Source organism: Cyanistes caeruleus, chromosome 10 (assembly GCF_971803275.1).
Source record: "Cyanistes caeruleus chromosome 10, bCyaCae1.hap1.1, whole genome shotgun sequence".
Lineage (NCBI taxonomy): Eukaryota > Metazoa > Chordata > Aves > Passeriformes > Paridae > Cyanistes > Cyanistes caeruleus.
The window spans coordinates 4866500-4936051 of NC_141710.1; the positions used below are offsets into that span (position 1 = coordinate 4866500).

The window sequence follows — 69552 nt, forward strand, 5'->3', positions numbered from 1 at the left end:
ATTGAACGGGTGAGTTGCACCCGCTCTGGCTCTTTTCACTCTTTTTTCATGTGGAGAAGAATTCCTGCCTCTGAGGATGTGCTGAAGCTCAGCCTGCTGGGATTCACACATCCCTTCCAGCAAACCCTCCTGCAGCACTGTCCAGTGCATCCCTTGCTAAGGATTCCTGAGGGTGCTGAGAAAACCTTGAGACCTGGTTTTTAGCAGCTCTAATTTCTCCTTGTTCTCATCCAGCTTTTTTAGCATTCAGCTCCTGGTGTCTGGACTTGGAAGGTTCCCATGTCCAAGATTCACACCAAACCAGTTTAATGAGGAAGAAGCTTAAAACAGCAATAACTCCTGGATCCAGATCATGGATGGGATGTCTCAGGAAGAACATGGACCTCAGCAGAGCCCTGTCTGAGTCTCCCGATTTGGGCAGCAGCTCTGCTGAGCACAGTCCTAAGGCAGGGTTTGTGCCCATGGATGTCTTCCAGAATCCAAGGTTTGAAGCTCGGTGTTCAGCCCTGCTCCAGCTGTTTTTGCCTGCTGTCCTGCCAGCTGCTCACACTCTGCAGGCAGTAGATGTCCTCTGGATACATCCATGGATTTTTCCCTTGCCCAGCAAGTCTGAACACGCTAAAGATCAAGTGAATGTGGTTGGCACTTCCCGCCAATAATTAGAAATGAAAGCAAGCATGAAATAAATGTCTGGGTTATTCTCATGAAAAATTGAGACTCAAACAGGGATTTCAGAAGCCAGGCTTCTGTCTTTCATTTCAGATTTTGGCCTCTTTTTGCCTTTGGAAAAAAAAAAAGGAAAATATAAGTGCAGTGTCTGAGAGCTGGGAACCTCTCCTGCCCCAGGCTTCTCACTGTCATTGATGTCTCTTCTCATGCCACAGGAATACCAGTGCTGGTAAAAAAAAAAAAAAAAGAGCTGAATCTGGTGGAGAGTCTGGATCACTGGGGATCCTCCCCACCCCTTCCACATGCTCTGAGAAGGGAGGTTAACTGAGGAGAAAATGTTTCCCTGTATCCCTTAAAATCTCCCTTTGAACAGAGCTGGGTTTTCAGCCACAAACCAAAGGAAACCTCCTAAGCCGCAAGAACAAATGGAATAATAAAGCTCAGATAATTTGAATGGGGGTGGTTATTAAGAGTTTTGCTGCTCCCTGGACCTGTTAACTTGTCCTGCCCAGAGGCACTGCATCCTGCTTGGAATAACCAACCTCGGATCACTCGTTTTCCCCTCTGGCCATCTGCTCCTGCTCTGGTTCCTGTTGTATTCATGACAGAATAAAGTTACCAGCATCATCCCAGCTCATCCCAGCTTGAATTCTCTGCCAAAGCTGGAGCTGGGCTGCTCAGAGGAGCAGCAGGCCCACACTGGTGGCACTTGTCGGTCCTGATTCTCCTTGTGGAGGGAAATGGAGAAGAACCTCTTTCCTACAGACACCAGAGAATCCCAGAATGGTTTGGGTTGGAAGGGACTCCCAAGGCTGTCTCATTCCACACCTCTGCCATGGGCAAGGACACCTTCCAGCAGAGAGGGCTGCTCAGATCCTCATGGAAATGACACATGACCTCTAGGATCAAGCACTGGCAGATCACCCTACTCCAGACAATTCCATGGAGCAGCTCCATCAATTAATTCCCTTGTCATTACATGATTCATTATCAGACCTCAGGATCCAGAGCAGTTTTTCTTATTCCCATTGCCCCTGGAGCCAGCACCTTCTCAGCCAAGGAATCTTGAGAATGGGGGAGCTACAACATGATCCAGAAGAACACGATGTCCTTGCCCTGCTCCCACTGCAGGTGGCACAGGGAGGGGAAGATCCCAGAGGTCCCACATGCTGCAGGCTTGCTCTGCTCAGAGTTGAATCCCTGCCCAAGAAAAGCCACTCAAGGACTCTGCTGCTGCAAACCTTTACCATTTCTTCATGAGAATGGTGACCTGGACTTCCCTTCTCCATCCCAGACAAACCCCTGTGAGTCCCAGGGGTGAGTGAGCCAGAACCACAGGGTCCTGCAGCTCGTTCTGCTGGAGGGGGTGTGAGCTGTGATGGGTTCTGCCTGTCCTTTCAAACCAGAGCCAGAGAGATGGGAAGGGAGGGAAATGGGGGGAAAAGGGAGGAAGGAGACACAAAGGCTGAGGCTTTGCTAGAAAGGGAACACAGCACTCCCCAGTCTAATATCTGCCCTTTATTCTGCATTACAATATCTACAGACTTCCAGACTGGACACGATGCCAGAATCAAGGCTGAAATTACTTTTCAGCCATTCATTCATAACTGTTGTGTTAAAAAAAAAAAAATAAAAAAAAAATGAAGGAGAAGAAAAAAAGAGGGAGAGAGAAGGTGGGGGAAACAAAAGTAAATACAAAAAGAGAAATGTTAACATGTGTGGCACAGAATGTGTATGGCAGACAAAGCTCTGCTTGTTCTGCCACAAAGGCTTTGAAAAGCAGGTGTCATAGCAGCTGTACAAGGTTAAAGCACAGGGACCATTATGTACAAAATGAGGGAGTCTTTATCCACAGTCTGCTTCAGCTCTTAAGAATGTGCTTCCTATTGTGCCAGTGTTTGCTGGAAGGACTCCATCTACACAATGGAGAAATTTTTCATTCTCACCTTCCCCCCAACCTCCGTTCCACCATCCAAATCTACAGTTATGGATATAATACAGACCTCTGGCATTCAAGGTCCTCATTGCCCCACACTCCTGAAACAAAAGCTATTGTGCTGCACCATGAAAGGCGCCTGCGGCAGAATAAAGCCCTTCAGCAGAGGACCCTGAGAGAGTATTTGTGAGGCTCTCTCCAAAGTTAAAATCCTGGTGAAAACAAAACACTTCCAATTAAAAATGTTCCCTCACTTTGTTTTGTGTGGTTCGTTTCTTTTGCTCCCTCTCCCCCTCTCTGAGATGTCCAGAGAGATCCTTGTACAAAAAGGCAAGTGACCCGTCCTTGTTTTCGTTCTCAAAGGGAAAGATGGAAAAGCAGGAATGCATGGCTTGGGAGACAAACAGCATAATTAAAAGAAAGAAGTTGGAAAGCAGGCCAGGAAGCATCTTCTTCCCAGTGGGCAGTGGGATAGGCTGGTGTGCTCTGAAACACAAAGTATGAGCTCAGCAATGACACATGTTTTTTGGTATTAATGACAGGGTAACGGGACTATCCCATTCCCAGCTTTTCCATATCCTTCCCCACAGCACATCCAGCATGCCCCAGGACAGATCACCTCTATTACCTGACTTGTCCCCTGGGCTTGTCTTTCAGGCATAGCAGTGTCACGGACACGGAGCTGGCTCCTGCTGCCTGGCCCCAGCCCAGACCAGCCCTGCCAAAAATGAACACTCAGCCAAACCCTGACGCCACCAGAGATCAGTGAGAACTTCTCTGCCACCCCCAGGAGATGCTGCTGGGGCAAACCCAACCCCTTATTCCAGAAATAGTCACAGAATCCCGGAATGGGCCAGTCTGGAAGGGACCACAGCGATCACCTGGTGCCATCTCCCTGCTCCAGCAGGGTCAGCTCAGAGTTCATGGCACACAGTGTGTCCAGACAGCTCTGGAGTATCTCCAGTGAGGGGGACTCCACACCCTCTCTGGGATCTGTTCAATGCTTGGTTACTGCCCAGGAAAGAAGTTTTTCCTCCTGTCCAGGTGGAACTTCCCAGGCATCGGTTCTCCGTTTCCTCTTGTGCCTGGGCACTGAGAAGGCTGCACATAACTTCTCTCTTGAGATGCCGCTCCCTTCTTCCCATGGGATGTGTTCCCATGCTTGTGGCATGGTCCTTTCTGGCTTGCACACCCCTCCTAGGCTCTGAGGAAACAGCATGAGGCTGGAATCTGCTGGGAGTGGCTGAAATGAGGGGGACACACAAGGAATATTGAACTGGCATGGAGTTGATGTCCCCAGGGTGATGATTCACACCCCCCCAGAGGGGACAGTGAGGTGGAAACTCCTGTCTGTAAAGAGGATGTGTGCAAGGGTGGTTGTGTTAGGCACCCAAGATCCATGCCTCGAATTTCCCATATTTCACTGTCTTAGGGATTGGAGAGAGAAAATCATTGAGCTTGATTTGTCCGTAGCTGGCTGTTTTCAGTATGAATTTTGTATTTAGTGTGTGTCTGGTGGGGTGTGGAGCCAGGCAAGGGAATCTGGCTCAGCAGCTCCTGCAGCTCATGGCGAGCACGACTGGCTGTAAATAATGTGCCTTTGAGAGCACTGCCTGGCCTGTGACACCAGCCCCAGCCAGACTGAATCCAGGATGCTGGCTGGGATTGCACGGATAAGGACGAGGAATTAAGCCCCAGGACCCCTTGCACTCCAGCAGGTGACAAAGGCTGGAGCTGTTCTTCCATCCTTGCACACTTAGGTGGGAGTGCCCAGGTAAGGACCCCCCTCTGGCTCCTCTCCAGTGTCCCCCATTCCCTGATGGCCTCCCCTGCAGCAGGAGTGTTTTTTCCACCAGCACCTGCCCTAGGTTTTGGCACTGCCTGGGACACGTGTGACCAGGTGCTGGTGTAACACACTGGCTGTTGAGCTCTGTGCATGCACAGCCTTGGTGACATCTACCTGGGTGTGGTTCAGCTTATAAATGCCAGGAGTTAGGGACAGGGACCAAAATGGAAAACCAGAGAGGGTGTGTGGTGGGTGGCCCTCCATAACCAGGATGGTCACAGAGTACCAGAATGGTTTGAGTTGGAAGAGACCTTAAAGCACATCCAGTGCCACCCCCTGCCATGGGCAGGGACACTTTCCACTGTCTCAGGTTGCTCCAAGCCCCATCCAGCCTGGCCTTGGACACTTCCAAGGATCCAGGGGCAGCCACAGCTTCGCTGGGCAACCTGTGCCAGGGCCTCACCACCCTCACAGCAAGGAATTCCTTCCTAGACAGTTACCAGCTTCTCTTGACACCTTGCCATCAAATGAGTTATAAAAACTCTCTGAAAAGCCTTGTTCCTAAATTGTAAGAAGCATTTGAGCCTCTCTCTATGTGCTCCCAAATACATTTTATTTATGTTGTATTTTAATCACCTGGGTGCTTTTTGAACACTTCTCTTAGGGAGCTGTTTTGAGTATGAAACCCGATGCTTGGGGACACTGAGGCAGAGTGACAGCAGCTGCACTGCCAGCTCCCTCTTTGTGACACAGTCATCCCCCTTTCAAGGTGTACAAATGTCCTCTAGAATGAAAATCCAGTGGCAAATAGCCCATGAACAGTATTTCTGCCTCTTGGCACTGTCACCTTCCTCAGAAGAGACTTGGATTCACAGTTCTTGTGTGGTTTGCGAGCAGAGGGAGAAATGGAGCTGGGAAAGCAGCTGATGTCAAGAAATGAGCTAATGAAGGGAGATCACAAAGTGTGCAACCCCAGACGCTTCTATCTTTCTCTCCAGTTACCTTGGTAACTGGTAGTGATATGATGTTGTTTGGTTTTGTATCCTGCAAGTAAAAGAAGCTCAAAGTACCCACCACTGGCAAAAATATTGGGAAGATATCACATTCATCTACAAAACAACAATTAAGTTGTGTCCTTGCTAGATGCTGTATTGAAGGGGGGATGCATCTCCCCCAAAGCCTGGATGAAATGACTTCTATTTTCCTATGAGCCAGCAATTTAGTGTAGCTTTTGATGGGATTTCTCAGGGCCAAATCAAAGGGATCACCCCAGGATGGCTCTTTTCAGGGACATGGCTCACTGAGGCTCTACATCCTCTCCTCCCTAGCCCTTTCTGCTGATGATAATGTTGGTTAAAGGCAGATATGGACTCGTGGTGAAGAGAAATGGGCTTAGACTACGTGGGATGGACTTTCTTAAGGGGGACAAAGAAAATCCAGCAGCTCCCAGGGGTGTGGAGATGCCTCTGACATGAGGAATGACATCTGGTGTCAGTAGTGGGCCTGGGCAGGGCTGCATCCAGTGACCTCCCTGGGCAAGGGACTGGACTCACTGGAGCTGTCAGGAGTTCATTCTTTCCCCCAGTCCTCAAATACTGAGGCACTTATTCTCTCCAAGGGGCTCAGCAATGCTGCTACATCCCAATAACTTTCCCCAGCACTCCCCCAGCCCTACTCAGCCCCACTGGATGGGATGGTTGGGAGCGGTCAGAATGGAAATGGACTTTTTTCCAGCCATTCTACCTGACCAACCATCAGCTCTTGCTGCTGTATTCCCCTTTTCCAGACTCATTTGTGGTCCCCAGCCCTGAGGTCTGGGGCAAAGGTGTCACCCAGGTGTCTCCAGCCCATGATGCTGTCAGAGTCTGGAGAAATCCATGGTCTGCTTCCCACTGCTTTGGTCCTCCTGGTCCTTCCTTGGTCCCCTTACCAAACCTACAGAAAATTGTTGAAATGAAATTCTCCCTGTAAGCCAAGGACTTGAACAGGAAAAGGAGGTGAGAAAAACGATTTTAAGGGGAAAGATTCACCCAGGAGGGGAGGAAGCAGCACCCCTCAGCTGAGGGGGAAAAAATGCCCAAATAACTTATTTAATTTTGAATATCATCTCCTTCCCAGCCTCTGCACCTGCAGGCATTGAAATGGGAAGGGAAAAGTTAAGCTGGGAATCTTAGCTCTGGATGTAAAATCTGCATAGATTCTGGATCTGATTTTGCAGGAAAACCCAGAGCCTTTGGGTGAAATGGGAATGGTATCTTTGCACCAGTCTCTTTTGCCGTTCCCATGCTTCCTGTGCAGTTCTGCAAATCCCTGGGAGTCTCCACCTGGAGACTTGGATACTCAGAGCCAGAGGGAAGTGGTTGGTTTTAAGAGAGGATGTCATGGAGAAGGGCAGGACTGGATTCAGGGAGCTGTCTCCTGCATGCAGCTGGAACATCAGAGGCCCCAGTGGGGCTGGTGAAGGTCTGTAACTAAAAAACCCAAGTATGGCTTCAGGAAAAGCAAACAGCTTGCTTTTGGCAATGCTGCAAAGAAGTTAAATTTGATTTAAAAAATCAAATAAACCACATTTCTGTCTGGATATTAGTTTAGAGACTGACCATGGCTTTAAACAGGCAGAGAATAGGGTGAGATTTGACATTAGGAAATTCTTCCCTGTGGGGGTGGTTAGGCCTGGCAGAGGTTACCCAGAGAAGCTGTGGCTGCCCCTGGATCCCTGGAAGTGTCCAAGGCCAGGTTGGATGGGGCTGGGAGCAACCTGGGATGGTGGAAGTTGTCCCTGCCTATGTCAGGGGTGGAACTGGACTGGCTTTAAGGTCCCTTCCCAAATAAATCAATCCATGATTCCATGATCCTGGGATACCTGCCTATTTATATCTTATTTCATTTCCCAAACATGGACAGTTGATCAAGGTCTCCAAAACATGGAAATTAAAAAAATAACAAAAACAGAAAGTGGAACAGTTATAGTGCTATGGCTACCAGCCTTACTTGCCTGTGCAAATCCCTAATATTTGCTTTTTAAAGGTAAAACTGAATTGCTATTACAGACAGAACAGGCAGAGAGACAGGGCAGAGGCGGCAGCAGCAATTTGAAGTCTGTGAAATCCCTGCTCTCCTCGCACAGCCCCAGCCACTCCTGTGTGGTGAAGCACACGGAAAATTGAGATCAGACATGGATGGAGTGGCCCAGAGCTGGTCCCTGCCACGGCTGGAGGCTGTTTTCCTTTCCCAGTGCCTGGCTGTGCGTTCAGGGCTGCCCAGCCCACGGCCACTGGCCACAGCTCAGCCTGACAAGTCAATAAAAAGGAGGGAAGAGGGAGAAGAGCAACAACGCACCTGAAATGGGCCGGAAAGCCTAAGCATGTAAAGCTTGGCTAAGCAGAGTTTGGGGGCAGGGAGCAGCGATGAGGAGGAGGAGGAAGGTGGACTAACAGCCTTTCCAAAAGTATATTTATTTTTTAATCAGCGCTCGGCGGTTGTGCAGGGTCTCAGAAGCAGCAGCAGAGTTCTCCCAGCAATTAACCCCAGGCCTCTGCTGGGCCCTCACGGGTGCCCGGCCGTGTGGGCACCGCCAGGCCTTTACCTTTGGGCCACCTTCTCCAAACACCAAACCCCTGGCTTTTCCAGGGGCTGCCTGGAAAGCCGCAGAAATTTCCTCCAGACAATAAAATGATTCAATTTACTCTGCCCATAACAGAGGAAACCCGTCAGGCAGGGGGAGAAGGCAGGCTGGTGCTGCATCGCTGAGTTTCTGCTGCCATCCTGTGGCTGCCGTCGCCCTTGTTTTGCCTGAGAGATTTTTTTGGCTTGAGGAAGGTGGGAACAGATCACAGAATTATGGAATTTATAATTCCATACATTATTATGGGGAATAATGAGGAGGAAGGCACCCACGAGGGTCTCTCTTGTTCCCCTGGCCTGCCCTTAGGGCTGGGGCTGCTGCTGGCACCTCCCTGTCACAAACACTGCACTCAAACACTTGGTGCTTTCACCCTGCCAAAACAATGGTTTTGCAAAAAATCTTTCCTTGGGGAAGTTTCCCATTGTGTTTGGATCTGCAGGGTTAATCTGTGTTCTCTCCTCCATAAAAAAATCCCTTTTTCCCCACCTTGGCTTGGTGTGTTCCTGTCACTCCTGCAAATCATGAAACCTCCATGGATTGTGTAATTCCCAACAAGAAAAAAATAATTTCAAATACTCAGTCTTTGAGTATTCAGGTCACAGCCCGGAGGTCTCTTTTTATTGGGATCAATTTGAAGCCAACACCTGCCAGACATCCCATGCTGGGTCAGGCTGCTCCCACAGTGACAAAGTGACAAAGTGAGAGGCTCTGGTCACATCTCAGGGTCTGCAGGATCTCCTCCTTCAGCCTGGCCTCAGGGGGAAACCAATTCCTCAAATATTTCTGGTTTGCTTTGCAAACACAGAACCCTGGAAATATTCTGGATATGGCCAGTGACAATATTTACAGGGCTTTTTTGTCAAAGTGATCCCTGCAGGGGAAACTTTGTCATTACTTTGTATGTGAAGGTTTTTAGCAGCTCCTCCGCTCGAAAAAAATAATGTAGAAGAGGAAAATAAGGAGAAAAGAATAGGAAAATTCAGGGGGGTCTCTGGTGTTTTTACCCTGGTTTGCCCATTGAAGAGGAGGAGATGGGAGAATGTACCTGGAAGGAGAACAGGCTGCACAAATCTTGAAATTCACACCTGAGGAGGGAAGTTTGAATGAAATAATTTGACACTCCTGTCTTTTCCTTTACTTTCTGGAAAATGAACACGGGGTGTGCACCCTAAGGCTCTGAAATGGGGGTTCAGGCAGCCTTGTATTAAAGGGACTGCACAGACACATCTCCTCTCTGGAATTATGTGCCAGCTCCACTTTGGTTGACTTTGCAGAAAAGTTTACCTAAAAAACCCGAGTTGAGGAATTGTATAAACAGAAAATTGAACATTTTATTAAAAAAATAGAAAGGATGCCTGCTTTTCTTGAAGGAGCAACAGTCAGCAGCAAAGGATACGGACATCACAAAAACAAGGGGAAAATGGATTTTGTCACTGATGGACATGAGGTATTGAGGGTTCTCCAGGTAATCTGACACACACACAGAGCTGTTTTGTGAGGCAAAGAAGGGGTTTTTTGGGGTTTTCTCAACCCTTATAAAGCTTCTCTGACCAGGTTACCTTGATTGGTAGAAGGAACAACACTCCCCTTGGTCCCATTGTTGGGACCAGAGAAAACACACCAAGTACATCAGTTCAGTATTGTTTTGAGAGATATTATTTATTTACAATAACACAATCTTGGAGAGAAAACTGTTCCCAGGAACTTTTCCCCTGGGAACACATGAGCTCCTGACAGGTTGAAACTCTCTTAGGGTCAGAGAATCATGTCTACAGAGTTTCTACAGTGAAACTACACTTTCTTTTGTGAATTTCTTTTCTACCTAATGGAACATCAATGGATGCTTTTGGAAAAAAGAAATAAAATCATTACTAATGATTTTAAAATGCAAATATACAGTGCAAAGGATCTGCACACACAACCCCTAATGGGCTGGGGACTTCTTTCCTTTCTGGGAGAGGACTTTTCCTTCTCTTGAGCACAAGCATGACCATGGCTTTGGAATTCCCAGCCTGTGGGGAAAGCTGACCTAGAGAGGAAAAATAAATCCTGACTTAATCAGGGGATGGTGGAAGGGTTAATTGCTGTCCCCTTGTCCCCAGTGGACTTGGCTGGAGCCTTGCAGGGACATCCACCCTCATTCCTCACATGCTGCATCTTCCCTCTTCTTTCATCCTAAAATCAGTCATGAAATCCCCTCCTTTTTTGTTTCTCCCTCTATGCAGAGCCCTGTAAATCTGACTGAAAGGCACCTTGAGAGGTCTTCAGTCTGGGCCACACAGGTTTTCTTGGGAGTTAGAAGGAAACACAAGAAAATGATAATAAGAGGATGATTTAGAGGAGTGCCTGTGCTCCTTCTGCCCAGCAATGCAGGATAGTCTTGCCAGGGTAAATTTTGCCTTTCCAAACCAACTGGAGACACACAATTGTTCACTTCAATGCCAGGCTTTAGGTCCTGGGAAGGCTGAGGGCTGTATTATGTGCAAGCACAATTCCTGAATTTCCAGGGGGAATCTGTTGGTGTGAAAGCAATGAGAATGAAACAAAGGCTTGGAGAGGAAAGGCTGGGAATGCTGTTTGTGACAGATGTGCCTGAGCCTTTCGCTTCTGGCCACAAAGCCTGACACAGGAATTTGCCATCTGTTTGGGCTTTGGATGGTAAAAATCACCCTCCTCCCTCCCCCCAGGATGATCTGCTGCTGCTGGAGCAGGTTTAACATGGATTTCTGTGTGTAAGAATGATGGGATTGGCACATGATGGCATTCCAGTAGGTCACCTCATGGCTGTGGCATTCCAGGGGTGGGATGGAGCTGCAGGGGTCATTCCTGCTCCTCTGGGCAGCTCTTGGCTGAGCAGGAACACTGATCCATGCTGGGATCTTGTAAACAGGTGAGAGGAGCTGGGATGTCTCTGTGTTCATTCTGGTTTCCCTCTGGGAATCTCTTCACACTTTGGTAGGAATCCATGCTGCAAAGGGAGATTTGGGAATAGAGAAGGTTTTCCAAGAGGCTGAAGATTAGGATTTGGTCCTGGGATGACTCAAGTGGATTTGAGCTCAGAGATGGCAGGTGGGGGTCAATTGGATGTTTTTTGCTGGTGGCCAAGAGGCTTTAAAGCTCTGTGTTTTTGGAAAATCCTGGAGAAGCAAAGCACCAGGACATGTGGGTGAGCACAACACAGAATTGTCTCCTGTGAGCTGTGGGGAAAACCACCTCATATCCTGGAAACCACTGAATGGCAACTTCATCCCTGTGGTAAGCTGATCTCAGTTCAGTCTTAGCTCTATTCCTGCCATGGAGGTGGCAACCAGAACATCCAACTCCAGACTCCCTGCAGCTCCTGTGCTTCCAGAGCTTTCCAACATCAACTTCCAGAGCCTGGGATTGAAAAACCACTTGTGATTTCTTCAATACATAGAAGCTGAAAAACATCAGTGCAATGTCGCCCAAAACTGTGTTGGTCTGATTTTTCAGGTAGACCATTGCACATCAAATTTAAATACTTTAATTTATAGAATATGTAATTTTTTATTTTATCTAGTTCTTCCTGTCTACCTCTCACAAACAGAAAACTCTTCCATGGCTTGTTTCCAGTGTCAAAATTAATGAAATGGCAGGATTCAGTACATCAGAATGGTTTGGGATGTTTGAGGAGCAGTGTGACACCACCTCTGAAGTTCTTTTGTGTGTAAAATGGGACTTCTCCAGGCAGGTCCTCCTTCACTGAAGCTGGTGAAGTCTGAGTGCCTCACAAGAAGATTCTTTTGTAGTTTTGCTTAACTTTTAACCTCAGCTTCTGCTTTTCTTGGCTTTTAAGTAATTAAATATTCACCCTCAGTGGTTTATCAGCACAGGAGGGTTTGTGGTGAGGGATAATAAAAATAATAACAACAACAACGATAATAAAAATTATAACAAACTATTTCAGACTGGATGGGGTTGAAATTGTATATAACATAGACAAGATTTGTGAATACAATTTATGGATTTGTATTATAGAACCATCAAATGGTTTGGGATAGAAAGGGACCTTAAACAGCCCCTTGTTTTTCACCACCTGCACTAGACACCTTGCACTAGACCAGGTTGCTCCAAGCCCTGCCCAGCCTGGCCTGGAACACTTCCAGGAATAAAGGGATAACTCGTGTGTCACCCAGAAGGACGACAAGGAAAGTGGTATTTGTATATAAATGCAGGAGGGGAAATGACATAAAGTGATCAAGTTCATAATATCAAGATCATAATGTTCAGGTGGAAAATGCCTGCCCATCCAAACCCAGGAAAGAAGGAAACGAGGCTGGCTGTCAGCAGGAGCACCCATTTCTGGACAAGGAGGTTATGGAAAGGCCCTTTGTGGTTGCAGAAGCTCGTCCCTGGGACTGTTCCCCCATGCTCTGTCGAGGATCACAGCACTCTTGTCACTCAAAGCCATGAAGCTAAAGCCAAATACACACATGATGTTGGGCAGTACTTACGTTCTTCCTTGGAAAGCGCTGTTCCAGGAGATCAGCTGCTCAGGAGTGCATTTAATTGCAGTTAATTGCACAGGTGTTTACCCTGTAATGGTGCCAGTGACACAAGGTCCTGCATCTGCAGCTTGGTCCTATCTTGCCAGGCTTTAGGCTTTGCTTGTAGATGTCTCTGTCTGGGTTGTCTCCCTCCAGTGACTTGATTTATTCCCAAATCTCCTGTTCCCAAGCACAAACAGACCTTGGAACAGGCTGCCCAGAGAAGCTGCCTCATCCCTGGAAGAGTCCAGGGCCAGGTTGGAGGGGCTTGGAGCAACCTGGGGTAGTGGAAGGTCCCCCTGGGCACAGCAGGAGGTGGGACTGGATGGGCTTCTTCCAATCCAAACCATTCTGTGATTCCGTGACCCAGAGAAGACACATTGGCCAAAGCTGTGCATGTGTCCAGGTGCCAGTTCTGGGTATTGCAGCCCCTGGAACCCCCAGTTCAATGCACCTGAGCTGGGCACCCTTCAGTATGAGCCAGTTTTAAGTTTCTGGTTGAAACATGAAAGGCTGCAGGGTTGAGTTGAGGTTGGATAGAAAAAGGGCTTTCCCTAAATCTTCCGGCAATACCTCTGGTGTGGCTGCTCCCTAATGCAAACCAGGGAAACAGCCGGTGATTCATGATTCTGCTGAGCGCTTTGTGGTGGACAAAAGCTCCTCCTGCCCACACATTTCCCCCAGCTCCTCCTGGGGATAGGCAGGGGAGAAGCAGTTGAGAGATTGTCTGAAGTTCACTCTTCTTGAGAAGCTGCTCGTGCTTGGACTTGTCCAAAGAGCCGCCGTGGTGGAGCTCATGAGCTTGTGCAGGGAAAGGGCTGCTCGTAGCTCCTTGAAGACCCTGAGAGCAGGAAGCTGTGGGTGCTGTTGTGATGTGTTGAGACAAGCAGCGTGACACTGCTGCCTGAGCCCTCCTGTCTAACCCTGCCTCTCTGAGTCACCCCCTCCACCCAGCCCTCCCTGCAAGATTGCAAAACTTCCTCTCTCTCTACATTTCCTGGTGCGCCCAGCATTTCTGGCTGTGCCATTTTGTGTTGGAGGTCACACCAAGTTGAAGGGAGTGACTTTTTGGTGTGGTCTGGTTTTATGGCAGCTGCCTTTCTCACCTCGTGACAGTCACCATCAAGTCAAACTTGGTGACAAAAGTCATGGCCAAGTAACACTATTAGAACTCCTCAGCCTCATGTTGGTAATGCAAATAATAAATAATTTTTTGGGGCCATGTTGGTAAAAAAAGAAAATCATAGGAAAATACATCTTGGCTGGACCACCACATTTTTCCTGAATTTCCCTCTCCCTCTCCCTCTCCCTCTCCCTCTCCCTCTCCCTCTCCTCTCCCTTTCAAACCTCTTCCTGTTCTTGTAAGTACAGTTAGAAATGGAAATGCCATTTTGAAATAAAACTAGAGGAAGTTTTCACTGGGCTTTGTTTCATACGAAGACCCTGGCTTTTCTCTCCTCAGATGTTTAAAATCAGGCTTGGCAGAAACTTCTCCTAGTTCTGTTCTCTGCAATGGTTTTGCTCTTTCCAGAAGCCCCAGACAAACCCTCCAGTCCCCCAAATCTTTTATAAACAATTCCTGCAGCACCGCTTAGCCCTGAGAGTGGTGAAGGCACCATTCCAGGTGGATTTACCCGATTTCAGAGGTATTTGAGGCTTGTAGAGCTTTCCAAGCTCGTTTCTCCTAACCTTTGGCAGGTGCTGTGCCTGGCGGTTTATCTCCTTGGCCACGCAGGAGTTCAGGAGGCCAGGAAGGAGGGATGCAAACAAAGGTGTTATTACCATGTTACTCGACTCTCAATGGCCAGAAGAGATGCAAGAGTCTTTTGGCACAGTGGCACTTTTGTCCTCAAAAAAAAAAATTAAAAAAAAAAAGGGAAAAAGGACTTTAATTGAAGCCTGCAATGTTGTATAAATGGAAGATCTAAGTTTTAATTGAAAAATAATTATAACCACTTAATCATTTTAAATGAGGGCTGTAATTGCAGTCAGTTCATAATAGCCAAATACAGACACTTAGATTCTTGCAATAAAGCAGGGATGGTACAGCTTGATTTGCTAATAGCTCTTCCACTTCTCTCCTCTTTTGTCTCAAAGATTAATTCAGGCAAGGGCTATTAGTGCCGTTAATTGGTTCTGCAATTTAGACCTTGTGCTTGTGAATGAGTGACTGATGCAGACCCATCAGCCAATAATGTGAACACTTTGTCAATGTGTTCCTCATTGTCCGGCTCCGCAGAGCTCCCCCGGCAGCTCCTCCGCCACCCAACCCCGGCTCCCCGGGGGGATCAGGAGGAGCGGGGCTCCTCCGGGGTGAGGGATTCACTTAGCTTTAGATAGGTCACCCAGATGTCTTTGAAAGCACGGCCGGCTTATGAATAAAATAATTAGGCAGTCCAGGCGTCCTCCTTGGCAGGGACGAATCCCATATTCAAGAGAAATCCTCTCCACTGTGCTGGAAGCAGGAGGTTCAGTGGGGTTGTGAGGGTGGTGAGGAGTGGTGAGGTGTTAGAAGGAGAGGACCCTGCAGGTGGGAAGGGGCTGATGGCTCCAGGCAACACCCCAGGAGGGGTCCCCTTCCCACAGGTAGTAGCAGCAAGGCTAAAATGAAGCTAAATCACTTAAATCCCAGAGAGCAGCACAAACTCTACTTTTTAACAGGTGTAATTTCCCACTTAAGCGGTCACAGCATCGGGGATGGCCAGTGGGCACAGCTGGAGGAGCAGCTTTTGGTGTCATTCCTAAGAAAAATACCCAGGGAAGGCTTTGTCCTTCCTGTATCCCTGTCGTGTGAGATAACTGAGATGAGTTACACAAGTCACATCAAGTTTAGGTGGTTGAAGGAGTTTGTTCCTTTGCTATTTTCCCTGTGAGATCCTCCCAGAGCAGAAAACTGTCCTTTTTGTTAAGGTTAGGAAATTTTTCGTTGGGAACACCACTGCTCACGCACCAAGGCCCTGTTCTTCTGGCTTATGTACATTGGCACATTTTGAAATAAATGGGTGATAATTTGGGCAAAATCCATCCCTTTGCAGGTACCTTGCAATCCCCACCCAGAGATCGATGAGTACCAAGTGGAGACGCTTTTTCCAGACCTTCCAAGTTGATCGATTGCAAGGTGAATTTATCCTTTGAGTTAATGCATTGAACACAATCGTTGGCTGCCATGAGTCTTTTCCGTCTCCAGGTGATCCCGGTGGTGACAAACACAGGGAGTGTGTTTGTGCTCTGGACTCAGGCTCTATATTTAGCTACGTGATACTGGGAAAGCTTTCCGTGATTAAAGTTCTGTTGACCGATACCGAAAGGAATTAACAGCCCCAACATGGAGCGGGTGAGGTGTGGCACCAGGACTGCCAAAAAATGTCTGGGAGAAGGAGTTGGTTGTGAAAGCACATGAAACACCGATCCTGTTCTTTTGGGGGGAAAAAGGGAAAATGGGGTAGTGTTCCATTTAAACCTGTGGACTCTTTGGAGCCATCTTTTTCCTGGTTGGTGTTTAATTTTGGGCATTAATTTCATGAATGATGTGTAACAAACATTGGTGTTAGACACAGCATTTTTGGAATTGATAATTGAGGCTCTGGAATCTTAAATGAGAGTGACATCTCCCTCAGAGCTTCAATAGCAGAGCTGCTCTGCTTTGGACACGGGAGCAGACTGGGCGACTTCCCACGGTCCTTTGCTTCTTTCTCTCAAAAAGCTGCAGGACCAAAATAATCTCTGAGATTTTGCTCCCACAGCAGGTTGGATCTTCCTCAGGCCCACCTTTACAGGGAAATCCTTAAGGCATTAAGGCCAAGCATCTGGGAGAGACTCTGGGCTCCTTGAGCAAGTGTAAATTCAGCCAGGTGACAGAGGTCCACTCCTTCACATGCTTCCTCCTGACCTCCCACTTCCTCCACCTAAATGTCATCCCACTGAGCTCCACTTCCCCCAAAGGTTCCTCCTTGACCCCTCCACATGCTCTGTGTATCTGGCACTGCTGGAACAGGGCTCCTCCTCTCCTCCTCTCCTGCACATTCCGTGTTCCTCTCCAACCACAAACAGGTTGGTACCTGAGGAAAACTGGGCTAGGAAGAAAGTGGTGCGGGATGGAGCAAAATGGGCAAACAGGGAATTACCCCACAAAGGCGTTTTCTGCAATAAGGCCAGGTCTCTTAGGGTGCTCTGGTCTTACAGCAGGTCTGCCCTGCCATCTTCTTTTGTCCATGGAAAGAAGTCCAAATTTCTGTTTGGTTGAGGGGTATAAAACAATAATAAAGGATATGCAATTTTGTCTATGTTTTCCCCATGATCCTTCCACAACAAACTGCAGGTTCACACCTTTCACTCTCCAGCAAGTGCTGCCTTTCCTGTGGGCTCCCAGCCCAAACTTCCTGAGGTCTGCCCAAGCACCTATTGCCACAAGATTCTCTTTTTTATGCATTTAACCTTGGTTTTGAATGTTTTGGTTGAGCCAGATGGAGCCATGCTAATAAATCATGTAATCAGTTATGTTGGAAAAGCCCTCTCAGATCATCAAGTCCAACTGTTCCCTCAGCACTCCCAGGTCAGTCATGTCCCCAAGTGCCACATTCACACATCTGTTAAACCCTACCAGGGATGGGGACTCCTCGCTTCCCTGGGCAGCCTTCTACAACGCTTGAGAACCTATTCCATGAAGGACTTCTTTCTAATATCCAATCTGAACCTCTCCACTCGGCTCAAAAGTGTCATCCTTGCCAGGAAGGGATTAGGCTTCCCATAATTTTCATGTTTCATTCAATTTAAGCTCCTCTGTGCTTGGTCTCCCAAATTGCCCCAGTGTTCCTGTGAAGCTCTGCAGAGGGACCTGCTGGTCCCGTCCGGCCGTGCCAGCTGCACCTCTGCCTGGAGGGAGAAGGTAAACAGAGAGCGAGGTGGAACAAATGGCTCTTGGTACCGAGGGAGGAAATTATCTCACCGAAACAGATAAAGGCAAGGGGAGGTTTGCGTGGTGCACCCAGAGCTCTCTTGACTGCTGGCGTGACGTAGGCAGTGCCTCCAGCTAAAAGTCCCTGGTGCCCTGGCTGCCTGCCCCAGACCCAGCTTGTGGAGGCTTGTGTGCGCCCAGGACGTGGATCCCGCGCGCCTGGCACCATGTCGGTGACAATCTGCCAGTCCATGGGCTTCGTGGTGTCCGCCCTGGGGATCGGAGGCATCATCGCCTCCACGTGCATGGACCAGTGGAGCACCCAGGACCTGTACAACAACCCGGTGACCGCCGTCTTCAACTACCAGGGCCTGTGGCGCACCTGTGTCCGGGAGAGCTCTGGCTTCACCGAGTGCCGCGGCTACTTCACCATCCTGGGGCTGCCAGGTAGGGCCTGGTGTGCCAGGGGAGAGGCGGGAGGGCACGGGACAATCTCTGTGTGAGCAGTGGGGGATTTTCAGTGGGCAACCCAAATTTCAGCCAGAAACAACCTTGGGTGCCCACCTTGTTTGGAAAACAGGTCTTTGGAGGTACCTCAAGGCAAACCCCCTGCCATGATACCTCATGTTCCCTCAGCTGAGGGTCAGCAAAACTCATTACAGCTAATTATGTACCCTGAGGTATTGCCCAGGCTGCTCAATGGGGAGATTCATGCCCTGTGCCACAGGTGGCTCTGGCTCAGATTCCTGCCCCAGCTGTGTGGCTGTGTGTGGCTCCCCACCAGAAGTCACTAATAGTCTTGTCACTGGAGAAGATCCTTTCCTAAGAGGATATGTCACAGTTCAGCTCACTGTATTTCTATTCGGGCTAACACCACCAGGCTGGATTGCTCCCTAATTCTCCTTTGGTTACAGTTTTTTTCTGCCACGGGAATCATTCCTGTCCCGGTTGTGCCCAGAGTATCTCGGGGTGCAAACAATTAGGTTACAACAGGATTATCTGGGGTTTCTTCTAGCCTTAATACAGTGAGAAAAAAGGCACTTAGACTCTTATACCCATCTGGCCTCTGTGCTTTGATACAGCCAGAATGGAGGGAAGAAGCCAATTATATCAGGAAATCACTGCAGAACTTCTTCAAAATGGCATTTCCAAAACACACAGAAAGGGGCATTGTGCACAAAAATTGCTTCTCTCAAGAGAAGGCACAAATCAAACCAGTAAAACCCAGTGTGGCTGTGGCCTCAGCTGGGGAGGTGTTTCATCCCCTGAGCTGTGTTTTTGTGTTGCTCCTCTCTGGATCCTCATTCCCAGCTGGTGTCTGGCTTTGGCTGTGCTGTAGCTTCCCCAGGCAGGTGCCCTGAACATCATCCTCTTGCTGGAGCTGTGGCTTGGAATGTCCCTGCTTGGACACTCAGGTACAGAGATGCATTTTCCTAGAAAGACATGAGCCTGATCCTGCCTGGGCATCCAGCTGAAGGATGACATCCAAAGAAGGGTGTTTGTGCAGGGCTGGTATTCACGCACTGCTCCCCCAGGCAGCAAAGCCCAGCAGCTTCACCAAGGGAAAACTCAGGGAGCAAAGGGCAGAACAGGCTGGAAAAACTCACTGGGTTAATGGCTGGACTTGATCTTAGAGGTCTTTTCCAACCTTAATGATTTTAGAAAGAGATTAAAATTACCACGTGAGGTAATAATGTGAGGAGTAAATTGAGGTGTAAAAATCAAACCCTCCCCACACAGATTCCCCCACAAGACACTGCAGTTCTTCCAGTTCTTGCAGTTCTTCTGCTCAAAAAGCTTAAAATGACAAAAACTACAACTCTACAGGAAAAGCAATTAACATTTTCAAGTGTTCAGCTCTGGGAACTACACCAGTGTTTGAAGAATTCGGAAAACTTGAGATCTGGGGGGCTTTGTTCCTTTAGAACACCTTTGTTGCTGACCTCAACCCTACAGCAAAAAGCAGAAAACTAGGGATGTTTTCTTTTTTGCAATTCCAAAACCTCCAGACTGGTGTCTGTCGGGTGGGTGTTCATATTCTAAAATGGGAATGTTGAGGGGATAGATTTCCTGTATTAGCAGCATTTTCCTGCATTTAGAGGGGCTGCTGGAGATCGGTGTGTCCACGGCCCTGCCCAAAGAAGGGGGTGGAACAAGATGGTCTCAAAAATCCCTTCCAACCCAAACCATCCTGGGATTCTCTCTTTCCATGATTCCTCAGCTCCACCCCACAAGCTCTGTGGATCCCTCCCAGCCACGGACAGAAATAAGCATCCTATCCTAAATATTGGGGCTTCTGATGAAGCCCTCATCTTAGAGTGGAATTTTCACTTGTGTTTGCCAGGTTTACTGCAGTCATCTACAAAAAGGGACATAAAAGAGCCCAAGGAATAAAGGACAACCATAAAAAATAAAGGTGGTGGATGTGTGAGCCCCCCAAAGTTGCTGTCCTCACCCTCAGTGGTGTCGGGGAGATGCTGTGGGCTCATTGTGAGGGAATATTAATATTTATGTGGTCCTTTATGTGACCAGTGCTATCAGCACTACCCTACAAAATGAGGTGGAATTTTTCCCTTTCTTTTTAATGAACTGGGCTTGTTCTTCTGTAGCCACCCCCCTCCCTGCTCCCGTTTTTCATCCTGTTATGGATTGTCTGACACTTCCAGTCTCTGGAGAAGCTGGAGCAAAGCCTCACGCCCCAATGCTGTGCTTTATGGATTGGCTCTGTCTCTCGAATCCTGCTCCTATGGGCACTTCTTCACACCCACCACCAGAAAAGGTGGTACACCAGTCAGAGTGGGGGGAAAATATGCTAAAAATCCATTGTATTATTAATTTGTTCAGATACTATTTAAGTGCATCATCCCAATGTTTATTTTAAGTGTATGGCACCTTGATCTCCATAAAACCCCCCTCACAAACTACCCCAGAGTTAATGGTTTGTCAGCATTTCCATTATCAACCCCTATTTATTATCCTGACAATGGCAATTTATATTGGGAACAATAGTGCCAGAGTGAATAAAAATAATAGGACTCTGGCAAAGCAGCGAGGTGACCCGAGCACATCTAGGAAGTTTTGGGTTCTGAGGTTTTTTTTCACCTCAATCCCTTGCTCCCACAGCAAAGATTAAACTTGTCTTGGCCATAATCTATCTTCAATTTAGTTGGGAATTTTAATTTCAAATGGATTGAGGAAAAATCAAGATAATAGATAGAAATGAGAAATTACCCAGGCAGTTTATGGCTCTGGCTGCTCAGCTATAAACAGTTGCTCTCTGGTGAAATGTGGTACTGGAGGACTGGATGTATTTGTTCTGATTTTGCTTTCTTCTGTTTTTTTTTGCTCCTTGCTTTGGTGTGAGATGGTCTGGAGGACATAGTTGGAAACTGAGCACATAGATAAGGGATACATAGCAAAAACAGAGCTGGGCAAGGCTGGTGCTTCACCTTGTGTGGAGATCACGAGGTGATTTCTGCTCAAAGCAGAATTTGCAGTCTCTCCCAACTTTGCTAAATTACAATCACAGGGCAGTGATTTCCCTGGTTTCTCTGTCAGTGTCTTTTTTTCCACATCTACTCAGGGAGCCTTCTCCAGCAATTTTTCCAGGGACATTTCTTCCTTGGGTCCAAAGTTAGTTTTACCCTTTCAGAAGGGCTGAGACAGCTCTCTGCTGTGGACCAAAGGGTTGTTGGCTCAAAACAGGAGAATATTATTACTTTTCCAATGGCAAACTTTGACAGTCTGAGAGAAGCTTGTTCAACTTCTCCAACTGATAAAAATGCCCATGTTCTTAGAGTGCTCAGAGGGAAAAGAGCCCATGGGAATGCAACCATGACTGCCCAGATTTTACATAAATTTCAGTTTGGCTGGTGCAGGGCAGGGCCAGTGCATAGATGTTTCCTGAGGAGAATTCATGTCTAGGAAGCATCAACATTGGCTTCTCTGGATTTTTCCCTTCTATGTCGATGCTTTGACAGAGTTCTCTTTCATTTTGTACAGCCCACAACCATTTTGTGGCATAACCATAGCAAATAAACTGATTTTGGAGACAGGGCAGCCCCTGGCCAAGGCGACTGTGCTCCCTGGAACTGTTCCATGCCCAAATTTTGTAAGGATGGGAGGTGCTAATTGCCATGTCATGGTCATCCAGCAGTGATGGCCATGGCAAAGTCTCTTTCAAGGTCTTGAATCTTGGAATCCTTTCAACCCAGCCAGGTCAGCTCCGAATTTTGAAACATCTGCAGGCAACTGCTGGAACCTGCTTAAAGCCTCTCGAGGTCAAATTTTGGGTGCAGAAGGATTTAGGTGGCCTAGGTAGGCTAGAGACATGATATATCCCACCAGGACATGTGTGAGGCTCTGATGGGTTTGCACTCACAGCTGGAGCTGAGGGAGGTGTAGGGATGGGGAAAGGGCCAAGGGAGACCTTTAGAAAGGTCTCAGGAACCCCAGTGACACTCAGGGTGGGAGGAGGTGGCAGGGAGCTGGGTGCATGTGTCACATTTATTGTTTTGAGCCTTTGCACCACAAAAGGATGAGAGACAAGGAAAAAAAATCCAAAGGGATCTGGGACGAGGGCCAGAAGAGGAAGGAGCAAAGCTGTGGAGATTTGGAGCTGGGCTACAGCTCATAGATGTATAAGCAAGTTCAGCCTCATGCACCCCAGCTCAGCTGAGGGACCTCAGAGCACCCTCTGGTGTGGATCTGAGCTGGGATGGGGTCCTTCCATGACCCACTTCCCTCACTGAATTCCAGAAAGGCCATTCAAACCTCCTGGTTGTGGACTGCACACTCATGGGCCCTGAGGTGGTCCCGACAATGGAGGGGCAGGAAGAGGAGGGTGGGTTTGCTTAGTCTGGGCCTGAGCAGGCTGGGCTGGTGTGAGCAGCTGGCAGGGTGTGAGCTGTTTGCAAATTCGAGAGCAAACATGAGCTGGAGGTGATTTTTGTGGGAGAGGTGGCGATAACATTCAGGAGCTGCCTGGGCCCAGGGACCGGTTTGAGATAACACAGAGTCAGTGCCTGGAGAGATAAAGCAACTATGAGCTGGAATAAAGGGGCACTGGGGAGCGGTCACAAAGCCCCCTGCTTTTCCTCATTTGGGTAAACCACTGGAGTTGTCCCAATGCTCAGTGGGAGCCCTGTTCTCTGTTCCTTGGTGAGCTGCAGCTTCGCCATTCCCCTTCCTCAGACACAGCTCAGCATTTCCACATGGATTGGGAAACCCTCTGGCCAAGCATTCAGCTGCTGGAGACAATCCACAGATTGCTTGGAGAGACATTCTCGTCCTTCAATCCATCCTGGCTGTGGTCATCTCCATGGGGTGGCTGGAGAAGAGCATCAGGCTGTGGTGAAGATGCTCAGACTTGTTCCACAGCTTTCCTCTCACCCAGCCCCTTCTTGGGTTGTGCTCTGAGCCAACAGTTCAGATGAAACTCTCAGGGGATCTTCTGTTACCTGGGAAAATGGGATGAATGTATTTTTCCCTATAATGGGAAGCTCAGAAACAACCATTAAAAACAAGCTTAAAATCTGAATATTTGAGAAAGACAAAGAAAATGTGCTAGGGAAGGGTTGGGAAGGAAACAAGTTTGGATTTTGTCTCCAGAACTCTGCTTCAAGCATCCAAAGAGGAAGATGTGGAAGCTTTGAATGCCCACTCTATCCAAGCATGGTTCTAGTCAGAGCAGGAGAAATGGCAGTGGGATGGCTGGAGGACACTTCAGCCAATACTTTTGGGGATGAACAAACAGAAGACCCAAACCACAATAATTCTTCAAAGATGACAACCTGTGGAGTGCTGAGCATGGCTGAGTGTTTAACTCTTAACTGAGGACTGCAGCGTGACCATCAGCAGCAAAATTCCTTCCTCAGCTCCATTTTTGGGGACAGCACACAAGGCTTCACTGGGGAATGTCCAGCCCTGTGTTGGTTCCTCTTCTTTAGAAAGACATGGCTCCATCTGGCGCTGCAAATCAAAGCCAGACTGGTTCTCCTGAACTTTCCTGCACACTTGGAGATTTTGATGATGCTTTTTGAGTGCTACACCATTGCTCTGGGGTTTTGATGTCCATGAGTAAGAGCCATGATGAGAAACAGCATCTTCATCCACAGGAGAAAATTCCACTCCCAGGGAAAGGTTACTGAAGTGACGGACTGGACATGGGCACATCCAGGGATGGGCCTCTTTCCAATGGGTGTCTTGAGATCAGCAGAGCTTGGGATGTGAAATAGTGGAGAAGGAGAAGAAAAGGTCCCTGCTGGTTTGAAGAGCGGCTCCTGCTGCACAGAACCAGTAGCTAGGTTGGAGGAAGGAGTGGTATGTCCCCTCCCACCAAAGCAAATGTGGATATAGGGATGGAAGGGCCACCACTGCTGGTATTCCTGCAACCACCCAGGTGTCCAGCTGAGCATAAAAAACTGTCTTTTAAAAGGAGGCAGAGGTGTTTGGGGAAAAAAAAAAAGCTGGAAAAAATATGTTCACCCCTTTAGTTCTCCCTCTTTGCTTCCTTTTTCCTCCCCAAGGGTTATTTTAGCTATGACCAGTCTATGGGTTCGTTTCTCTGTGCACTGTTGCACACACTTGGGAACAGGGGTTACATCTCAAAGGCATATTGCTCACTCTGACATGTTCTGATAAGGTTCAGCCCAGAAAAAGGGATGTGGGCTCTTAACCACTGGATGGCCAGAAACAGGAAGGTTGGAAGGTGGGAAGGACAGGAGTCATCCTGGAGAGCTGCTGAGGAGCATCAGGGCTTGGATAAAACCAGATTTTCTAAACAGGGACACAGTTCTGTCTGTGGGACACAAGGGATGGGATGGAGAACTGACCACATTTTAGCGCTTTTTGTCCTTCTGTCTTCCAGGTACTTCCCATTCCTAGCTGTTGTCTCAGCTTCTAAGTCTTCTCCAGCCCTGATCTATCACAAATCGTTATCCTAAATGAGGAATTTTAGTCAGCATTCCTTGTCCTTCACAGAGGATGAGCAGCTCTACCATCTCTGGTTCTTGAGGGTTCCCTCCTATGGTTTTTGTCCACTTTGTTATTTTTTGCTGGCAACTTTAGGTAGGTGAGAACCAACCATTCCTGTGACATAAACTTGCCAAAGTGAGTGAAGATTATGACATTTGAATAGAACTGATGGAAGCAAAGACGTCTTGTGCCTGACCCGAGAGGGCTGTGATTGCCATGAGACATGGAATTGTGCTCTGGCTGCCCCAACAGAGCCCCACAAGCCGAGGGATGTCCTGGATGGCTGTTCTCCAGAAGGCAGGAGCAGTATCCAGGGTGTAATAACCCCATTGTAGCTCCTCCATGGACACAAATCAACCTTTCCTCTCTTCCTGGTGGCTTTCACATGGCTTCACATCCAGGTGCTGGTGTGGATGGTGCCTGTGGTATGCACAGTTTAGAGCAGGAATTTGTTTATAGGTCAGGACTGAGTGGGATACTGGATGAGAATAGATGAGTGCAAAGCCTGGAAGGTCCTTGTACCTCACTTGGCAGAGAGGCACAGTGGATTTATATTGCTCCCATGAGCCCAGCACCTCTCCACTGTGATAATGAATTTCCCACTTTTTATATCCTCCATCCCTTTCCCAGGACCATCCCTCCAGCCAATAAGGACAAGCACCCCCTCAGAAAGGCCATTTCCCATGGTCCCAATGCTCTCCTCCCTCCCACATGGGTTTCAGTGTGTCCTCGTGATGGCAGTGGGGATGTGGGTGGGTGGAGAACAGGGCTAGAGGAGCTTTGCTGGATCGGTTTGGGGCTCTTGGCTTGGTGCCCTGGGTTGTGCCATGGTCAACATCCAAAGGAAGCTCAGTGATGCCTGAGGGCTCCTCAAGGAGCAGCCACATCCCTGGGCTGGGCTGGTGCCCCCACATCCTCTGACAGAGCCCTGTCACTCATTGTGCCCCTTGTGCAGACACCTCCATGGGGGACAGATTGTGTGACAGCATCAGCAGAGGCACAGAGAGGGGATGGCCTGGGCCAGGTGCTGAACTCCCCTGGGGACACAGTCCTTGCCCCATGCCAAGCAGGCAGGAGAGGCCCCAATGGGCAGCAAAGGGTTTCAGGGGGCTGGTCAAGCCCCAAGTGGGTTGCCCAACACTCGGCAGAGCGCGGCTGCTTAAACGTGGAAGGACAAGCACTTCTAAAGGACAAAAGCCCCTATCTCCAGCCCTGCCGGCACAAACCTCCCCGGCAGCGAGAGTGAAACTGGACTATCTTGCAAAAACACTTTGAGCAAACAGCGCTCAATGGAAAGCATCTGATAAGAGCAGCTGCACTCCTGGTGGCTCAGGCAAGACGACTCCGGTGCCCCATTAGGACTGCGGCTCCCTCGGGGCCGTGCCACCTCCGCTCTCTGGGGACACACCATGTCCACCACCATCTGCCAGGTGATGGGGTTCCTCGTGTCACTACTGGGCATTGGGGGGACCATCATGGCCACGGCCATGGACACGTGGAGCACGCAGGACCTGTACGACAACCCGGTCACGGCTGTGTTCCAGTACCAGGGGCTGTGGAGGAGCTGCGTGCGGCAGAGCTCCGGCTTCACGGAGTGTCGGCCGTATTTCACTATCCTTGGGCTGCCAGGTAGGGGCAAAAACACTCCCGGTGTCACCCAGGGGCTGTCCTGGAGCTCTGCAGTTTTCATCTGAAAGGAGGAGCAGGTATCTTAAAGCACTTTGAGGGGAATAGCATGATGAGCATAAAAATAGGGGCATATTTGCTGCCAAAATAATTTTTGTGGTGGGGTTTATTGGTGGGGGTTAGGACCTGGAGCATGTGTGTGGGATCTCTGGCTGAGCATCACTGGTTCAGCACCACTGCTGGCATAAATCTCACCTCCACTGAGGTGAGGGGAGCGAGGATGTTTAACTCCCCAGCTATTGTCCCTTGGAATGGAAACACAAGGAAAGAGGCTGCATGCAATTGTGTAGTGTTATCAGACAATGGAAATAATTGAAATGTACTTTTTTCCATGGACAGAACTGGAACGGGAGAAATCTGCCTGTGAGAGGCATGGGTAGGAAGGGCATGAAGGGGAAAGGTGTGTTCAGTCACTCCCCATCACCAGGGCAGTGTTAGTGTCTACAGAAGCAGGATGCAGAGGCATATTGCTGTTCTGTTTGCTTGCTAATATTCCCAAAAGAGCTGCTTTTCCCACCCCACTGCATGTGGGGGTATTCCAGTGCTCCCAGCCCAGCAGTAGATTGGGAGTGTTTCTCTCTCCTGGTGCATGATCACAAAAAGGTCTGAGCAAGCACTGCTGTTCTCAGGCTTTCTGCAACTGTTGATCCAAGGGTGATGTGTGTTCCAGCCCTGTATCCTCAGGGATGCCATCCTTAGGGTGCCCTGAAGCTCCGCTGAGGGCCCATGACTCTCCAAGGGATGCCATGGAATAAATGTGTCTCTGTGTACCCAGCTTCAGGATTGCCAGGTGAATTCTTTCCCATTTGGAGGAGCAAACCTGATATTCAGAGTCATCCCTCCCATGGGAATATTTATTTTAAAGACTAAATATTAGATTTATCCAACTATCTCTACAAAATGTTGACCACTATATCTCTTCATAATGCTGTGGGCAGGTGATTGTGTTTTAAATGAGCCATAAGGAAATGGGAACCATCATTTTGATGTCAATTTATTCCAATCAAGATTTTACTTTTTCAGTTACTTTTAAGTAATATGGCAATAAAGAAATGTGCAAAGCTCTCACAGATAATTTCTGTTGTTAAAGATATCCTGTCAGAGTTATCTTTATTAATCCATTTAATTAATGCCTTCAAACATATAGAAAAAACGTCCCTGCTGGAATTTGCTTAACCTAAACACCTGCAGGAATCTACTTAATTTCCCTAAAATTTCTATATCCCATCAATCATTACTGGTCATAAAGTCAGATTACACCTCTTTATTATTTATTAGCAACAGAAATGCAGGTGATGGTCATTAAAATGACTTGAAATTGTTTTAACTCGCTCATCTCTTTCCACCCACATGGGGGAGGAAGACGCCTACCCAGTTCTCTTTGCCTCTGGAAAACAGGGGTGCAGGCTGTGGTTTCACGTCTCTGGCATTTATTTTGATGGAGGAGCTGTGTTTCTCTTGGTGCTTTTGCTATTCCCTTGTTGTGGACCACCAGCCCTTGTATGGAAGCCGAGTTATCTTCCCTCACGCAAAAGGTGTGTGCGAAAGGCAGGTTTGTAACTCCGGGGCTTTTTGCTTCCTGCTGCTCCTGATACCACTTTTCCATAGTCTCCCACTTTGTTTGCCTAAGCCCTTCCACTCCTTCCTCCAAGCAGAGGTCATTCACCTTTGGAAAAGCAGCTCTTTTCAGAGGACTTTCAACGGATGCCAAAATTCACCTTGAAACTGCGGTGCTGCCTTTCCAAACAGCTCCCACTTCAAGTCCCGTGAGCCAAGCGGAGAGGTCTTTGTGCCACAGCAGGCCTGGGAGAACTTCCTCCTCCTTTCCACCTCTTAGTGGAGATGGCTCATAACTCAGTCTCATGGAGGCAGGAATGGCTGCTGATGGCTATCTGGAATTTTTTCTGTCATGTCCTGTTGCACGCCTCTTCCCCCTCCAACAGCTCCTTTCAACGGAGATTCACGACAGTGCTCCAGCAAATGTGGAACATCCTTGGCTGCTTGGCTTGGCCATGCCTGTTGTGTCCTTCCATGGGCACCCAAGGCACTGGGAACACCTCTCCTGAGAGCCAACAGGCTCTCTGTGGGATCTTTGTTTGCTTGGTGGGTTGAAACACCCCAGTGATGACACCCAGGAACCTGCAGGAAACACCCAGGAATGAAGGAAGGAATGACTGTCTTGGGGACAAGGAGCTTCCATCATGATCCATAGTCTTGGATTATCAGCCTCTCCTGCCTGCCCTGAAACTAAAGCATTTGCCAAGAAACTTTGGTGGTTGCAAAGACAAATGAAGATTGAAATTTCCTCCTCTTTCTTCCTCCCATCAGGTGCTGCGGAACAACCTCTGAGGGCTGATAAGGCATATCCGACATTCCCTGATGGATCATAACTAATGAGCTCCTACCTGGGGGCTGATGAATGGGAGATTGAAAACCCCCGGCTCGTTAGCTCTCGTTATCAGCTGATAAGGGCAAATTGAGTCATAGGAGCTGAGGTAGTGGGGCTGCTGGATGGGAGAAGGTGGTGTATTCCCGGCGTGTGGAATGGCAGCTCTCCCGTTTCCGTGTGCGACGCGGTGCCAGAGCGGTTCTGCTCCTCTTGCTGTTACCCCACAGGCCAGGAGAGCCACCCAGGCACCCAGCAGCCTCCTGGGAGGGGTTTGTAAATCCTTCTCCCAACCTGTGCAAGGGCTCTGTGCTCCCCTGCACCCTTGGGCGCCGCGGTCACCCAGCAAAGGGGTGACAGAGCAGAGAAGTCCCCAGGGCTGTGGAATGTTTTCCACCAATTTCACTCCATCACGGGCCCACTTTCTCTTCCCTGAAGAGGGGCAGTCATGCTTGGGGAGCACCAAAGCCAGACCCAGGGCTGTGGGATCATGTGTCAGGGCAAGGAGAGGCTGCAAAGCGTCCCAGCCAAATCCCAACAGCCCTTGAAATACCTCCCAGCACCCCCTCCAGGGCTCTGCCACCTTCTTGTCTCTTCCTGCCAGGGACTCGTGCACAAGTGAGGAGGGGAAGTGTCTGGGAAAAGATGGGATATGTGCCACCTTATTAGAGAATCACCTTGGTATGCAAGTACTCTTTCCCTGACCACTTCTCCAAGTTTTGAAGGTGCAAGTGTCCCTTTTCCTTCTACTTTTCTACTCCACCCAAGAGGAATCTGAAAGGTTTTTGCCTCCTTCAAGCTTCAGCTCCCATGGGTGCCCCAGATAATACAGAGTAGATCCAGTGCCCAATTTCCAAGGTTTTCTTCTTCAATATTTCTGTTTTCAGACAGAGGTAATCTTTGAAAATCCCCCAGACTCTGAGAAATCCCATTTCAGTCACTCAACGAGGCTCTTGGTGTTTTCTGTGCAGCGATGTTCCAGGCTGTGAGGGCCCTCATGATCGTGGGGATCGTCCTGGGAATCCTCGGTCTCCTTGTGTGCATTTTTGCTCTGAAATGCATCCGGATTGGCAGCATGGAGGATACTGCCAAAGCCAACATGACCCTGACCTCTGGCATCATGTTCATTGTTGCTGGTAAGTGGGATCTGTCGTGTCTTCCACGTGGAAGGCTTTGCATTTACTCGGAATTGAGGACTAGGCAAGTCTTTTTGCATTTCTGAAGTTATTGGCTTTGTTCTCCATCCTGATTTCATGGGGTCGAATATTTTTTTACCTCTGATTAGGGAACAAAAAAGAAAAAGATCTCAGGAAACAGAAATTTCTGTGGACAAAGCATGGAAGGCTGAAAAAATATCCCATAGATGGAAAAGGAAGTATATACCTTGATTTGTTTTATATATGTTGTTACCATATATTATTACAGCCTGTATTTATAAAGAATATTTTTTCCAGTTTAAGACTTTATCCATAATAATTTTAGGAAGGTTCCCCCAGGTGACTTCTTGCACTGTGTGGCTCTCAGTCTGTCCTTCTGTCCCATCTCAGGCTTGTGTGCCATCACTGGAGTGTCTGTGTTTGCCAACATGCTGGTCACAAACTTCTGGATGTCCACCACCAACATGTACCAGGGAATGCAGAACGTCCAGAACAGGTGGGTGCTCAGCTGGCTCACGTGCTACACGGTGGAAATCTCCCTCAGGGCTGCTGCTGAAGGACTGGCAAACTCTGGAAGTATGTTGGAAAGGTTGCAGGACTTGGAAGATTGTTCTTAGGAGATAGAGCCTCTTGTCTGGGCTGGATATAAGCAAGTGGACTGGGATGTCTCTGTCCTTGAAGCTCAAGAACGAGACAGGAGGAGGCCATTGGGGTTCAGACTGCAGGTGGGACTTCTGGGAACTTCTGGGGTCTTCTGGGAACAACTGTAGGGCCAGAGGGAGGAATATTCAGTGTGTCTGGGCAGCAGCAGACACCCTGTCACACCCTAACCAGCCATGCCTCCTTTGCAGGTACACCTTTGGCTCAGCCCTCTTCGTCGGATGGGTGGCAGGAGGCCTGGCCCTCGTGGGAGGCATCATGATGTGCCTTGCTTGCAAAGGGCTCATCCCAGAAGAATCCCGGTAAGCTGAGCTGAGTGGACATGGGAAGGGATTGCAGGAAACCTGGGGTGTCCAGATCTCCCACAGCCCGCCCAGGACATGTAGTGTGTAACACCCCTGCCGTGATAGTCCTTGTGAGGATGGAAACACAGAGTCCTTTAGGTTGGAAAGGGTCAGAGTCCAGACATTAATTCAGCACTGCCAAAGCCACCACTACCTGAAGTCCATGATTAGTGATTAGTGATTGGACCCTCTGTGGGTCCAAAGAGAGCATTTGGCCTCCCTGACCCTGTGACTCACACACAAACAGAGAGGACATAAGAACCGACCTCAAAATGTGACATTGGCACTGTGCTGGCACATTCAGGCCCGTGAACTGCAGGTTGCACAGCAGATCGTGAGATCAGGGGTAGACTGCATCAGCTGAGCCATGATTTACATGGAACTGTAGAATTCCAGAGTGGTTTCAGTTGGGAAGGACCTAAAGCCCATCCCATTCCACCCCTGTCATGTGCAGTGACACCTTCCATAGAGCAGGTAGCTCCAAGCCTTGTCCAACCTGGCCAGGAACACTTCCAGGGATGGTGTAACATCACCAGGAACTTGTATTCCCACAGCTGGTCACTGTAGGTGGGTCCATCACTCCACAAATGATTTTTTCAAGGGAAAGAAAGTGTGTGGTTCTGAAAGAACCTGAAAGGGACTTGCAGCTTTCCATGGATGGTGGGCTGAGCTCTCTGACTCCCTCCAAGTGATGACACACACAAGCCAGTGTGAGCGCAGGGTGCCATGTTGGGCAGTCACTGATGTTCCTCTCGCGTCTCTTCCAGCTACAAAGCCGTGTCCTACAACGCCTCGGGCAGGAACATCTCCTACAGGACAGGGCCCTACAAGGTTGGCTCGGGCTACGAAGCTGACCCAAAGACCAGGAAGGGTGCAGGATATGAAGAAGCTCCTCGAAATGAGGATGTGAGACGCTCGTACCCTGCGAAATACGATTATGTCTAGCAGACCTTCTGGCCTTGAGTTGTGCTATCAGATATTTTTAACTTCACAAGCAAAAAGTGCAGCAAACCAAGCAGTCTGTAAATGGGATTGTGTTTTCTAGCAAGTTTTCTCTACTCTGAGGTTGCATCTTTGTTGTGAACATCAGTTTTACTCAACTGCCCGTTAGTATTAACAGCACCGGGAGGTCTGTGACCAAAGTAAGACCCTGTGGTGCTCTCAGAGTGGAACATTTTGCTCCTATTTTCTGTATAAACAGATATACAGGAGCAGTGCCTTGTGCTCTTTCTTAATTGTTCAAATAGCAAAAAATTCCCCTTTGATAATTGCTGTGTATTTGAAGCAAATTCAGTTGTGTCCCCTTGGCTGTGCCCAAAACAAACAGAGCCTGTGGTCAGGGCATTTTCCTCCCTGGTGACTTCTCTACCCAGTCCCACCTTTGCTTTGCTGATTGTACTCCAAGCTGATCTGCTCTGATATTTAATCTGATTTCTGTTGCTTAGATGTTTGCTGGAGCCTGTAATAGCAAAGTGTATTTATTTCTTCGGATCTCTCCAGGGAATGTGCATAATCCATTGTTATTCCTGCACTAATAGCTCCCAACCTCCGTGTGCCACCGGTGTTCCTGCAGATGTCATCTTTAATGGGGCCAGGAGAATTTCTCATTCAGAATTAATTTGAGTTCCCTTTGGAGCAGGAATCCCAGGGAGCATTAGATGTGTAGCTCCACACTGACATCAGGACTTCCCCGTGGTAAATCTCTCCCCAGTGACGGGAAGATTAACTCCATAGTGGAATGTTGCCTCCTCCAGCCAATAGATCAGAGAGGGAGTTTATTTGAAGGGGGAAGAGGGAGACATGTCAGAACTTTTGTGGGAAGAGAGAGCTGTGAGCTCTCAGCAGGTCCTCCCACCTGGCTCCAGAGCACATCCCTAAAAAGCTCTAGATAATGCCTATGAATAGAAAGAAGGGATGAGTTAGAGAGAAAAAAGGGGTCCAGACCCTGCAAAATAACCATTTTATTGGCATCTGCATTGGGCTTGAGCACCACTCCTCAGGATTACAAGTTCTCTGAAGGAATTCAGGCAAAACGGTTTCTGTGAAATGCTGGTGCTCCCTGAGTGTTTGCTATCTTGGAGGGATCAGAATCTGCAGCTGAACTTTTTTTCTGCAGAGTTGGACCTTTGGAAGGTCGAGTTTCCACCAGCTGAGCTGGCATCTCTGGTGGCTCCTAAGGCTGTGCTCCCAGTGAGCACAAACTGCATCCCCTTCTCCCTGTGTCCATCACTGCTCCATAAACCTCAGTTTCCATAAACCCCAGCTTCCCACCAGCTTTCCATAACCACCAGCTCTCCACCCCACATGGAGGCAAATGCCCAGCACAGGTACAGGAGGTCCTGGGGAAGGTCAGCAAGAGGAAGAGGGAACACTTGGCAGGTGGCTGGAGGAAGCAGAGGGGTGGGAAGAGCTCCCAGCCAACAGCAGCTCAGGCTGGATGTTGGCCACCTGGGATAAATCCCTGTGGGATGTCAGTACTGACCCTCCCTTTTGTTCTGCCAAAGAACCTGCTCTAAGGACTTGTTTTTAAAGGAGAAGAATTTATTTTGCAGAGCTAGATCCTGTTCTATTTTAAAAACACTCCTACTCTTTTCCATAGTTTGTATCTTTCAGTATAAACTTAAATTTTCTTCCTTTATATTTTCCTGCTGGATTTTTTTTTTCTTTTTTGCTCGTTTGTTTTGTTGGTTATTGTTTCCTTTTTTTACGTGGATATTAAAAAAAGATAAAGTCTTAAAGACCAGAATCACTGTTTCCAGTTGTTCTTTTCTTGTCAAAATCATCAGCTCCAACCTTGCTGCTCAGCCAAACCCCACCAGCTCATGTTCCACATATTCTTGGAAGGAGTGTGGACACAGATGGGTGGTTCAGAGAAAAAAGAAAAGATTTGGGTGTTTCATTTCTTTAGAAAGATATAATGAGTCACGTGATGAGAGAAAATATCAGAAATTCCAATTAATAATTGTTGGGGGACCTCAAATCAGTGATGTGATGAAGTCAGAGATCCTTGGTGGGACCCTGAGCTTGCTGAGGGGTAGAGTGCAGCAAGATTCTGGGTAGAGATTAAACGCTTCTAAACACTTCAGTGTTCTTATGAGGGCAGAAAAATTACAGGTATGTTCTCAGCCTCCACTGGAAAGGGGCTGAAAAGCCCAGGAATGTTTAATTTAGATAGGAAACACATAAGTGGTGCTGAGGGAAAGGTAAACAGGGGAATGTGAAAGGCAAGAAAACACACAGAAAAATTCGAAATGCAGGATTACGACCGAGTTAGAACTAAAAAAAATTCCCGAGGAAACAGCTTTGAAAGTTACATTTTATTTTTCTGCTACACAAATGCTGCAACAAAGTCGAGGCAGCTATCTCTCGGTCACACTTTGATGTGTGCAGGCGTGTAGATGACAAGATTAGGGGCAGGAGCCTTATGGGGAGCTGACAGAGAGCTGTATCCGGGAATTCCTGCCCTTGCTGGGCTCCTAATCTTCCAGCATCAGTTTCTCATTTCCTTGCCTCGGCCAAAAACTCGCAGGATGAAATATTTTAATGCAGTGAACTCCACTGAAAAAAATCCCATTCCCGAGCAGAGAATCATTTATTTATGAGCCTGGCTGTGGCGTAACTACACTTGGTGCTACAGCTGCTCCTGTGTTTGTGGCCCTAAGGGACCTTATCTCGTGCTCAGCACCAGGGAGGGTGGCGAGCATCATTGCTGGGAATGACAGCACCGGGAGCACCCACGGCCGCGGAACTGCGGCTCCTGCTGCACGGAGAACTCGGGTCCTGGACGTGGAGCTGCTGGAGAGAGTCCAGAGGGGGCACCAGGATGAGCAGAGGGATGGAGCAGCTCTGCTGGGAGGAAAGGCTGGGAGAGTTGGGATTGTTCAGCCTGGAGAAGAGAGCAGGGGTGAGCTCAGTGTGGCCTTTCAGTGTCTGAAGGAGCCAACAGAAATCACAGAGAGAGAATATTTATGATGGACTGGAGTGACAGGACCTCAGACTGAAAGAAAGAAGACTTAGGTTGCATATACAGAATAAATTCTTGGCTGTGAGGGTGGAGAGGCCCTGGCACAGCTTCCCAGAGCAGCTGTGGCAGCTCCTGGATTCCTGGAAGTGTCCAGGGCCAGGTTGGATGGGACTTGGAGCCAGCTGGGATAGTGGAAGGTGTCCCTGCCCATGACAGGGTGGGACTGGATGAACCTTAAGGTCCTTTCCAACCCAAACAATTCCATGATTCTGTGATTTCTCGTCTGGGACACAGACCCAAGTATCCCCTTTTCAGCTGAGCTGATGTCCCCTCTAAGCCCTGAAGCCAAAATTATCTGTTTGGGAAACCTCTGGGTCTTTACTGAAGCCAAAATTCCGTTTTCCAAGCTTTCCTCTGCAGCCCAACAGGCTAAAAAAAAAAAAAAATTTGTGATACCCTAATTATTTTTTTTGACTTAGAGATGCAGAAGCACCCTGAGGATGACCCAATGCCTTGGTGACAGCTCATCATGTCCCAGTGCTGTTATGTGAAGGACACAAACCCCTGAGCCTCATCCACCACCCTCAGTGCAAAGGGAAAGGGGACACTTGCCCAGGCGCTGCCTGGGGACAATCCCAGGGCCACCCGCCCCAAACACAACCTCTGCCCCCCAAACCACTCATTGCAGGGGGACACTTCACCCTCAAGGATGTGAATTTGGGCTCTGAGATCCATGGCATGGGGCTGGAGCTGCTGGAAGGAGCAGCACGTGTGGAGCACACAGCGCTGGACCAAATCCATCCTGCCTGGCTGTGGGCTGGGAGGAGCAGGTCCAGGTTTGCTGGGCTGAACTGGGCTTGCTGGTTTGACCAACTGCACAGCAGCAGGGAGGTTTGGACCTCTGGAGCTGCCTGGATAAAACCAGATCCCTGAGACTCCAGAACACATGGCCCTGTGAGTAAATCCAGTGTTTCCAGCTGCTGTTCCCAGTGAGGGAGGGAAGAGAACCCTCTCCCACCTTTTATTTTGCCTTTATTGACCGTAAACTGCAAGGGATGGATTTGGCAGCACTTGTAGAACCAAGGGAGATGAGCCAGGGAACTCATGAACAGTTGTTGGGGTTTTGTTCCCATAAATTTGATCATCCTCTGAAAAACTCATTTCCCATTCAGAGGAGCTAATTAAATCTAGGCTTGTCTAATAAAATCGACCTGCAAAGGCTGGGTGCATTATCTAACAGCTCTGAACAGGTTCTTTCCAAGCCTCTGCAACATCTGGAGTGTGTGAGATCACTCTGGATTTGCATGGAGTTTGACCAAGGGAAAAGCTGGAGCTACAAATTGGACTAGGAGATAAGAACTCTCCTGAAATCTATATGCAATTAAAAGCCCAATCTTCTTCCCTCTGGTGACAAGGTTATTGCTTTTATGGAGTTGAACAGAGATGAATGAGTCTATGGATTAATGGCAGTAAGATTTATGACACTGTGCTTGCCCTAAATATTATGGGAGAATAGCTCTCTGAGTGAGATATTCCAACTGAATAAATTTGATAGGATTTTTATTTTCCTGTATTATTTTTTTTCAGCTTTGGGAGAACTGTGCTGCATTCAGAGCTTGTTACTGCTGTGGGTTGAATATTTGGTGATATTCCCTTGTATATTCATGATTTATAAAAGTATTACCAGTAACAGGAGCCCATGAAGGAAAAAGTCATTGGGAAAAACAAAACACACAAACTGACTGATTTGTGGGATTTCTTCTTCATTTAATTGGCCAGGTCTTTATCTCGCTCCCTCTGGGCTTGTTTTACTGTTCCCAGAGTCTCTGGAGAGGATAAAGCCAAAGGGGTCACTTCTGGCAGGAGAAACTGGGTGTCAGCAGCTGGTGGAGACCATGGAAAACCCTCTGTGCTGTGCTGAGCTAAAGAGCTGAAAAATTAGAAAGAGGCAAACAAAAACCTGTGGAGATTTCAGGAGAGCAGTTTGGAAGGGCTGGAGTTCCACACCCAGGGCAGGGCAGAGGGGTGAGGACTGAGGGAAAACCAGGGGTATGGGACAGGCCCTGCTCCTCTAAATCCCAGCAGGGTGCAAGGATTACATCATCCATCACTTAACAAAACTTTGGGAGTTGTTCTAAGCCAGGCTGGAGAGGGCTTGGAGCAACCTGGTGTAGAGGAAGATGTCCCTGGGGATGGAACAAGATGGGCTTTAAGGTCCCTTCCAACCCAAACCACCCTGGGACTTTCTGACTTTGAGGCAAAGCCTCTGGGGGTTGAACAGAGAGGACAGGGATGTGTTTTCCAGCCTATGGACTGAGCCTGACCCACCACCCTGCACCACCTGCAAGCCCTGGGCTGGCAGGGCACAGCAACAGCACAGATTTGATCCCAACTTCCCATGGAACACGTTGGCTCGAGATGCCCAATGTGGAACAAAACCTCTTATCCACATCTCAACCCCCTTGCTGGTCAGGGCATGAGTGTCACCTTTCTCTTGGCACAGGGCTCTCAGCTATTTCTGGACTTTCCCAAACTTAGGAGAAGTTTCTCTGCACTTTTCCACCACTACTTGGACTTGGTGTTTGAAGCTCACCAAAAGCACCCCAGGCAGGAAAACTCCTGGGAAAACCAACAGGAAAGTGATTCTTGCACTTGTTGGCAGCTGAATGGACAGGCTCCTGCCTTGGCACCAGCTTTGCCACGTTGTCGAGGCAGAGCAGCTCCTGCTTTCTGCCCTTTTCCTGCCTGTTTGCTCTTTGGGGCAGGAATTTGTTTTCCCATTGGTTCTGGATGGTGACAGCACCAGTGCTCAGCCCGTGTTTCCTGTCACCCCACTCCGTGGAACAAATTCTCACTGCCTCCTGTAACTTTTTGCAGGTAAAAAGGGTTTTTCTGCTTATTTGTGATCAGTTCAGCAGAAAACTTTTATTTTTATTTTTTTTCCCAGAGGAATTTAGTTTGTTCCCCTTGTTCTGCTCAGCACCACTGGATGTGTTCTGCTTCCTGCTAAAAACTCAGCTGGAAATGTGGGAAATGGGGAGGGATAAGAGTCTGAACCAGAAGTGGAATGGGTTGGAAAAGAGAGGAGGAACTGAGTGCCAGTTTTCCTGCTACATCTTCCCAAATTTCATACTTTTTGGAAACCAAGATGATAAATGCACTGCTAGAAATGGCCAAAACACAGGCAAAATTAGGAAAATGAACTTAATTTACACAGATGAGCTCTAGAAGGGGTCAAGCTGACATGGTCACGTCCACAGTGCAGAGAGTCATCCTTGGGGTTGGGTTTCCCAGTGATTCCAGAAGGAAAGGAGGGAGGACACAGCAGCTGTGGCTGGGTTCTCTGTCCAAGTGAATTCGGGCCAGGCTCCTCCTGCAGCAGAAAATGGGGCTTTTCCCATCACCTTCTGGAGCTTTGGCAGGGAGGAGAGAGAGGAGAGGGGAGAAAGAGGGAAGTGAGGAGAATGAAAGCTGCTAAAGAATCAAGAAGCCACACCCGAGTGTGTCCAGTGTGGAGAGCTGGTCCCAGCCTGTGGGATGGGACATCCCGTGGGAAGGGGGTCGTGCCTGCACCCTAAGGATATCCAGGGAGATCTGCTGTGGCTCCAGAGCTCCTGGCACTATCAGCCCTGGTTATTGCTCACGTGTGTGATGAAGAGGAGAAATCACACCTAGGAAATGTCATTTATCCTCCTGGGTGACTGACCAGGCAGGTCCCAAACCTTGGGAGAGCCTCAGCACTGGGGTCTTCCCAAAAGGAGGTGCCAGGAGCAGCCCTGGGGGTGCTGCAGAGCTGCTGCTGCTCGTTCCTGGTCCTGTGGCACCATCCAGTGGCTGCTGGCAGAGCGCTGTCACTTCCCTGTCCCCACCATGTGTCCCCTCCCCGGCATCCCTGCTCCACAGGGAAGGGCTCCAGGTCACTGCTGCCAGGTTTGGAGAGGAATATTTGCTGGAGAGATCCTAAAAAGCAATTCCAAAAATTAGAGCCAAGAAGGCCAAAGACCATCGTTGCATCAGGACACCACACGTTCCTCTACTGCCATGGTTTGAGAACTGCCACCAAATCCTCATTTTTATTTTGAATTTGTCTGATCAAGGCCTGGAATTTCATTTTTATTGCAATAAGGAAAAATAAATATTCCCAGTGTTTTGTGCCAGGCCTTTGTTGGGTAAAATCTCTGTAAATTTTGTTTTCTGTGTAAGAAGCAATTTAATTTGGACACCACTGTAATTACACCAGTTCTCCCCATAAATTGAGGTTGGTTTAAATCCTCTCTTAGAAATTCCATTATTTCAGCATTACATCACTCCAATTACCTCTAGATTTGTTCCAGAGAGCTTTTCCCAAGCTGATTCTCTGGCAGTTACTCTTTTGCTCCCAACTGCATGAATAATAATTCCCTCCCCTCCAAAAAAAAAAAGGGTGAATGGACAAACATTAGGAAAAGGACAGATGTGTGCAGCTGGATGAAGGGCCAAGGGCCACATCTGCTGCTGCAGGTTTGAAACCCCTGTGCCCAAACTCTTCTCTGTGGCCCTGCTGATGGGCAGGAGCTGGGAAGAAGGTACCTCATGACTCTTTATTATTTTAGTGTAAATGATGTCCAGAAGCACCCCTGTGGATTTGCACAGGATACCTGGAGTTCCTTGGCTGGTCTGGGGCCTTGCTGAGCTCACAGAGTGGGCAGAGTTTCCCCCACTGGGTGATCTCTGTGCCCTGGCATCCAGGGGTTTTCCAGGACCAGTGTGGATGTGATCCAGCCCCACATTCCCCGTGGGCAGGTCCATCACATCCCACATTCCACACCTGGCTGCTGGAATCTCCAAACTTGTGCCTTGTCTGTGTTCAGTATTGCTTTCTTGAGCTTAAACCTATTCCTGAGCTTAAAAACCTCCCCTTGAGCTTAAATCCTACTCCCCTTGAGCTTAAATCCTACTCCTCTTGCTCCTGGAGCAAACAACTCACTCCTCTTCCTCAGCTGCTCTTGAGCTCCTCTTCTTCTCTGCTGCCACCTCATTCTCACCCTGAGTTGTTCCTTCTCTGCATTTCTGCACAGTTTCTCCAAGTTTTTTGTTTCATACATGCATTTTATTTTTATATATTTTATTGCTTTCGCTTCCAAACCCCAAGACAATTTCTTCATCCCCTTGCCAAAGGTTCTGGGAAGGGAACAGGGAGCAAAACTACAGTGGGAAATTCCATGTTTGTCCCCAGTCCCACACAGTGGGTACAAGCCCCCGGGTCAGACTTGGCCAGAGTTATCCCACAGGGGCAGGGAGCCTCCAGGAAAGTCCTTTTCCAAACAAACTAAATGGACATGGGGTTATGTGGGAAAAGGGGGGAAAGGGGTTTGCAAGCTCTGCCAGAGCTGTATTTCACCCTGCTGGGGTTTTGGGAGCAATCAGTGTGTTTTTCTGAATGTTGCAGGTCAGCCCACATGGGATCAGTGTGCAGAGAGCAGCTGCAGAGATTGCACCACCCAAAATGCCCTTTTCTGGGCATTTCAGGGGACATTTCTGGGACATTGCCCCCTGGCTCAGGGCACAGCATGGCTGTGGATACAGGTGTCCCAGAGGACACGGTGTCCCCTCACCTGGGATGAGGGAGGAGAGCTGTGGAGGCAAAGCTCCTCTTGCACTGCCTGCTTTTCCCATCCCTGCTGGACCAGCTCATCCCTCGGGTGGAGGAGAGCAGGAATTTGTCATCCTTGGGCTGCTGCTGATGCCTCACCAGAGCCTGGAGTCTCTTGCATGTCCAAGTGGAGATTCTCTTCACAGCCTCAGGCAGATGAGCCTGGCATTGTCATCCCCAGGGCAAGGCACAAACCATCTCCCACAGCATCCTTCCAGCTCCAAACCCAGTCCAAATCCCAGGGAATTGGGATTTTCCTGGGACACATCGCTTCCCAGCCATACATATCCCAAGATACAGCCCATGTTTGCTTTAGGGAGTGACTGCTGAAGTGTTGATTTGGGAATTTTCAGGCTGGGGCAGGGGGGAATGTGCAGCATTTTCTCTTGGGAGGTACTTACAGCTCGAGGGGGTTTTAAAAGCTCGAGGGGATGTAAAAGATGAGAAATGGATGGGGAGGGGGTATGGGTCTGGCTTTGGGCACCTCTGCTGCCTCCCACACCCCCTCAGCATTCCCGAGTAATGTGCCAGGGAAAGGGAGACATGCCATGCAGTGAAACAAACCCAGGATATCTCCTTAAAAACACCTCCAGGAAACATCCGCGGGGTAAGTCCCGGCTTTTCCTGGTGCTTTTGGCACCCGGAGCAGAAGGAGCATCCTGGATGGAGCATCCCGGGCTGGCTGCATCCCTGCACCGGCTCCGCGCCCTGCTAGGTGGTGGTGTTGTATCGCCGGGAGCAGCTCGGGAATGCTGGCAGGAAAAGCTGCTCAATGTGCTGGGCATCAGGAGGGCTTCGGGAGGGTGAATGTCCCCTGGAAATCCCCGCCCTGCCCTCACACGCGCTCCTTCCCCCAGGGAGAAGGAGCCCTGGGTGATTCAGCACAGGAGAGGCAGGTTGGCTGGAGAGATCCTAAAAAGCAGCCTCAGAGGTGGGAGCAGGGAAGTTTATTCCCCGTGTGACCCTGTGGTTCTGCCTTCACCATCCCATCTGCCTCTCAGAGGGGGATTTTTGCAGATGGGTGGGTTTTTACTGCTGTTTGGGTTGCTCCCCCCATAAAAATGAAACACTTTGGGACAGTTGTGTTTCTGGGGCAGCTCAGGGCTGGTGGCACTGGAAGAACAGATGTCCCCTGTTGACCCACAGGCTTTCCAGCTTTTCCTCCAGCACATCCTCCAGGATGGGGTGGCACTGCTCCTGGAGGTCTGGGTTTCTCTGCAGGGCTTTCAGCAGCTTCCCTGTGGTGGTGGCCTCCTCCCTGGGCTGGAGGACTGGGCAGCAGCCTTCTCCCCCATGAGGGTCCCAGCAGTCCCAGAGCAAGGAACTTCTTGCTCTCACAGCCTACCTCCCTCTATGAAGGAGCAACTTCCTCCCCTAATTCGATTAATCCTTGCCCACAGCTTTCCCAAAATCCCAGCCAGCACCCAGCAGCCACCTGGGGCAGCTTTTCCAGGGAAGTGCTGGTCATGGAGCTGCCCAGACAATTCATCCCCCCTGTGCTCCCATCAGCTCTGCCCAGCTCTTCCCCATCCCTATCCCCACAAATCCCCCTGCTCAATGCTGGCTTGCTCCTGGTGCTCTGGGCACAGGGATGGTCCCAGCCCCAGCACCACCTGATGGATCTTCATCAGCACCACTCTGTCACCTCCTGGGTCCCTGCAGGGGGGTCAAAAAGGAGCTCAGGCCCCAGCATGGGAGCAAGTCCTGATCAACACCTGCTTTGCTATATGGAAGGCATAGACACAGCTGTCCCTTTGGGGATGACACCAGTCCTTGGAGAAGTTTCTGACCTCAGGGCCACTGGCTGGAGGATCAAAGGGGTCACAATGTCCTCCCTTGGTTATTTGCCAACAGCCACCCCTGGTTTAGGACTGGTTTTATTTTCTGCCTGCTTTAGGGAGCAGAAATCCCCCATTTCCTTCCCCTGGGCTGCAATGAAGGACCCACAGCAGGCCCTGGTTTGTTTGCAGATAGCCATTAACACAGCTGAGAGGAGGCAAGGTCACCCCTTTGCTGTGAAATTGGATGGAAATGTCATGGAAATCTCATGGAAATCTCATTCCTTTGGGATCTGGCTGTGATGCCAAGGGACAGTTTTGGTTTGTGGGCTGTGCTGACAGTGGAAGGACTGGAAGTGTCTGGTCCATGGCTGATGTGGGGGAGAAGCACAGCCAGCTCCCCACAAGCAGAGAAGAGATTGAGCTCTGAAGGAATGGAAGTTATGAAAAACACATCTACATCCAAATTGATTCACTTCAAAATGCCATCATTACCTTCAGCTGTGTTTGCTGAGAGCAGTTGGATCTGTAAAGAAACAGACTGGGCATCACAGACCATTTTTGGTAATTTTTGGCAATTTTTCTTCTCTCTGCAGAATAGTATTATGAAATGTATTCAAAACCAGAGCAGAAAAGAGCAAATTGAGCACTGAGATGCCCCAAGAGCTGTGTTCCTTCAGCTGACTGTGCCTGGGAGGGGCCAGCTCAGAGCCTTTCCTTCCCTCAGCACAATCACCTGGCCATCAGATGCCATCCTGTCACACCCCATGTGCCACTCAGTCCTGAGACAAGGAAAAGATGCTCCCAGCCAGAATTTAAAGCCTTGTTCTGATGGATGACACCCCAGTGGGTGACTTGTGCTGATGATATTCATATGATACTTTGTGTTTAATGAGTGCCAAATAGAGTAAAACATCACAGGATGGGCTTGAAATGGGGCTTGAAATTAGGTTTAGTCTAAGCTCAGCAAATATTTTAAGGCTGCTTAGGGTTAAACATCTGCTTAAATGCTCTTAATGAGCCAAGGGCTCTTTTTCTTTTCTCCTCCTCCTCCTCCTATTATTATTAGTAGTAATATTATTATTTCACTTGTTCTTTTTTCCTGGGTGTTGCTGGCCTTGGGCTGCTGCCCAGGATGGGAGCTGAGGCAAAAAAGGAATGAGAAGATGGGAATGTGGTAAAATGGGTTTGCAGCCATCTCTTCCCATCATCAGCCAGGGAAGATCTCTGGATTTTTATTCATAACTGGGATGTCTTCCAAAGGGCAGAAGATGTGCCACCAGGTACAAAGTCTGCTGGTGATAGCTTTAGGTCTTCTCACTGGCCATGATAGGACACAGCTTCAGTCATTTCTGGTGTTATTTCCCTTGGTAATTTAATCATGGAATCCCAGACTGGTTGGGGTTGGAGAGGACCTTAAAGCCCATCCCATTTTTCTGAGGCCAAGGTGTAGGATACACCAGCAGGATGCAGCAACAAGTGCCATGCCCGGGGGTGTTTTACACCCTCCCACCTTGCAGCAGCTGCTGGAATCAGCTGCAGGAAGAGCTGCTGTGGGAAAATCAGCTTCTTCCACCTCCTGCTGTCCTCCTTGTCCCTCCAGAGCTGTGCTGCTCCATTCCTGCTGCTGGGAGCAGCCAGCTCAGTGTGGGCACCCTGCAGGCACCGTGTGTGTGTGGCCAGGCTGGTCCCTGGTGCTCCTGGCAGTGCAGCACCTACTGGAGACCCAGAGTCTGCTCAGGACCTGCTCCAGCAGTTTCCCCATCTCCTCCAGACCCTTCTCAAATGCAGCCAGCACCTCCTGCTCTTTCCCAGCTTCTCCTGGGACCCCTCCCATGTGAGAACTTTGGTGAGGTTGGCTGTGCTTGGTGCCCTGCTTTGCTCCAAGTGCTGGCAGGATTCCTCCCCTCCTGTCAGGCAGGGGAGAGAAATGGGATGGGATTGGGTTCATCTCCAGAGGAGCCACTGGATAACAGAGCAGAGCCTTGGAAATGCCTCTGTCTTGAGCTCACTAGTGAAGGGAGCTTGAGTGGTGAAGTGCTCCAGTCCTACCCCTCCCCTCATGGACACTCCCAGAGAGTCAAGTCACAGGGAAGAAAAGGCAAATCCTCACTTGTTGCCAGAGACAGAGAGAAACTGGAGAGGAGAGATGAGGAGCAGAGCGAGGAGTGTGAGGGATCAAAAGGAGTGGGGAACAATCAGAGCTGTCACCGGAGTGGACGGCACCAGAGCGTGAAACTCGTGGCAGGGGCTGAGCCAGGAGAGTGTCACATTAGGGAGGGGAGAGGAAAAATATTCCCTCCTGCTCCAACAATCACATGGCAGCACCTGGCCGTACACTGGAGTGACTTTGGAGGAACACAGGGCAAGAGGGAGCCCCTTGCCTGAATGCAGGAGCACATAAACCCTGTGTGCAGAGGGCTCCCTTCTCATGCTGGATCCCAAATTTGGAGCTGCAGCCGGCCCAGCAGCTGCTGTGTTTGCAGGAGATAGCATTGTGCACATGGCAAACATTGGATGACGGAGACTGATCCCCACCTTTCTGCTCCCGAGTTAAAACCAGCTGTTCAGAGAGACTCAGCAGAGATCTGCAAGCTGGGCTTCTCTTTGGGGAATTGGGTGGATTGGCATTTTCCTGGGAGAGTGTCTGGAAGGGGATAGCTCACTGGGAGCCCTGTTGGGATGAAATGGGATGTTTGCACAACTGGACACGGGTGACCACCATTGAAATCCATTTATTTAAAAATGGATTTCATAATAAATCCCATTTATTTAAAACTGGGAACCTGGAGAGCCATCCCTATCCTACCTCAGTGTCTCAGTATCCCCTTTCCAGGCACACTTTCTACAGCCAGTAGAAAGTTTCTTTCTTTACCTGTGAAGATGGGGCAGAGCAGCTGCTTCCTGGCAAAAGCCAAAGTAGAAGTGTGGGAGCACAAACCTTTGGAAAATGTGACTCATTTTTCAGGAAGAAGTGAGCACAGAGGAGTGGTGTTTATGAACTCTTTTATTGTCATTCACACTAAAGTCCCTCTCAAAAACGTAGGGTGTAAAGTCCATGTGAGGAAAAGACCAGGAAAAAATGCTGGTTTGGGCTTCTCTTTTGCCCTGGAGGCTCCAGTCCAAAGTCTGTTGTGCTTCCGACTTTTCTGATGCGGGAAGCTGCCGGTAGGTCCAAGAGGAGCAGAGACAACATTCCTTGTGGGAGGCCATCCCTCTCTTTATGAACGTTTCCCTTGGAGAAGCTTGTGAAAAGCTTCAAAATCCCTCAGATTTGGGAAGGTTTGATTCATGAGCACCTACCAGGAAACAGAACTGAGGCAGAGGTGTCCTTGGAGTGTACGTCCAATGAATACCCACCACGATTCTCAGCATCCCAAGGGAATAGGAATGGTGGTTATGAAAGCTCTTTCTTTCTCCTACAAAGCCGGATACAGACAGGGTGGGGATTGTGCTTGGCTGGAAGGATCAGCCCTCTCCTCCGTGCTCCATGTCACTCCATGTCCTCAGGGCCTGGGAGATCCCTGTGCTTGGCATTCTGGATCAGGTCCTCGTAGGTGGTGGGGCAGTAGGTTTTGTAGAGTTTCTCAGCCAGGGTGTTGCTGCCGGCCACCACCACCTTGCGGTTGCGGTTCATGAAGTTCCACAGGTGCAGCGCATAGGAATGGTTGAAATTGGGGCTTTTATCCCACACCTGGTAGTACCGGCCCCAGGCTGGGTATGGGATGGGGTAGAAACGCTGGGGGTTGAGGAAGGAGATGTTCTGGCAGCTGTGGTCCTCGGTGCCTTGGAAATCCGTGAGGTTGCAGAGCGTTTTGAGCATCCTCGTCATCAAAAAGGGGCCCTGGTTGCCCCAGATGTTGCCGTTGTACTTGAGAACAAAGTTCTCCATGCAGTCCCAGATGAACTTGTGGCGGGCAGGGAAGCCGAAGATCCCGTTGCTGGAGAAGCGCGACTTCTGGGCCGCCAGGAAGCTCTCCTGGGGGATGGGCCGGATGGAGATGACATCCGTGTCCATGTAGATGCCCCCGTACTTCCAGATGAGCGCCAGTCTGCTGGCGTCCGAGCTGACGTGCACCCAGTTCTTCTCCTGCTCCGGCACCACCTGCGGGGTGGGAAAGGTGAGATGTGATGCTGCGGGCAGGGAACGGATCCAGTCCATCCATGGGGCTGCAAATGGCACCACAAACCTGCACCTGCAAATGCTGCTGACAGACTCCTGCTGCCTCCAGCCGCTGGATTTTACTGGGATGAGACAAGGAGCTGGAGCAGGGCAATGCTTTGCTAGCATTAGGAATGCAGGAACGTGTCCCAGGTGGTTTGATGGCACCTACAGCGTTAACTCCATGCCACCATGAGTCATTCCCTGCTATTTCAGTGGGACACAACCCACTTAACACACTCCCAGATCCCTCCCAGCTCTTTGAACCAGGCTGGAGGCATTTCATCCACATTTGGAGTCAGTTTTTCTCAGGAAAAGAAAGAATTTGGAGGAAATCTGCCTGCCCTGCCCAAGCAGTTTGACCAAAACTACTTGTGGGCAGTTTGCCAGGAACTTTTTTCCAGGGTGGAGCTCACCAGATCCCACCTTGGCTTTGCATGTTTCTATTATTATAGAACCTGAAATCTCTCCCCTATCTCTTATCTCCTGCGGGCTCCGTCAGAGTGAGGCAGCTCTATCAAGTGCTCAGGCAGCACATTTTGTTCAACCAGCTTCTGTTGGGGAAGATTATTAAGGCTGTTTTCTCAAAACACGTCTGTAATCTATTTTTACCGATGTTTCCTTTGCCAAAAAACCCGATTCTCCAGATAAGGCCGATCATGTATGCCATAAACAGAGAGATGAATACACAGCAAAAGGCGGCCAAAATGAATCTCTTCCCAACCAAAACAATAAAAGTCACAAATTTCACACAGTCCTGCATTCCTCATTCCTTTTAAAGCCTTTTCCCAGCCCTGGTTATGGCTCTTCTCCTGTTTTCCACTTGTTTTAACACTCACCTGGTTGTACCACTGGAGCAGAGGGGTCTCCTGGAAGACGGTTTCCATCTGGAGAGGAAAAATGAAGACATTCTTCATAGAAGACAAGAGGGAGAAGGCTGCATAGCTGGTGTTCATGTCCAAGGCCGTCTCGTTGGAGAGTCCCCTCATGAAGAGGATGATGGGCCTGTCCTGGTAAATCCGGGCAGCGGATTCCACGGAGCACGACACCAGCGGGGGCGGCTCCAGGCGCTCCGTCGTCTCCAGGAAAATGATGCTTTTGCCAAGGTTCAGCACCTGCTCAGGTGTCAGGTAGTGCTGGGACATGGGCAAGTAGGAGAAGACAGAGCTGGACAAGAGGGAGATCTCGTACAAAATGCCCGAGACAAAGCAGAAACAGAGGCATATCTGGAATTTCCTCAACATTCTTTCTTTCCTGGAGTGTTTGGGGGCATGCCTCCGGCATGGGTGCTAAGGAGAGACAAGGAACAGCAGGAGGAACCAGTTACTGTTCAGCAGGCCTGGGAAATGGAGGGACGTGGCTTTGGAGAGTGAAAGATGAAGGCAGTTTGGTGACAAGCCTGGTGACAATCCCTCTACGGGTACAGAGGCTCTTCTCCCTGGGATGAAGATCTGGGGTCCCACCTCCTTGGCCCCAGCTGGGCAGGGGGAGCCAGGAGAGGTCTTGGAGAAGGGATGGGCAGCTGTGTCCCATGGTGCTGGCATGGGCTTGGCAGAGAGCGAAGGACCCAGGGAGAGCGGGTGAGAAGGGTCACCATGCCAAGACAAGGAGCCCCATGACCATCCCTGGAGCAGACTGGTGTGGGGAGCTGTTCCCAAGCACTGCAGTGCCATTCCAACACGTGCTTGTCCCAGGGAATCTGTGGAACCCAAGGGGCTGCGAGTGTCACAGGGGGAAGGTTGTGATTACAGTTCAGGGTGTGTCATCCAGAGCTAAAACATCAGCACACCAAAGGCTTTTTCCAAATCCAACCCTTCTGCTAGCACTTCAACCCTGAGGGATGTGAGGGATTTGTGTCCTGCAGGGATGGAGTCTTGTGATGGACCAGAGAGAAGCAGACGAGGATAGAAAGCGGATGGTTTCACACAAGGAAGGAATTACCACCTACCTGGATTATAGTCCTGACAAATCTACATTTCCAGCACCTTTTCTTGCCCTGGTGGTGACTCTTGGACTCCTGCAAAGCCCAGCTCCCTGGTGGGGACACCCAAACTGTCTGGAGCATGCAAAGGGATTTCTGGAGGTATGAGAATGATGCAAGGGGAAAAACCAGCTCTGCTGCTGGCTCAGTCACAGAAAAGGTGTGGGATCCACCTGAAAGGACAAGGAAGGCACATGTTTGGTGAGACCCATCTCGTGCCTGGCACAGCTCCCTCCTCCCAGTCCCACCAGGACATGAGGCCATACAGCCACAGGGAGTTCCTGCTGGTAAAAGGCAGGATGGAATGGGATCTGCACTGGGCTGTCTGGTGACACAAGGAAATTCCCTCCTGAAATGGCCCCTGGTTGCACCTGAGTGGCTCTGCAGGGACCAGGAGCCAGGCTCCAGCAGAGGGGACACACCTGGAATGACAACCCAATGTCCAAGAGGCCCTGAAAGTGTCCAGAGCTTGACTGATTGAAGGGAATGGCAGGAAACACAGCTCTGTGTGCTGGGATAATTAATGAGCCTCATTCCATGTCACCCTTCCAGAATACAGATAAGTCTGGAGCGGAGCAAACCCCATGGAAATCCCTTGCCAGCACTGAGCTTGTGCTTGGAGCTGTGGCAGCTCCCAATCCATTTCTCAGAGCTGGATCTCATCAAATTAAATATTAAAGCAGTGGCTGTTCCCATCAGTGCTGCTTCCCATGCTGCATAACAGATTTTATTGTTTTCCATTACAACTGCAGAGGGTTTCTCATTACATCCTGGGTTCCCAGGACAGCACAAGAGTTTGGGAAGAAATTCTTGGGTGTGAGGGTGGTGGCACAGATTGCACAGAGCAGCTGTGGCTGTCTCATCCCTGGAAGTGCTCAAGGCCATGTTGGAGAAACCTGGGATAGTGGAAAATGTCCCTGCCCCTGGCAGAGGTGGCACTGGATGAGCTTTAAGTCCCCCTCCAACCCAAACCTCTCTGGGATTCTATGTTAATTTTTCCAGCCCCATTCCCAGTTTCTCTCGTTGTCCCTGCACTCTGCTGTGAGTGGCACACTGGGGCCTCCCTGCAGATAGGGAATCTGAACGGAAGAAGGGGAATGAAGAACAAATACCTGCGGTTTGGAAAGGCCGTGTTCCCGAGCCTGCAGATAAGGCTCCCTAGGTGCTGCCCCGTGGGGCTCAGGTGGAACACACATGTCCAGCCCAGCCCAGCCCCACAGGGCTCGGGAGACACCAGCACTAACATTAAAATAATCTGCTCAATCTCCAAATTTTCTCCTGCCTTTCCCACCTGCCTCTCATTTTCAGACAGGCACACTTAATTTACTCTGGTCATTTGAAAAGAAAACAGAAAGAAAATGTTGCTCCCTGGCAGCTCTCTCACCATCTCGGCTTGGTTAGATTTTCAGACTTCTGGGTGGTGTTTTTTTTCCAGCCCAGAGTAGTTTGGGTTGGAAGGGGCCTGGGAGCTCATTTTGTTCCAACCCCCTTCCACTGGAGTTCACACCCCTTGGACTCCAGGGCCAGGAAAGCTCAGGGGGATCCTTCCAGTCTGAGCTGGCTCATCCCAGTCCTGGGGGCACCCAATGGTGCTCCTGTACCCTTAGGACAGGGATACCTTCCACTACCCCAGGTTGCTCCAAGCCCCATCCAAACTGTCTGAGAACACTTCCAGGGATCCAGGGGCAGCCACAGCTTCTCTGGGCACCCCGTGCCAGGGCCTCATCATCCTCACAGAAAGGAATTCCCTCCCAGTATCCCATCTAACCTCTGGCAGAGCCATTCCCCTGTCCTGCCGCTCCATGCCCCTGTAAATCATTCCTGCTGTTGCTCCAGTGCCCACCAGGGACTGGAGTCCCTCTGCTCCTTTTTAAATCTTGATGCCACTCTCCTGCAGCAGAAACCCCTGGCTCTGCTTTGATTAGAGCTAGGACCATGAGGACATTCCCATTACTGAATTCATATTTCTCCTTTGATGGCCGACAGATCGGATGTCTCAGGTCTTTATGAGCAGCCCAGCAAAGCCGTGCTTGCAATAGTCCTTCAAATTTAAAACAGTCCGGGAGGCATTTTATTTGCAAATTGTGGGCAGAGAATGAGGAGCCACTCCAACGCCTCCCTGCTCTGCGCACGACGTGGTGAGGAGAAAGACGCATCTCCATCGGCTCATTCCGGGAAATTGTTTTGCTTGGTTGGTTTTCCAAAACCCCTGTGTGGCGAGTTATGAATTCTCATCACATTTGACCTGGAGGCTGCTGTTATCAAAATGTTCCCTTCCCTGCTTGAGTTAAAAGGACTGTGGAGCCGAATGTTAAAAATAAATCCCGGCCATTGAATAGATTACCCTGCTGAGTGGGATGATTCCGGGATGCGGCTGCTGCCTTGATGGCCCATCTTGTAAAAAGATTTCTTTTCTTGGGGCAATTTCCGTGTTTCAAGTGCCGGATGAGAGCGGCTGGGAGACTACAAGGGAGATTACTACAGATGCCCGTGATAACTCCTCAAGGTGTCCGTGAGACACAGGCGCTGGGAATACAGCGGGGTTTTGCCAGCAGTGATGCTGCTGGGTCACCTCACACCCTTGGAGCCCCTGCGGTGCACAAAGGGATGTCCCCAGGACAGCCCACGGGACCCCATCAGCCCCGCAGGGACTCGGGCTCAGCTTCAACAAGGACTAAAACTCCTCATTTGCTAAAAAGGACTTTTTGAAATAAATAAATAAATAAATAAATGGATAAATGAATAAATAAATAATCCCAGCACTTGCAGCTCGCAGTTTGCCCAGCCCTTGAGCCCAGACGTCATCTCAGTTTTAGGCTTCCCAAAGCGAGAGCTGCATCACAAATCGCAGTTCAAACGCCGCAAGCAAAATGCCGCACATCTCACGGTCCTCTGGCAAACCCCTGGATCCCCATCCCCTCAGCTCCTGGAATCCCTCGGCATTCAAAGCAGAGACCCCCATCCTCTCTCCCATCCCCTCCCTGCAGCTCTCCTCGGAGAGCCGGTGGGATTTGCCGGTGGGATTTTCCTTTGGGATGCACCCACCCAAAATGTTTCTGGGCATAACCCCGGGCCGGTCCCTGATTTCCACACACACGGCCCCTCCTGAGCACACACCCGTTTATTTTTGAGTCTCTGTGGGATCCGCTCGAGGAAATTACAGCTGCAATCAATGCACGTGTACGCACTTCAGCCCCAACCTGGTCACACTGAACACCAGTTTGGGAAAGCGCTTCCTCAGGGAAAGCCCGTGCCAGGAATTTATCGGATTCGCCGCAGGATTAGCTAAAGCAGCCGATCTGTTGCGAATGAAGGAGCTTCTCACTGTGCTGCGCCACACCTGCCTTCCCATTCTCCAGCTCAACAGGTTTAGGGATGGAGCAGGACTCACCTGGGGGCTGCCGAGAGCAGAAGGGCGCAGGCTGTGGAAGCTGCCCTGGGAGGGATGCGCAGGCAGTGCGGAGCCCGGGGAGCTGCGCTGCCTCCCGCCTGTGTCCTGCCCCGGCCGGGCTCGGAGCAGCCTCATGGCTCTGCTGTTTGCATTCCCGGCCTGCCCAGATAAGGCTCAGCTGGGGCAGGAGAGGTTCTGCAGTGGCCAAAGGTGAGTCCCCTGCTCTGCCAGCGTCACAGAGCATGGGCGGGACTGGGGAAAGGCTCCTTTTGGGGGTGGTTTGCAGCACTTTCAGCCTTTTCTCTTTGTGTCCAGATCCGCACTTAGGGGAGGCTCTTATAGGGCAAGGAAGAACTTTGCTGGATGGGATCGGTGCTCTGGATACTTCCAAGGGAGACAACAACAGGGCTTCCTCCACAAACACCTCCCAGATAACACTGCACATCCTGAAACACCGCCTGACAGGCTCCAGTGCCTGCCCAGGCAGGTGGGGAGATCCCCCGATCCCCCAGAGCCCCGCGTGTCCCCAGCAGGATGGCTTTAGGGGGGCAGGAACAGGACTGGGTGACCCAGCTCAGACTGGACAGACTCCCCCAGAGCTCTCCTGGCTCTGGAGACTGAGGGGTGTGAGCTCCAGTGAACTCTGCTGCTGGGACAGCAGAATTTGTAAGGAGAGGTGGAACCGTGGCATCCAAGGAAACTCCCCAGTGCATCCCCCTGATCCGGAGCTGCTCAGCCCATGTGAGGACGCCACAGCATCCAGCGGAGATGTGACCCCTTCCTCCAGCCACAGACAGCAGCCAGGTGCTTTGCAGCTCTCCTCCTCATCCTTTTCCTATCTCTTCCTAGTTCTGGCCAAGCTGTATATCCAGAAAAGCTAGGAGAGCTGGAAGATTTGTCCAGCCAACGAGTGCTGGCAGCACCATGTGTTGCACAAATGCAGACACGGCAAACCCCCCCATTTTCCATCCAAACCATCAGTGCTTAGAGACCACCAGAAAGCCGCTCGGTGCATCCCTCCCGGCAGGCTGTGATGGCACCAAAAAAGCCAGCCAGCTCTTCCAAACCAGCCACCGACATTCCAGGGCGCTCCCATTTGCTCGGGAGCAGCCCCTCACCCCTGGGCAGGGTGCGGAGACCCTGCCCGGGTATGTGGCTCCTGCTGGGGGGGCTGGCGGAGGATGCGGAGCTGCTGAAGCTGCTGCAGGCAGAGCAAACAGCGCCCACGGAATGGCAGCGAGATACCCAGCCCTTAACCAGCTGATAAGAGCCCGGGTGAAAATGCCGGGAGGGCTCCAGCTCTGAAAACCATCCCTGGGGCAATGACGTGGGTGAGGAGCCCTGGCACACCCTCGGTGAGGAGCCCTCCCCTTCAGCAAACACCGGCTCCATCGCTTGCAGGTGCCCTGCAGGGAGCTGGGGTGGGCAGCTCCTCTGGGGGTGAACACAGGGGGTGCCCACCCCTCCAGCAGATCCACGGCATCCCTGCCCATCGGAAATGGATGATCTTCAGCGTCCCATCCAACCCAGACGAGGCTATGATTACATGGTGCCCATTCCTCCCTTCCCAGGGCGCTGGGAAGTGTCTGCTGAGCCCGGAGATGCGGCAGCAGCAGGACAGAGATAGCAGCTGATATTAAAAGTTCCAGCCCTGCTTTTATCTTATCCATAACATGGTAACTTCCCCATCCTGCCCCATTTCTCCCCACTGCCTCTCAGCTGAGGCTGCCCCTGGATCCCTGGCAGTGTCCAAGGCCACACTGGACAGGGCTTGGAGCAGCCTGGGACAGTGGCAGGTGTCCCTGCCCCTGGCAGGGGAGTGAATGGGCTTTAAGGTCCCTTCCCACTCAAACCATCCTGGAATTCCATGACCACCTTGGTTACAGAGGAACACCCTCCACACCCACTCTGGTTTTCCATCCACCTCACTGCTCTTAACTCCTGGCATTTTTATCTTTTGGTATTTATTGAAAGCCTGTGTCTTTCTTCTAGAATTATATTGATATGGTAGCAAAGTAATTTGCTCCTTTTGAGGAACAGGGAAGTTATAAATTAATGTTTTCTTAGTTATTTTCTCAAAAATCAATAGCTGTGCTTGGAAAACAATAAAGCACTTAGAGCTTACATGCAGATAAACACAAAAGGAGAGGAGCTCATCTAAACAGACCCAGAGTTACATCTCCCAAAGGAGAGCTTGGCAGTCAATCCACAGGGAGGCAGGGCCAGGAATGCACGGAGGGAAAAACATCAGAGGAAGGAATGCAAAGAGCTGATCCTTGTGCCAAATTACAGCCAGGTGTAAAGCAATATCTTTGTGCTGGTTTGGGCTGGGGTAGAGTTGATTTCCCTCAGAGGAGCTGGGATGGGGCTGTGTTTGCCATACCGAGCTGGGGGAAGAAGGAGGAAGAGAGGGATTCTTGGTGTGGTGGCATTTCCCTTCTTGAGTCACCTGGCTTTCCCGGGAATGGCTGAACACCTGCCCATGGGAAGTGGGGAATTAATTCCTTGTGTTTGTTTGCTTGTGCACAGCTTCAACTTCCCCTACTGAACTGTCATTATCTCAGCCCACGAATTTTCTCACTTTTGCCCTTCCAGTTCTCTCCCCACCTCCAGAGCAAAGGGAATTGGGTTAGCCAGGGGTGCTCCTAAATCTGCCTCTGCAGCACCAGGGCTTTTTGTGCTGCTCAAAGCGCAGCACCACTAGGCTGGGGAGCCTCACGAGGCAAAGCCACTTTCATTTCTCCTCCCATTAGAGACAGATCTGTTTCCCCTAAGCAGGGCCAAAGCACACTGCCAGTTTACCTGCTGCAGGTTATATCTGAGCCCCTGAGAGCTGAGTTGTGCCAAGCCTGAAGCCCCTGCAATGCAAAGAAACCCACTGAGCTGAGCTCATCAGAAGTTTATAGGGTTTCTGTTTGTGGGCAGGGTGGAAAAACCAGAGCAAAGCCTGGTTTTACTGCACCCCATCCCCTAGAAAAGAGAAACACCAGGGAGTGAAAAGCTCAAAATTATTGGTTGTTTTGCCTGTAAGAAATGGGTTTCTTGTAACACAACCAACATTTGAAACTAATAGCAAATTAAACTATTTGTAACTATAGTAATTAAAAAAAAAAATAGCAAATTCTCAGATTTTGAGAAGAAATTCCTCCCTGTGAGGGTGGTGGGGGCCTGGCACAGGTTGCCCAGGGAAGCTGTGGCTGCCCCTGGGAGTGTCCAAGGCCAGGCTGGACAGGGCTTGGAGGAACCTGAGCTAGTGGAAGGTGTCCCTGCCCCTGGCTGGGGGTGGGACTGGATGAGCTTTAAAGTCCCTTCCCATCTAAATCATCCAGGGATTTTGGGGGATACTGTCAGCACAGTGCCCTGAGCAGGGTGAGGTGCCCCAGACTGATCCCTGTGCTCCAAACACCCAGTGGGAGCAGGAATCAGGTGCTGAGAGGTGATGCTCGCACATCCGGAGCAATGGCATTAGAAATCTCCAGAAAAATTCCATCAGAAAATCCTGCTCAATTCCATCAGCAGCCAGCAACAAGAGCTTTCTATATTCATGAATTCATCAGTCATATTTCAAAAATAATAAATGCTGTTATTATTGTTATTATTGGAATGAGTTTCTCCATTATGTACTGAGTGATTGTAAGCACTTGCTGCCTCCAGCACAGGAACCACCTCAGGAATAATCCAAGCAAATGATATTTGTGTGGTGGCTGCCACGGGGTCATGTTCAGGGGTTTTTAAGTGAGGAGGGTATTAACCAGAACAACAGCAGCAATCATAACAGAAAGAAAGTCATTATAAGTTGATGTAAAACACTATCAGGGTGTTTTTTTTTTCAGGCAAATTTAGCTTGGGGCACGTGACTGGTGCTTTTGTGGGGTTTGTCCTGGTTTCTTGGAGCTCTGCCTGTACTCAGAGCCTCTGGCTCTCTGCTTGCTTTGCTTGTGTACAGAGGAAGGGAAGTAAAACAGAGCTCGGGGAATGAGGACTGGGATGGAGCAGGACTGTTTGCTCCAGCCCCCTTATCACACCAGTTTGTCCCCATGGCCACTGTGTGCCACCTTGGCTCCTGAGCCTCAGAGGTGGAGCTTTCCCTGCTCCTGGGCCCCTTCCCTGCTGCTCCTCGGATTCCTGGCCATAAAATGCTGCAAAGAGCAGAGGAGATGAAACAACTGACCAGCAATTGTGCACTTGGAAGTTAAATCTGGATAACAAGTGGATGCAGGGGATGGGCTGGGATTGGTGGCTTTCCTCCAGAAAACTGGAGCCTGGTAAAGGCTGGAGGTGTCCCCTACCATCCCAGAAGGGTTTGGGGTGGAAGCAGAGTCCCTCTTCACCCTCTGTCCCCCCTAAGTCCCCTCCCTGGCTCCATCAGGCTCCATCCCAACCTTCCTTTCCCCGTGATCCAAGAGCTGCCACGGGGCTGTAAAATACAAAATGGGAACAACTCAAGATGAGGCCCCGCCGAGCTGTCAGCACGTTTTGACACGAGGCCAATAAAATGGATTCCAAAAAGATGGGATCCCACCATGCCAAAAAGTAACATTTGGTTGAGCATCTGCCAAAACAAAACTAGCAGACTGCTGGGAAGGCTGCATTTTCCAAGGATTTTTTTAGGCATGAGGAACGGCAAAGAGGAACTCAGTGAGCATCTTCAGCTTCCCAGGCTACGAGGGGAAGGACCCATTGATAGCTGGAGGAAACACTTACTCCAAATGGTAGGCAAAATTTCAATTTCTGGCCCTGGTGGGATGGGAAATTGCTCTGCTGCCACACTAGAATAATCTCAGCATATCCAGAATCCAGGATTTTGCCCTGGAAATAACAGGGAATCATTTAAGCTGCACACCCTTGGTCTGTCATGACAAAGTGGATGAACAGCTTACACACTGCCTTCATTTCAGTCACATCATGTTTCTATCTGTTAAAAAAAAAAATAAAAAATTAAAATTTTATGTTGGTGCCTACAACTCCTGGAGAATTTAGCCTCACTAACTCCTGTGTGTCCATGACATCAGAGATGGGGGAAGACCTTCCCACGAGCAGCAATCTGGCTCCAGATATTAAAGATGAAATGAAGATATTATTTATACTGAGGCAGGCCCTGGCACAGGGTGCCCAGAGAAGCTGTGGCTGCCCCTGGATCCCTGGAAGTGTCCAGGGCCAGGCTGGATGGGGCTTGGAGCAACCTGGGACAGTGGAAGGTGTCCCTGCCTGTGGCAGGGGGTGGCACTGGGTGAACTTTTAGGTGCCTTCCAGCCCAAACCATGCGGGGATTCCATGATCTCTGGGTTAGAGAGATGACAGGGATGGGTAAAAAGGTCAGAACAGCAGGAAGGTGCAGTGTGAGGGGAAGTTGGGAGCTTTGGAAAGCTTCTTTAGGGAAATACATAAATGCAGGCAGTAAGGGGAGCTGCCAGGACCAGGCCATTCCCCGGTTGTCCAGGAATTCAGGGAGAAGGGACACAGGGTGTGCAGGGAGGAGAGCAGAGCTTTCTAATGAGCTTTGTGGGTCAAATAGCACAGACTGAGGCCCTACAAGGATTGTAGGGAAAGTAAGGAAGATAAGGAGAGTGAAAAGCAGGAGCATCCAGCTCTGGATGTGTTAACCCATTTGTAGTCAGACCTGGGACTGCAGGACAAATTCTGAAGGAAACATTAATTAAATGCACTGAGAAAAATGAGATAAAGTGTAACCTAGGTTTACCAAAGGCAGTTTGTGCCAGCCTGTGCTGACATCTTCCTTTGATAAGATAATTGGTTTTCCAGACAAGGGAAATTTGGTAGATCTAATCTATCTGGAGTTCAATAAAGCATTTGATACGGGGCCACATGGGAAATTATTAGTGAGGCTGGAGAAAATGAGAATTAACAGAAGTCGAGAGTGGGGAGAGCCGGGGCTGGCACAGAGAGCGCACCGGGATCGGGATCGCCACGGGAAATCAGGGAGATGTGGATGGGTGTCCCAGAGCCTGTCCTGATCCTGGCAAAGTCTCTCCATCTCCCAGGCTGGCAGTGAAGCGTCCTGGCTTTCCTGCAGCAGGCTGTGGGAGCAGGAGCATCACTGCAGAGGCTGCAGGGCACCGTGAGATGGCAATGTTGGTCCGTGGAACAGCATCCCACCCCTCATCTCCCAGCTCACCGCCTGGACACATTTCAGCGCCGGCTCCACGAAATCTGTGATTGCAACTGCGAAGCGACGGCGGTGGAAGCTAAATCAGTCCAAGGAACGTGGCTCTGGACAATCAGCTCTGGTGCCACGGGAAGGGAAGCGGTTTAAATCCATCAGATGGGATGGAGGCAGCGCTGCCCTCCCTGCAGAGCCAGCCCAAAGAGCACAAAAAGCCCCAGTGCAGCCAAAGCAGGCAGAGCTGCTGCGGGTAAGTGCGAACACATCCGTGTGTGTGCACGGCACAGGGAGAGGAGGAGATGATTTTATATAGAAATAAAATCTGCTTATCCCTTGCCTGTATTTTTAGCTGAAATTACACCTAAATGCCATCTGATCAATTCAGCTAAAATGAGCCCTTAATCCTAATAAATCTTGATCACCTTTTTAAAGCTGGTGAAACAGCAGGGAGGGTGTTTGCATTAAGTAATAACACCTTGATTCGGATTCCTTTGGCATGGAGCAAACTTACATAAGCACGAAGAGCTCCTGTTAATATTAAACAAGGACTTGGAGAGGCCCAAAGGAATGCCTTGGGCTGCTTTTTTGCCCTTTGCATCACATCTGGATGCTCCAGCTCCATCCTCAAGAATGGAAGGCACATGTAATCTTCAGGAATTCACCAGTCACGGCAGCAGTGGGTCACTCTTTTGGGATAACAAACCCCACCCACCCAGGCCATTTCCATCTCCCAGGGGTGTTCTAATAAAGCAAAAAAAAATGTTGGACTTGATGATCTCAGAGGTCTTTTCCAGCCCTGATGATCCTGTGATTCTGAGGAGGCTCCATCAGGAAAGAGCTGCTGCTGGATTTATCTCACCTGTGCTGCAACAGATTTAGCCACGGATGGGACTCGCGGTTTTCTATAATTTTTCACAGAAGAATCTTGGAGGAGCTCATTATTCCTCAAACCCAGAACAACTTTGTCAGTTTTAATAAATCTTCAGGGGGACTTTGAAATACTGAATTGCCAAAGGATGCTGTTTCAGGGAAGCGTGGGCAGCACCACCCACTGCACCCCTTCCTTCCATCATTAGCCATTATGATGCCTCCTGAATGCTGGAATTTATACATTATTATTGTGGCTTCCCAGATTCCTTCCCTTTTTTTAGCACCTGCGCAAGCACTGCTTTGCCAGTGGTAGCCTATACAATAAAATGGTTCCTTTCTTCCTCTCATTTTCCCAGCTACCCAAGAATTTCTTTAGGTCATCTCTCACTCAGTAAATTATGGGTTAGAGCTGTAAGAGACCAGGAGCTGGGAGGCAGAGGCTCTTTTTATAGGAGTCTTGAACAAGCCTAGCCCCAGCTGCTCCAAATTAATGTGGATCCAGTGATGTGAAAGGAGATGTATTCATTGGAATGCAGCTGGGATTTTAGTTCCCGGCTGAGTGTTTGATGGGGGGTGGCTTTCCTGGTAACCTGCTCATCCCTAGACCTGGTGCTGAGTGTGCTGGAGGTGTGGGAGCTTCCCTGGAGGAAGAGGGAAGGTGTGGGGGAATCCTGAAGGTGGTGGTGTTTCCATTGCTAACCAAGAGCAAATTCACAGCAGCAGCAGCTGGGAACAGCAGGATGGGGCTGGAGGTGCCCCGTGGAGATGGGGTCAGCTGGAGCAGGGCAGGGGGTGGAATCCTTGCAGGGGGCTGTGGGACAGGGTGAGGTGAGCAGTGCAAAACTGCCTGTTAGGGGGGAAAAAAAGCAGTGGGAAGGGAAGGAAAACTGGGATTGCAGCCTGGTCTGCAGATGAGTGCTTGTAGGTATGGGTCAGGTGGGTGGGAGCCCACGCTCAGGTGTGGGTCCAGTGGATGGGGGATCCCACTGGGGTGTGGATTGGATGGGGGGGAGCTCACACTCAGGTGTGGGTCAGGTGGGTGGGACCCTACACTCAGGTCTCCAGCTCAGTTTCCTTCAGGGAACACCGTAAAATCCATAGGGAGTGGATCTCACCCTTCATGTTCACCTCCAGTGCAGGGTGGTGGTAAAACGTTCCCAGGATCTCATTTTCTGAGGGATCCATGGAAATGGGGCTCCCTCCTGGGATCCACCCCAAGGCCATGCTGATCTCACTGAGCACTGAGAGTGTTTGGTCTCCACCTTCCACGTGTTCTCCCAATGGACCAAAGGCTGCCTTTGCAAATCCCTTGGAGCTCCATCCCATGGTGCCTCCTCTCACTGTGTGGATCTGGAATCCTTCCTCATGTCAGCATTTCCCAGCTGGAGCTCTGGGATGACTGCAGAGCTCCCCTGCCATTTAGGAATCAAAGGATCAAGGTCCTGGCCTCTGGAATGTCCCGGTGACCCTGGCATTGTGCAGCCATGCCCAAAGCTCTGCATGGAGCTGGCAGGGAACATAAATCTGGGAAGAATTAATGAAGACCCCCAGGGCCACGGCTCTCCATGGCTGTCTTGTTAACATGATCTAGGAAAGACAGGGGGCCCTTCAAAAGATAAAACCCGGGGATAATAAGTAACTCATCAATGTCAGGGAGAGCCAGAGCATTGTCAGGGAATGTTGGATGAAGGTTTGCAGAGCATCCCACCCCCAGAACCTCATGGCTCACCAAAAATCAGCATCCTGGTTAAAAGGTGTTGAAATGTTCCCCCCTTTGGCACATCCCTCTTCCCACTGGCAAAAGTCCTTTTGGTTTTCTCTTGATGCCAGCAGGGACTAAAGCCTGGTGGATGGTGGGATACTGGGCTCTCCCACTCATCCCAAAGGCCTGGGATCAATATTTTATGAGAGGCAGAGGAATTCTCAGAGGTCCCAGGGTGGTACCCTCAGGGCAAGGAGAGAGGGATGGGTTCTTCTCTTGGTAAAACGAGCCCCTGCCAACCCCAGATCCTGAAGCTGGAAATGGAACTCAGGGTTTCTTGGCAAGGAAGTGGCACTGACAATGATTTTGGGTTCAAATGTCACCTCTGTGCTGGCTGATCCAGGCAAGGGTGGCGATGGCTGGGGAGGCAGCCTTGGTGGCCAGGGCGGTGTCGGTGGGTGACAGCAAAGCAGAGAGGCAGCAGCGAGTCTCAGGTCCCCAAACTTGCACATCCTTGCTCTTGACCTTCCCAAATGACTGGCAGATGGATAGGAAGATTGCATGGGACAACAGAGAGTCAGGTAATGATTTTTAAACTGTTTCCAAGCTGGCTGCTCTGTCCCGGTTCTCCAGTGCTGCAGGACAGAATCCCACTGCCTTTCCAGCTACTGAGGGTGCTGATTTCCCCTAAAATTATGTTTAAATTTTCCCATAAAATTGTGTTCTGGCTGCTCCCGATGCTGCTGCTGTCCCAGCTGCCATTGGGGATCCCAGTGGCCCCAGGAATCAGGTGGGCTCCCATTGTGTTCATCTGTCAGCCAGGCCGACATGCCAAGAACGGATTAAAGCTTGGCACCAGAGACCTGGGGAGCCCTGCTAGCAGCCTGTGTCCCTGCCTAATCCCATTCCCTATTAATTTGTTATCCCATTAACACCTTGCACATTTCTCTCTCTCGCTGCTGTGCTACCCTGAGAGACTCCTGGGGACCTTGTAATGTGGTATTTTGTTGTTTAGAGCACAAGGCAGCGAACTCTTCTCATCTGAGCCCAGAAATCCCTGGATAGAGAGAAAGAAAACTGCTGCTTTGTTTCTTCCAATCAATACCATCCATTAAGATCCGTGTCTAACAGAGTGAGTAACTGAACGAGCACCTCCTGCTCCCTCAAACCTTTGGAAACAGCAAATGCTCTTCAAAAAAGAACAATTGGATAGCGCAGCCCTGGCTGGAGCAGGCAGGGTGGAGGGGGGCAGCTTTCTTCTCAGGGGTGTGGAAACCAAATTGCTCCTGACTTCCATAGGAAAGGAAGTTCTGTGGGGAGCAGGCAGTGGTGGGTGATGGCAGCTGGGACAGGCTCCCCTCCCAGCACTCCTGCACAGACCATGCAGTATAAAATCCCACCATGGGTGGTGGGAATTGTGCATTTCCACGTGCTTTAGGGGTGGGCTGCGAGCTGAGCTCGGCCCTGCTGCGCTGGCTGGGGGGTGTGGGATGCAGCAGGGCGTGGGATGGCTGGGAATGTGGTCCCTCTGTGACAGCAGAGCACAGCTGGATCATGGGGGCTGCCCCCCAGTGTGGGCAGGGTCCTGCTGTGCTCTACCCACACCAAAAGTGAGTTTTAGTCTCCAGAAGGGCTCGCCTCAAGCGTGGTTAGAAACCTTCTCATTCCATCCTAAACCTGGCCGAGTCCAGCTCTCACCCCATCGTCCTTGTGCCCGTTCCTGCAGGGAAAATCAGCATTATTGCAATCAAAGTAGTGCTGGTGTCCTGATGTCTGCTCCTGGGACCCCCCAAACTTCTGTTTGAAGAGTGAACCTGAGAGAAAAAGGCCAGGGTTTTAGCCTGGTATGGCAAACTTCAGGTGATCCTGCTGGGAAACCATGCACACAGCCCTCAAACTGAGGGATTCCTGGTGAAGTTAGGGAAATGTTCCTTGCCCAGGGAGCTGCACAGAGCATTTCCCCCTGTCAACATTTCAGAGAGGAATTCCAGCCACAAACCGGCTTAGCAAAGGCTAAAAAGGGGGATGACAGCAATGGAGAGCCAGTCTGAGGAGTGCTACCGAAACAAATCCATCAGGCAGTGCCTGCTGCAGTGTTTGCAAAGCCTGGAGCTCTGGAATGCGCTCCCTTCCCAGGCGCTCCACCCCGGAGCGTGGCAATAAGCGAGAGCAGCGGGAATGTGATCTGTGCTCGTTATTGATTGCGGGGTGCATCGGCTCCCGGCACCCCGATCAATACTGTATTATTCCACCCATCGATCCCCACTGTGTTTGTGAACTTTACCCCATTGATATCCATTAAAAACTTTAGCAGCACTGATAAGGTTTAAATCTCCAGCTCCAGATGAGGAAGAAAAGCTGCTTTTAGCCCTGAGCTGCCAATCCTGCCACAACTCAGGGGCAGTGGGACCTTGCAGGCAGATTCTGCTTGGATAACCTGGGATGCTCCTCTCTCCAGGCTGGACAGGGAAATGACCTCTTGGTCCCTTAAAGCCTAGTTAGAGCCAGACCCTGGACTGGAATAAGGTGCAGAGGTTCAGGAGGGTTTGTACATCACTCAGGGAGTTTTGTTCCCGGGTTGTATCTCCCTTTGGTCCTCTCCGACTCTAAGGTGCTGCCTGGGGGGTGGGAATGGGAATTATTCTCCAACAGGACAGCTAAGCCTGGGCTACCAGAGATCCCATGGGATTGGGAGAGTGGTGGTGGTGGCGTCCCTCAAGGAACTCTCTGCCAGTCCAGACTCAATTCAGGACATCCTGCTATAGTTCTTCCATTTCAATCCTAAACATCCTCAGCATGATCCTGGTAAACAGAGTCTGACATGAGGAACAAGAAATCTCATGACAGTTGAGGGAATTCAAGATTCCATGCCGTCCAAACCTGCACAGAGGCCTTGGAAAGGGTCCAAGCAGTTCCTGGCTACCTTTCCTCCAGGAGCAGGACAGAGCTCCTCTGGCCCATGTTCCTGTGGCCAACCCATCTTTGAAGAAGACTCTTGGATAAGCTGTAGATCGGAAGTGAAATCCAGCAGTTTGCCTTATGGCCACATGCCAAAGGACAAAGGGTCCCACACAATGATTCTGCAGGACAAGAAATGCCAGGGAGGTACAACCAGAGCGGCGTTGGGGCTGGGCATGGAGAATTTTCCACCATCCCCTCTGCACTCCCAGCACAGGGAGCTGTTCTCCAGATCTATCACTGACCCCACATCTACTATCCCAGATTTTAAACTTCTCTGGCTGCTCATCCAGCTGCTGTTTGCAACATTCCCTCCTCTGCAAACACACGAGGAGAGTGAGTGTGAGAACTCCAAAGGCTGCCCATGGTGGTGGGGGATAGGACCACTGCTAAATATTCCCCCTGCACACCTGAAACCTGGGAATGTTCCACTTTAGCCCTGAGGATCCCCATGGCCATGGAGGCTGTTTCCTATATGTGCTGGTGTGAAAAGACCCTGGTGCAGAGTGCCCAAGGGCAGTCATGGATGTCCCTGGATCCCTGGAAGTGTCCAAGTCAGCTTGGATTGGGCTTGGAGCAAGCTGCTCTAGTGGAAGGTGTCCCTGCCCATGGCAGGGCATGGAAATAAATGGTCTTTAGGGTCCTTTCCAACCATTTGGTCATTAAGGACCCATTGCAATCCCAAACCATTCTGGGATTTTATTGGCATTCTAAGATTCTCTGATTTCCACTTTTTTAACCAAGAGCAGGTTCTCTCCTGGCTCCAGTGAAGAGTCACATACCCCTTCTGGACATCCCATTTCTGGCTTTGAAGGCACTGGAGGTGTGGAGAATCTGTCCTTCAAGCAGGGCATCCTCACACACTGTACCTGGCACTTCTTCAATACCAGACCATCCCACCCTCTGGCATAATCCTGCTATGGACACCATCCTTCATCCTGCCCCCTTCCCTTTTCCTCCCCTGGTCACCGAGGCAGGTGTAAAAAACATCAGGCAGCTTTAGGAAAAATAAAACACATCCCTGCATTACCCACAGCATCCTGATCAGAAATGGTTTTATTGCAGGATGTGAGCTGCAGCTGGAGTCGGCATCCGAGGGGCCAGCCCTGCTCTCCCCACACTCCCCGTGTGTTATTCACAGCTGCAAATTGCTTGGAGATTTCTGGAAGACATCAGAGCGGATCAAACCTGATTTCTCTGCAGTCCTTTTAAACGTCCCATTGTAAAATGGATTAACATTCACGGGGATGCTCGGGGATGAAAGGCAAGGGGAAAAAAAAAACCCCACATCACCAGGAGGATGCGGTGCCTGAAGCTTCGTGCAATTTTACCTGAAAATGAAGCTTTTGTCAGTGTCTTTTCTCCACGAGGCTTTTCCATTCCCTGATGTAATCTGAACATTTCACTGTTTGTGTCATTAGTGAACAAAAGGGGGAAAACGTGCTTTTTTTTTTTTTTTTTTTAAATTAAAGGGCTTTCCCCTCCTCCCCTATAGGAATGGTAAAAGAATATCAAATTATGGCCTGACAAGGTGCAGTTGTGAGAGAGAATCACCAGAGTACAGCAGATCTATATCTTATCTCTCTCTGAAATTGCCTGGCTGGGCTGTGGCACTGGGACAGGAATTTGGAGCATTGCAGGCTCAGAATGAGGAGTTCATTGGAACTATGCATGAACCAATTTCAATACTGATGAGCTCACGGCCACACAGATGAGCAGCAAGAGGCTGTGGGGGGAGACTGGGGAGGGTGATTGTCCCTAAATCGCCTAAACCTGGGCCTGCAGCTGGGTCAGGGCTGAGGGGAGATGTGGTTCTTCTTCTCCCCGTGGCCTCACCTCTCTCCTCACTCCCTGCTCGGCCCCTCTGAGGAGCAGGAGGTGACAAAGGGCACCCCAAGATGGACAGGCTGCTGCATCTTTGTCCCGTGGAGAAGCAGCAGATCCAGCAGTTTCCTGTGGTTTATTTTGGTGAGTTTATTTTAAATAAGAAATATTTCAATAAGAAATTTTGAACACGAGCAAAAGGGTGGGGATGCCCTGGCTTAGAGTGGCCAGAGAAGATGTGTCTGCCCCATTTGTGGGAGTGTCCAAGGCCAGGTTGGAGCAACTTGGGCTAGTGGAAAGTGTCCCTGCCCATGGCAGGCTGTGGGACTGGATGAGCTTTAAGGTCCTTTCCCACCCGTGCCATCCTGGGATCCTATGAAAAACAGTTTTTATGATATTTTAACAGAATCACAGAAAGGCTTGAGCTGGAAGAGACCTTAATGATCACCTCATTCTAACTCCCCTTCTGACAGAGTTTGCTTTCTGTAGTCCAGACTTTAAGGAGACTCCTCAAAGACCCAAACATCCACCTGAGGAATGTGATAGACTCAGGGCATTGCTTTAATTAAATATGAAACAAACTCTTTCCCCTCCTGACCCACCACGAGGCAGGAGTCCTTGGCTCTTTCTAATTGGTGGGTTTTTATTTTTATTCTCCTTTCATGCTGCGTCCTCACAGTGATTGGCTCCGATCGGAAATATTTTTAACAAATATTTTTCCAAATGCCGCTCAGATTAGCGGCTCCAGCCTTCATAAATAGCTCCTCCTGATCCCAGGGTTTCATCTCTCTTTAACAGGGAGAGCTGCTGATTTATGGCCACATTAAGCACAGACGTGGACTCACATTGGAGTCTGATAAATACGAGTCTTTAATATGCGCATGCATCATTTTTATGTTTCTTTTACAAAGAGGCTTTGAGTTGTGCGCGTTATAAAATTACACCGAGAGAATGGCTGCAGTCTGCATGGGAGCCAGGGCTGCTGAGGGGGATGAAAGATGCATTTTCTGGAATACTGGAATGCTCTGGGAGCAGTATAAAATTTATGATATCCTGAGCTATTCATTTTCACGGCTTTGGAGAACTTGGGCCTTGTAAAGGCTGTTAGGAATAACTGTGGAAGCAGTTGTTTGTTTGCTGCTTTAACTGCTTTTTTAATGACTGAGTTTGATTGTTATTGTAATTAGTAAATGAAGAGTTTTTTGATTTTGTGCTGGTTTTGCTCCGCGTTTGCAGCCTGGTTTCTTAAGGCAGCGAGGTTGGCAAGCTCTTCTGTAACTCTTGCTAAACTCTGGCTTCTTCCAAACAGCATTTGGGAGTGCAGATGAGGTTTCTGAGATAATGAAGTCCCTGCAAATCTTGCCAAAATTTCTAACCAAGCAGAGAGTAGAGGAGGGGAGAGACTCCCACCACTGCTGCCAGGGAGGGCAAGGGTGGCAGGTTTGGGGCTGGCTGCCCACACCCCCCAAAACCACCCCAGAGCTGGATTTCTGGCTGAGGCATCCAGACGACGATACACAGGAAATCTTCTCTGTTCCAAGGGCAGAGCTGCAAGCGCTGGAACTGGGAGAAGTGGGATTTGAGACATGGGAAGGTGGAGTTAGAGGTGATTGGATGCTGGAAGTGCAGTCACTCTGTGCCCATCCATCTCCTCCCCTCTGGAACATGTCCAAGGGCAGGTTGGACCAGGCTAGGAGCAGCCTGGGAGAGGGGAAGGTGTCCCTGTCCATGGCAGGAGGTGGACCAAGAGGAGCTTTAAGGTCCCTTCTGCCCAAATTGTTCCGTGGTGTGTGACTGGTTCTGGGCACAGATCATAGGACAAACATCCAGGTCTTTAAAAACAGAGGAGCTGGCGAGGTCACTACATAATGGACCCATCAGGGATGGTCTCAGCAGCTCTGGCCTGGACAACCTCACACAGAAAAGGAGCAAAGGCATTGGTTTCCCTTCCCCACCTGGAGTCAGGGCCCAGACAGGACCTGGAGCTCAGCCTTCCCCAGGAGACCTTCAGGAGCCTGATGACTTTGTCTGCTACTTCAACCCCTCAGCTTCCTAAACCCTCGGCATTTTCCTGGGAAAGGAGAGGATAATGAGCCACATAAGCATCAAGAGGAGCAGCAGCAGGAGGGAGAGGAGGTTTCTCCAGGTGCAGGGAGGTGGGAAGGGCCCTAGCACTGTAATTCCCATTAATGTTTTCAGTGGCCATGGAAAAAGGCTTTCTCAGCCCAGCACAGGCCCTCAGAGGGAGTCAGGCCAGGAGTAACCCATTGGATGCTGAGTCACAAAAAAAACCCACATGGAAAAGGGAATAAAGGGGCATTTTCTGCTAAACAGGAAAATAAGAACTTGTTCCTGTAAAGCCTTCCAGTGATGAAAATATCCCAGGGACACTGCAGGGCTGGATATGGGGGGGATGGTCACACCTGGGGGGTTAGGAATGGAAAAGATCGTCTGGAATAAGCTGGGATGGGAGAGGCAGGATGATGAGCCAGAAGCACTGGGATTTTGCAGGTTTTCCCTCTGTTGCCATCCTTAAAAATGACCAAACCCCTAAAATTAATCTGCATGCTTTTCCCTTTCTCTAGATGGATAGAATCATGGAATTCCAGAATGGTCTGCATGGGAAGGGGCCTTAAAGAACATCTACTCCCAGCTCTGCTGCCATGGGCAGGGGTACTTCCACTACCCCAGGTGGCTCCAAGTCTCACCCAGCCTGGCCTTCGACACTTCCAGGGGTGGAGCAGCCACAGCTTCTCTGGGCACCCTGTGCCATCAGATGTGATGGTTTAATTTTATTATTAGTGATTCATAACACTTTTGTCCAGTTAGGATAGTGCAAATAATGTGTTTTATTAATTTACAAGGACAATAATTCAATTTTCTGGCCAACTTGTACACCAGGTAGAAGTAGGTCCTACAGAGTGACGTAGCTCGAGCTCACTGTACTCAACTGACTGCAAGCATTGTTCTGGATGATTTTGATGTTTTTGTGGGAAAAACCCATCACTAAAAGATGATTCATTGCCCTATGAGACAAGGAGACCTTGGAAAGCTGAGAAAGCTCCCATCACAACTCTCACATCTCCAAGATGCCCAGATCTCCAACCAGCCCAAATATTCCCATCAGAGTTTAGGAACATGTCCCACCAAAAGCCCCATTTGCAGAAGCCCGTGGCAGTTCCATAGGCAGGTTTTTAACAATTATTCAATCATAAATCTGTGCCTGCAAGGTGGAGCTGGCTTGGAGGATGGCAGAGCTTTTCCCGGCTGTCCTGGATGAAGGATGGCCGGGAATGGTGCCCGGTGCACTCTCCCACACTCCAGCAGTGCCTGCATTTCCTGCCAGGAACACGCTTGTCTGGTCTCCTTCTCTAATCCTCCCTTTCATATCTGAATGATTCCCAAGTGGTGTGATTGGGGAATATCCTCTGCTCAAGGGTGTCAGCTGTACTCATTGGCCTTGGAATGTTGCTCCAGGAACACGAAGGAACCTGTGACATGCAACTGGTGAGTGCATTTCTCATATCTCTTTCAGAAGTGCGGCGTTCCAAAAAGGAAATTTTTGTGAATTTTTTTTTTTTAAACCAAGCTCTGGGCTCCAGCTCCCAAAATATCCCAGGGCTTGTCGTTTGAAGAGGGTTTTGGAAATGAATGGAGCACTGATCACAATTAGTACAAAGCAATTTAAAATTATTTGAAGGGCTTTCATAACGTGAAGTGTTCCAATAATTTGTAATTACCAAACATTTCACCTGCTCTGAATCCCATTTACTTCCCAAATCAAGCCCTTGAAGGGCTCTGAAGTGGCACATCTCAAACTGAACAGGGCAACCTGGAGGAGCTGCTAATTCTGGAAGCACTTCTGGTGCTCCTGCATGACAACGAGGCTTTTTTGGGATGCAATCCCCAAATGGTCACTTAAAGGATTATCCCACCAGGCACGTGGGGAAGGCATGGGATGGAGGCATATTTACTTTACATTTCAGCATATAGAGAACAACCAAACCATCATCCACTGAGGGGATGAGTAACTGTATTTTCATGGTACTGGCCAGGACACCTGTCTGTGAAATACCTTTTCTGGGAGGTTTGGATTGGGAATAGAGGATTTTATATCAGAATGGAGCTCAGCTTTCATGGAAGAGGCCACTTCCAAAGGGTCTCTGCAGAGTTGTTATTTTTGCCAACAAGTCTAACAAAGACAGGTGGGATTTTTAATTCTCCTCCAGGATCAGTTACAGTGAGAACAAAAGTTCAAGGTGACACCTGAGCACAAGTGGCCACCAGCTGGGAGGGGATGCATGGCCAGCAAACATCTGGAGGGCTGGAGCCAAAGGGCCACAGCTGGTGGCCAGGAAGATGCTCTGCATTTCCTCCCCTGCTAATCAAGCAGCCAACCCTCCAAAAGAGCTTTCCTCTCTTTCCTGGGTGCATCTGCACCTTCCATCCCCATTTAACAGCACTGCTATCACCAAATGAATTATCCATGGTGTTTCCAGCTGTATTTCTGTAGGAAATGCTCACTTTTCCCACGGAACTG

At 49.7% G+C, this 69552-nt stretch overlaps 2 protein-coding genes and 2 long non-coding RNA genes across 6 annotated transcripts in view; 3 read left to right on the forward strand and 1 right to left on the reverse strand.

The window, feature by feature from the left end:
• Nucleotides 1–7691: 7691 nt before the first annotated feature.
• Nucleotides 7692–33372, forward strand: CLDN18 (claudin 18). Of its 3 annotated transcripts, XM_086843240.1 has the most exons (7): nucleotides 7692–8210; nucleotides 15560–15642; nucleotides 17332–17865; nucleotides 29437–29601; nucleotides 30013–30118; nucleotides 30474–30584; nucleotides 31394–33372. In XM_086843240.1, exons 3-7 carry the CDS (start codon nucleotides 17646–17648, stop codon nucleotides 31569–31571), a joined length of 780 nt encoding a protein of 259 aa, XP_086699366.1. In that variant the 5' UTR covers nucleotides 7692–8210; nucleotides 15560–15642; nucleotides 17332–17645; the 3' UTR covers nucleotides 31572–33372. The 3 variants fall into 3 exon arrangements, with proteins under 3 accessions (XP_086699366.1, XP_023789203.1, XP_023789202.1); XM_023933435.2 differs by lacking the exons at nucleotides 7692–8210; nucleotides 15560–15642 and having other exon boundaries at nucleotides 17151–17865; XM_023933434.2 differs by lacking the exons at nucleotides 7692–8210; nucleotides 15560–15642; nucleotides 17332–17865 and adding an exon at nucleotides 24013–26022.
• An 11617-nt stretch (nucleotides 33373–44989) lies between these two features.
• A4GNT (alpha-1,4-N-acetylglucosaminyltransferase) lies at nucleotides 44990–51979 on the reverse strand. Its single transcript, XM_023933433.2, has 4 exons — nucleotides 51535–51979; nucleotides 48111–48316; nucleotides 47002–47451; nucleotides 44990–46105 (listed from the first exon to the last, which is right to left on the reverse strand). Exons 1-4 carry the CDS (start codon nucleotides 51977–51979, stop codon nucleotides 45494–45496), a joined length of 1713 nt encoding a protein of 570 aa, XP_023789201.2. The 3' UTR covers nucleotides 44990–45493.
• On the forward strand, nucleotides 51536–55865 carry LOC147651207 (uncharacterized). Its single transcript, XR_015274400.1, has 2 exons — nucleotides 51536–51744; nucleotides 51850–55865. It is a non-coding gene; the product is annotated as an uncharacterized LOC147651207 (long non-coding RNA).
• A 9077-nt stretch (nucleotides 55866–64942) lies between these two features.
• Nucleotides 64943–69552, forward strand: part of LOC147651208 (uncharacterized) — an 8085-nt gene continuing 3475 nt past the window's right edge. The window contains exons 1-2 of the long non-coding RNA XR_015274401.1: nucleotides 64943–65156; nucleotides 67598–69552. The exon at nucleotides 67598–69552 is cut by the window's right edge and continues 3475 nt beyond it. This is a non-coding gene — a long non-coding RNA (uncharacterized LOC147651208). The remainder of the gene's footprint in view (nucleotides 65157–67597) is intronic.

Coding starts and splice junctions, on each gene's coding strand:
- CLDN18 (XM_086843240.1), top strand. CDS start 17,646: ATGTCGGTGACAATCTGCCAGTCCATGGGCTTCGTGGTGTCCGCCCTG. Junction 17,866..29,436: donor CACCATCCTGGGGCTGCCAG/GTAGGGCCTGGT, acceptor TTTTCTGTGCAG/CGATGTTCCAGGCTGTGAGG. Junction 29,602..30,012: donor CATCATGTTCATTGTTGCTG/GTAAGTGGGATC, acceptor GTCCCATCTCAG/GCTTGTGTGCCATCACTGGA.
- A4GNT (XM_023933433.2), bottom strand. CDS start 51,979: ATGTGCAGTGTTATCTGGGAGGTGTTTGTGGAGGAAGCCCTGTTGTTG. Junction 48,317..51,534: donor CTGCTCTCGGCAGCCCCCAG/GTGAGTCCTGCT, acceptor TTGTCCTTTCAG/GTGGATCCCACACCTTTTCT. Junction 47,452..48,110: donor TTGTCAGGACTATAATCCAG/GTAGGTGGTAAT, acceptor GTCTCTCCTTAG/CACCCATGCCGGAGGCATGC.